General features: G+C 36.8%; 1 non-coding gene and 2 pseudogenes across 1 annotated transcript; all 3 read right to left on the bottom strand.

Annotated features, from left to right (window-relative positions):
- Positions 1-28,831: 28,831 nt before the first annotated feature.
- LOC117928366 lies at positions 28,832-29,709 on the bottom strand (annotated as a pseudogene).
- A 465-nt stretch (positions 29,710-30,174) lies between these two features.
- LOC117928365 lies at positions 30,175-46,814 on the bottom strand (annotated as a pseudogene).
- Positions 32,793-32,899, bottom strand: LOC117929409. The gene has a single exon (XR_004653755.1). It is a non-coding gene; the product is annotated as a small nucleolar RNA R71 (small nucleolar RNA).
- Positions 46,815-72,089: the final 25,275 nt, after the last annotated feature.

The raw sequence follows: 72,089 nt of genomic DNA, 5'->3' as shown, positions 1-72,089 counted from the left end.
GTGCTGCAACTGACTGCATCTGGAGCGTGGTAGGATCAGATATCGGGTGAGCCACTGAAAGAGACTGTGGGCGGGAGCGTCTTGTATACACAATACCTGGTTGAAAGCGAGAACTGACTGGATGAAGATCTGAGAACTGTTGCTCAAAGGAGGGAAGGACCACAATAGAAGAGGATGACACAGTAGAAGAGGATATAGGAAAGAAATGTTGATTTTCAAAGAAAATAACATTCCTAGAAATACGTGTACGATGTAATGTAGGATCATAGCAAACAAATCCCTTTTGACACATATTATATCCCAAGAAAGCACATCGAACAGATTGAGCAGATAATTTATGTCGCTCATGAGGAGGTAAATGAACAAAGCATACACAACCAAAAATACGAAGGTGATCATAACTAGGTTGCTTAGCAAATAAGCGGAAATAGGGAGACTCCATATGTAGGACTTGAGAAGGTAAACGATTAATCAAGTGAGTAGCAGTTTTTAGAGCCTCTACCCAAAACATGGATGGAACAGAAGATTCTAACAAGAGAGTACGTACCACATCTAAAAGATGACGATTTTTCCGTTCGACAACTCCATTTTGTTGAGGAGTAGAGGGACATGAACGTTGATGAATAATACCCTTAGAAGCCAAGAATGCTTGAAACTCAGTAGACAAATACTCACCACCGGAATCTGTGCGTAATGTCTTAATAGAAGTAGAAAATTGATTGTCAACATACGTTAAAAACTCAGTGAAAGTACGAAAGACCTCAGATTTAGAGCGAAGAAAGTAGACCCAAGTAAATCTGCTATGATCATCAATGAAAGTCACATAATATTTAAATTTCTCATGTGAACTAACCGGGGAAGGTCCCCAAACATCACTATGGATAAGATCAAAGCAATGAGATGCTCTACTTGCATGCAAAGGGAAGGGAAGAGTTTTACTTTTACCAAGTTTGCAAGAATCACACTCAAGAGATAAACTGAACAACCACAGAAATACTGAGAAAAATGGTTGTGGTTGGGTGCAGCACGGATCAACACAGACTTGACCGAAAGATACAAGAGGCACCTCCGAAACCGAAAAGACAGAAAAGAATTTGAGGGAAGAAAAATTAGCAACCTTGCTCTGATACCATGTCAAAATATTGTGTGAATGACCGAATACCTTGGCCTTGAGTTTTGTATATTATATATAGACTTTACAAGGATGCTTTACATGGAAAGCAAATAAAAAACAAATAAATTACAACATGATTCTAGCCCTATACATGTAAACTATAATCTATCAAATAATATATGCTAACTGTACAGAATAATCAATGGAGAAATAAGGAAACATTGTGGGCTAAAATAAGGAAAGAAGGGTGGACTAAATTAAGGAAGGTGTGGACAGCAAGTGTGGGCTAAAATATGGAAGGTGTGGAGGGCTAAAATAAGGAAGGTGTGAAGGGCTAAAATAAGGAAGATGTGGACAACAAGTGTGGGCTAAAATATGGAAGGTGTGGAGGGCTAAAATATGGAAGGTGTGGAGGGCTAAAATAAGGAAGGTGTGGACAGCAAGGCTGTCCTTTGACATAAACTACCATCCCCAACAACTGTAAAAGGAGTAAGGCAGTTCCTTGGCCATGCAGGCTTCTATAGGAGGTTCATCAAAGATTTTTCAAAGCTTTCAAAACCTCTTTGTGAGCTATTAGCTAAGGATGCTGAGTTTATATGGGATGAAAGATGTCAAGATAGCTTTGATCAACTGAAGAAATTTTTAACAACAACCCCAATAGTGAGGGCCCCTAACTGGCAACTACCTTTTGAACTAATGTGTGATGCCAGTGACTTTGCTATAGGAGCTGTGCTTGGTCAAAGAGAAGATGGGAAGCCCTATGTGATCTACTATGCAAGCAAAACATTGAATGAAGCTCAAAGGAACTACACAACTACAGAGAAAGAATTGTTAGCTGTGGTATTTGCCTTGGACAAATTTCGTGCTTATTTGGTAGGGTCTTTCATCATTGTTTTCACTGACCATTCAGCCTTGAAGTATTTATTGACAAAGTAAGATGCAAAAGCAAGGTTGATAAGATGGATTCTTTTGTTACAAGAATTCGATCTCCAAATCAGAGATAAGAAAGGAGTGGAGAATGTGGTAGCTGACCACCTCTCAAGGTTAGCTATAGCACATAATTCTCATGCCTTGCCTATTAATGATGACTTTCCTGAGGAATCACTTATGTTCCTAGTCAAAACTCCTTGGTATGCTCACATTGCTAATTATCTAGTTACTGGTGAAATTCCAAATGAGTGGAATGCACAGGACAGGAAGCATTTCTTTGCAAAAATCCATGCTTATTATTGGGAAGAGTCTTTCCTTTTTAAATATTGTGCAGATCAGATCATAAGGAAGTGTGTGCCTGAAGAAGAGCAACAAGGAATTCTAACTCATTATCATGAAAATACATGTGGAGGCCATTTTGCCTCTCAGAAAACAGCAATGAAGGTGTTGCAATCAGGGTTTACTTGGCCATCTCTGTTCAAAGATGCCCACATCATGTGTAGAAGTTGTGATAGATTCCAAAGGCTTGGCAAGCTGACAAAAAAAAATCAAATGCCAATGAACCCCATACTAATAGTTGAGCTATTTGATGTATGGGGGGCATTGACTTTATGGGACCTTTTCCAATGTCTTTTGGTAATTCTTACATCTTGGTGGGGGTGGATTATGTTTCTAAATAGGTTGAGGCAGTGCCCTGTAAACAAAATGATCATAGAGTGGTTCTCAAGTTTCTGAAAGAGAACATTTTTACAAGATTCGGGGTGCCCAAAGCTATAATCAGTGATGGAGATTCTCATTTTTGCAACAAGCCTTTTGAAAGTTTATTAGCCAAGTATGGAGTGAAGCATAAGGTAGCTACACCTTATCATCCACAGACTTCCGGGCAAGTTGAGCTAGCAAACAGGGAGATAAATAACATATTGATGAAAGTGGTGAGTACAAGCAGAAAAGATTGGTCTATTAAGCTTCATGATTCATTATGGGCATATAGAACAGCTTATAAGACTATTCTTGGCATGTCCCCCTATCGTCTTGTCTATGGTAAAGCATGTCATCTCCCTGTGGAAGTCGAATACAAAGCTTGGTGGGCAATCAAAAAGCTGAATATGGACTTGATCAGGGCTGGGGCAAAAAGGTGCTTAGACCTTAATGAGATGGAGGAATTAAGAAATGATGCTTACATCAACTCCAAAGTTGCAAAACAGAGGATGAAGAAGTGGCATGATCAACTAATTTCCAACAAGGAATTCCAGAAAGGGCAAAGAGTTCTACTCTATGACACAAGACTCCATATTTTTCCTGGAAAGCTTAAGTCAAGGTGGATAGGTCCTTTCATTATCCATCAAGTACATGTCAATGGAGTAGTGGAATTATTGAATTCCAATGGCAAAGACACCTTTAAAGTCAATGGATATCGTCTCAAGCCATTTATGGAGTCGTTCAAACCAGAAAAAGGAGGAAATCAACCTCCTTAAGCCTCAAAAAGCTTAAGCAAAGAAGGGTTTGATGGACTTGGTTTCACCAAAGTCTAAAATTTTTGTAAATTTTGTAAATTTTAAAGTTTTATCTCTACTTTTGATCTTAATTTTTGATCTTAAATTGTGTGTTTTTATGTATTTTCATCTTTTTGAATGATCTCAGGTGGGAGAAATTGCAAAGGAAGAAATCGGGAAGAAATCGAAGCGAAAACAGAGCAAAAACAGGGGAGAAAAAGAGCTCTGCGAGATTTCGCAGCCCAAGAGGAATTCTCTGCGAAAACGGCCATTTGTTGCGAAATCAATTCGCAACACTTTTCAATCCTCTGCGAAATTTTTCGCAGCTGCGAATCCAAGAATAGCACACGAGTGCCACTCCGCAGCACAGGAGCCCCAATTTCGCAGCTGCGAAGTGGGCTGCGAACCACTAAGGCGTAAAAAGCCCCAATTCCGCAGCGATATCTCCATTTCGAAGGGTATTTCGCAGCTGCAAAACCGATTTTTGGCACATGAGCGCCATTCCGCGGTACAGTGAAACCAATTTCACAGCTGCGAAGTGGGCTGTGAAAGTGGTTTTCTCTTGCGAAACCCCCAATTTTGCTGCGGAATCGGCTTTCTTTTGCGAAACCCAAGATGACCTTTAATATTCCGTTATTTCTTATAAATACCGGTCATTTGAGCTGCGAAAGCATTTCAGAAAGAGGAAAAGTCGCAGCAACCGTCCGTTCGCATCCTCTCCAAAGCCCGACGTCGCGTGCACCTCCGGTCATCCCTTCCGATCATCTCCGCCGCCCAAACCTCGTCAGTTCATAATGGCACGAACCAGAGGAGCTAAAACTTCCTCTCCTTCCGCCCGAAAGCCAGCGCCGCGCGAGGCGCCTGTTCAAGCCTCAACCTCTGAGCCGCCGTGGCCAGAAGTTGCTCTGCCTCCTGTGAAGCTCGCGCCACAGAAGCGCCCAGCCAAGCCCGTAGTTCAAACGCCTCCGGCGAGGCGTTATCTTACCAGGTCAGGGGGCCGTCCCCTGCAAAAAAGAGCCAGAGTGGAAAGCTCGAAACCTATCGACTTGACAGGGCAATCCTCTGTTCCATCTCCAGAGCCCTCTCCGGTGCCATCTCCGGCACCGCCGGCGAAGCCTCAAGCAAGTCAGCCGTCACCTTCTGAGCCCCAAATTCCGTCTGAAACAGCTCCTAAAGTGATACTCAGGCATCCAATGCTCACTCAACCACCAATTGAAGGCAATTTGGATTGCCGAGCTCGGCCATTTCACTCCGAGCTGTGCTTTGACACAGCCGCCTTCCAATTGCGGTCAGAGCTTGAAGAGTCATTCCAATTGCTACGCAAATATCATATGGAGGAGTTGCTGACCCCACGAGACTTCTTCTATCCTAGAGTAGCCATGGATTTTTATCAGTCCATGACTACTCAACAGGTCAGAGATCCCACCTTAATCCATTTTACCATTGATGGTCGACATGGCATTCTTGGAGCTCGTTATATAGCTGAAGCCCTACATATCCCATATGAGCCAAGCCATTTTGATGACTTCAGAGCATGGGCTAATCCTTCTCAGTTGGAGATGGTGCATATTCTGTCTAGGGGAGCCTCTACAAATCCATATCTGTTGAGGGGGGAACTTCCTCCAAGGATGTTTCTCATTGATGCGCTCTTGCGCCATAATATTTATCCACTCCAGCATTGGACCCAGAGGAGAGGAATTCTTTTGGGGGCTTTATTCAGAATGTCTGAGGGATACTTTTTTGGCCCTCACCACTTAATCATGGCCGCCCTTCTCTACTTTGAAGAGAAGGTGCATAAGAAGAAGTTGCCAAGAGTTGATGCCATTCCACTTCTCTTCCCGTGGCTGCTATGCCAGATTCTTGAGCATTTGGGCTATCCATCAGAGCCTCAGCTGGAGCGAAAGAAGATATGTCGAGATGTGTTTACTTTCGACAAATGGAGCAACATGACAGCATATAGGATGGAGCAGCCAGAGCTTCCACAGCCAGCTCAGTTCCAGCTGCTAGGAGAGCATCTCCACGTCTTATACTTGAGGGTATACCTGTTGCCTCTCCCACCATAGCCAGAGCCCCTCCAGTCCCTCCAGTTACTCCAGCTTCAGCACAGCCCTCCACTTCAGCCGAGCCAAGGATGGCCATCCCTATTTCTGAGTATAGGGATTTATGCCAGGCATTGCAGACCTTGATAGCCTCTCAGAGCAGCCTTGCTCAGGAGATGGCAGCATTGCAAGCTCGCCAGGAGCAAATGATGACCACCCAGGCTCAACACACTGCCATCTTGAGGTAGCTTCAGCATCATCTAGGTCTCCCAGCAGCTACTGAGCATCTCACTCCTACCACTGCAGTGCCACATTCTCAGGCCACAGAGCCTCAGGCCCCTCATGAGTCAGCTAAAGAGGCAGAGCCATCTGCCTAAGTCCTCAGAGCCAGCATCATCCTCCTATCTGATATATATATATATATATATATATATATATATATGTCTATTATATATTTCCTTTATGTATTTTGTTTTAGTTAGTCATATATGAAATCCCTCACATTTTGATACCATATATGGGGATTGCTTGGATTACTTGTATTACTTCTTTTCCCACTATACTCAAATGATTAAAGTAATACAAAGTCTAGTTTTTTGTTAACTCTTAGCATTAATTTATTCTTATTTCCTTTGCTCACACCTTTTATTTTTTTTGAAACATGTGGTTTCTCCAATCAATATTCGAAATTGATATTACTCAGGAGGTACCACTTCCTCCCTATAATTTCAATCACCCATATCACATTGAGGACAATGCTCAGCTCGGTTGGGGGGGGGGGGGGGGGAGAGAAATGAGGAAGGAAGTATGCTAAGTTATTTTGATAATTCAGCTATGCCTAGTAAATTAGTTGTAGTTGTTTGCTTATTACTATAATCTCCATGGATTTTGAGGAAAAATTTTCAAATTAAAAAAGGAGAAACTGAACTTTTGCTTTTCATCTAACTTAGAGTTTAGATTATGCTTGGTAAAGTGGTTCAATTGTTGAAACTTCTATTGAATTCAAGTTTAGTCCTTCCACTTTAAACTATCCACACACTGTGCACAATAGATTCCTTTTATAAGATGAAAAACTATTTCCCCCTTGATTTAGAAAATTTTGGGACTTGGTATCTTTGACCTCATTTTAATAATATTGAGACACCTTATGAAAGGCCAATGAGCCTTTGAAAAAAAAGAAAGAAAGAAAGCAAAATGTTTGCTTCCCTTGAAACCCGAGCAAGGTTTGAAGGGTATATGGTGAAAACCTTTGGAACCTGGTGCCCTAAGCCTTCATTGGTTGGGAGTCACCGGCCTCAATGCTCGTTACAAGGGTGGATAGGTGGAGTTAGCATATGGTAGGCGCATGGGTATATGAAAAAGTCCGGGGTAAAATCTGGGGAGTTAGTGGTTGAAAGATCCTTAAAGCTTGATGCCCTAATTGGTTGGGAGTCATCGATGGACCCCCGTTACATGGATAATTCAGAAAAGAATGCCCCTTAAGCCTTATAGCTTCTTAAAAAAAAAAAAAAAAAAAAAAAAAGAAGTGTGTTCTTTGCCTATTGAATTTGGTCAGTTTGCTAAAGTGTTGAAAAGAGATAGGTTGGGAGGAGTGATTAGTTTAGCATACTATATTCGGAGTCTATCATCTTACACTTAGTTTTTTATGGAAGAATAAAGTTTGGTTCTTTGGAAGTGAAAATGATTTTAAAACTTTAATTTGCAGAATGCATTCCCTTGATCAATGGTATTTAGCAAAGTTTTTGATAACTCCTATTGAAGTTTGAGTTTTATTTCTTTAATGTTCCATGTGAGAGTTTGATCAGTCATGCCACTTAAACAATTTTTTGAAGTGATTAGCATGATGTTGTAAATTATGGTACTTTTATTTTATTTTTCTCTCCTTCATTGCTAAGGGACTAGCAATATGTCAGTTGGGGGGAGTGATTACTACTCAAAAAGTGCTATTTGATAGCTTGTAATTAATCCTTTTAAACACTTTTGAGTAGTTGTTAGTGCCTTTTAACCCAATTAGCATGTTAAGGCTCCTTGCAATCAATTCTAATCAAATTGTGTAAGTTTTGGTGTTTTTGTTAGTAAGTTGATCACCAAAGCATTATGAGATTAAGGAGAGTTATTGGGAATCCTTGGCAAAGCAATGGAAAGCTCAGAAGCATGAAGAACCGAAGCTTTGAAGTCCTTTGCCATAAGCAAATCCAGAATGCAAGGAGGGGAAGCAAAGAGAAATCAGCCATGAAGCATTCTTGATGACAGTCGTGTCAGCTACTTTTGGAGCACTTCCCAAAGTCTAATTTATGCATGCTATATGTCATTTGAAATCTTAGGAAGTCAACAATCCAATGCTTCAAATGGTGTGCAATTCGGAGTTGAAATGAAAGAGTTACAGCCGTTGGAAGCCAATCACTCCAAGCTGAATGAAGGATTTAGCAAAGTGCTGCGAAATCACCCTTTTGTTGCGGAATGATTTCGCAGCCTTTTTGCACAGTGCTATGGATTTCCCCTGAAGTTTCACGACGCGATGGAAGCCAAACACCACAAGATGTAAGCCAACTTCGCAGCGGTGCGGAATTAGCCTTTTGTTGCGAAGTATTTCGCAGCCTTTTTTGTTCATCTGCGAAATCTCGCAGACCTCATTTTCACCTGCGAAATGGTCCTTAGTGCTTCCCGATATTTGTAACCGACACTTGGAGATATTTTTCATCAGATTTTTGTTGTCTAAATCCCCAAATTCTCCTTGTATCCAACCAATTATAGGATTCCTTAGCTTTTAAGTTAGGAAAATGGCTAAATATCCATGTAATAGATATTAATGTAATTTTGATATAAATAGAGCCCGAGGAGCCTATTCTGAGGGTGATGAACCCTTTGTAAAAGTTTCAAAGGAAGTAAAATACAGAGCTTGAGCTCTGCCTTACCTTCTCACTTTGATTGTATCTTTCATTTTACTTAGTTATGCACTCTCTGAGGAATTTTCCCCAGAGAATGAGTAACTAAACCTTTTAGTTCCTTGGAGTTAAGGTTGCCGGGAAAGGTTCCAAGTGCAAGAATCAGAAGCTTTGTGGTTTCAGCTATAAATGAAAAGAAAGTGTGTCCCGTGAATGGTTTCTATGTTTTTAGTTAACTTAAAACGCCTTGGAGTCACCTGGGCCAACACTTGGTAAGGCAAGTGATCTTCGTCCATGGAGATGCACTAGTTTACCCCTTGCGAGCCTCTGGGAGGTGACTTGAAGGTAGGATTTTCTAGAATTGCCAACACTTGGTAAGCTTTTGGACTCTAAGGAGACATCCATTAGTTACCTCTTGCAAGCTTGTGAAAGGAAGTCCAAGGTTAAAGATCACCTTGAATGGTAAAGGCTAAGTGAGAGGTTCGAACCATTGCAAGTTGCATCAGTGAGAGAATTAAAGCTGAAATCCAATTGAGGGATGCATTTGTGCAGCACCCGTTAGAGAATTGACTTTATGTTAATTCTCTAATGTGAGGAATTAAACCAACTGACCAGAGCTATGCTATTGCATGAGGAACCTCCCCTGTGAACCTGAATCTCCAAGGAATGTTTTTCTTCTTAAGTAATTTCCATCACTTGCTGTGTTGTTAATCTAAGCCTAAACCTTTTTCTACCAAAGTTTATGTTTTATTTCTTAAGCTAATCTTGAAATGAAACAGCACCAATTCACTTTGAATTGGTATCATTTTCAGTTTGAGTACCCTTCCCAGTGAACGATCCTAGAGCCACTATGCTATAGTAGCTTTTTCTTTGCTACCCTAGTTCATGGTGTAATAGGTTATAAATTTTGTTGATTACTCCCGCCATCAAGGAGCACCAGCTGGACACGAATCAGCTGAGACACCAATTAGGCACGAATCAAAGCACTAATGGAAGTCTAATTGGACCTATAGATAGGTTTATGGACTAGCTAATCATGTTTAACAAGAAATAACCTTTCCTTAAGTGTCTGTTCACCTCAGGCAATGAATACGGATTCCCTTGCTTTGTAAACAGGGTTTGTGTGAAATGAGCAGCTTAGTAGGGAAAATAAATTTTTTTATGTCAACTCAATAGGTTGACCTAATCCATTGCTATATGGTATGAGGAGCATGATAACATGAATAGCACAAAAAGGAAATAGGGAAGATGACCTTGACTTTTTGAGTTTTCTTAGATTTCCACAATACTCCAACTACTGCTAGCTGATCCATTCAAAGACTGAAATTCTAGACCTTACTACTCTTATTAAACTACCCAACACCCTTCGTTGTTCTCGCTACACCATCTATTGTCTACTGATTGGCTTGCTCTCTAGCTATTGGGTTATGCTTGCCGCCAAAAATCAATCTGGATTGAGAGTATGGTTTCCTAGGACTCCATAAGACAAGTACTTCGTATGGTATTTTATCAGCCTTTCGTAATTACTTATCCTAAAAAGGACCTTACCCAAAGGCTTATGTCTAGCCTAATTTCATCCACAAACAATGCCCACCACGGCTTAGGAAATGACTACTAATGATGTTGTGTAAAGGCTTAGAATACAAGCTTATGAAATTAAGGGGGTAGGTAAAAGGGCAAATATTTTCTTTCTAGTTTGACCCTGATTGAGACAATATTTAAAGTTTTATGACTTGATTATGATTGGAATAATTTCAAGTTTAGGGGTCAAATCGGAACTCGACTAAAGTCAATGACCTTTAAGCATTTACTAGACTAATATCTTTTCGTCTAGTTTTTCTAGTACAAGTATTCTATTCTAGTGAAAGCCAGGGTAAGATTAAGTTCAATAGTTTGATTTGATTCCCATATGTTAATTCAATATGCTCCTTCCACTTAAGTTAGTTGTACTCTCATGTAGCAACTTGGTGGATAGGGTGAATCCCTTCCTTAAATATATCGATGCTTGTTTGCTTCCTTAATGAATGTAATTCCCCTTTCCTCACTCTCTATTTCTGACCCTTGCCATTAGTTAGCTCACACTTCCCTTGCTTGCCCTTTGAGTTTTCAGAGTCAAGGTGTGCTTCCCTTCCGATTGAATATATTCTATCAAAGCAAAAGCAAGATCCAATAGTGGCATCGGTCTTCTCATTTTATGACGGAAATGTTTGGAATGGCCGATTTAGCACCCCTTTAGGAGTTAGGGTTTTCATGTCTTGCCATTTTCTCCTTACATTCCAAAGAGAGAACCCTAGCCTCTACCCTTGAGATCTCCACCATTTCAATGCCTACACATAAGGAAGAGTCATCAGAAAGAAGATCATGGTGTTTATGAGATCCATTGCAATTTTAGAGTTACTTACATTGATTAGAATCAATCAGGGAACATCCAAATCAAAGGTATGTGGCTTTATTCCTTAGATCTATGTTTTTTGTGGTATTAATATTGACTTTTGAATACCTTGTTTTCCACTGCGATAGATTTAGAGAGCCTAAGATAGATTTTTATGCACCTTATGGGATTCAAGGTATGGGAACAGAGTGATCCGGGGTTCCCAACAATTGGTATCAGAGCCCTAAGGTAGGTTTTAGCATGTTAGATATGTTCTAGGATGAGTTAATTTTGCTTTGCAGGGTTGTTTTATTCATCCCATGACCTAAAGGAATGAATGTATGTTAATACGATGATTATAATTGTGACTGATTAAATGTTTTTAATGATTCAATTGCCTTTTGATTCTCTAGATTGGGTTGTACACCCCATAAGAGGTATATGATTTTTATTTGATTGTAAAAATCTTTTCTTTTCAATAAATGGGTTGTAAGCTCCTTTGCAAGAGCATGTGAATTTCTATTATTGCAAAAATTTCAGTTTTTTATATCCATCTATGGTGACCCAAGAGAAGAAAGAATCTTGAAGGTTCTTTTTGAGATTCTATAGTGGTTAAAGAAAAAATAATCATTCTTGGAAGTTCTTCATTTGACATTCATGGCATCACAATGACATCCAATTTAACTCAAATTTGGGACTACCTCCTAGTAGTTTATTAGGGCAAGCCACATATGGATTTGAAGCTTAGGAAGTCACAAATCCAATGCTTCAAGCGGATTGCAATTTGGAGCTGAAATGAGGGAGACATGGTTGATTGAAACAAGGTTGCGCAAAGTGCATGGCAGCATAACAATGTCAACTTTGAGCCAAAATTGGGACCATTTCCACTAAGTTTCTTGTGGAAAATGGCCTATGATTTTGAATTTTAGGAAGTCAAGAATCCAATGCTTCAAACGGATCACAATTCAGAATTGAAGCGAGGGAGATATGACCAATTGAAGCAATGTTGTGCAAAGAGCATGTTGTTACAGGATTGCATATAGGTCCAATTCCTTTTGGTTGTTTGGATTGAATTTTGGGGGCTACTTTGGGCTCATTTTGATGGCAATTAAGCCTTTTGGGTTTTCTATTTTCACTAACCCTATTTTTTATTGCATGACAATTTTTGGTAATTTAGATTTTATCCAAATTTTAATTACCAAATTTGCAACAAGATCCCTAAAGACCATGATAAAATTTTTTATATAATTATTTCCTTGTTTTTCTTATATGCTCTTGTTTAATTGCATATGTGGCCTCAAAATATTTTGGTATTCTTAATTGTAAATAAATTTTCTTGCATTTTTCAAAATTGGAAAACTTATCCAAATTAGAATGTGCATGGTTATGAAATTTTATTTTAAAGAAAAGATAAGTTGGAAAAGAATTAAGAGTTTTCTTATCTTTTTTAAAATTAATTCTTAGAGATTTTAATTTTATTTAAAATCTTCTTAAATCTTTGAGATCTCTAATAATTAAATCTTTCTTTTAAGGAAAAGCTCTTATTTTTTTCAAATCTTTATAGAATAGCATTTTTCTTATTTTGTACAAGATTACAATTTAAAGAAAATACGTTAATTTTGGAAATTTATGATAGATAATTTATAATTAAGAATGGTTACTAAAATAAGTATTAAAACTCAAAGAAAAGTGTCTTGGTATTCTTAGTAAATTTTCATGAGAATAAAATTTTCAAGATTATTTATTTAAATTGGTTATTGTTAAGAAGATTGTTATTTCTTTAGAGCTATCTATTTATTAAATTTTAGAAGGTTTTCCTGTTCTTTCTCGATAAAAGAAGGAAAACTACACCTATAGTTGGTTCTCTAAGCTTCCCCCCCCCCCCCCCCCCCCCCCTCTCCCAAAAAAAAGGAGGGAATCGTTTTGTTTGAATATTTCAATGCTAAGAAATAAGAGAGCAATTCTTTTAGCACAGGAGTCCCGATTTAAAAGTAAATAATGGATTTAGAAAATCTCATAATAGATAATTTATGATAAGAAGAGTTACCAAAATAACTTTGAAAAGTTTTAGTAATTTAATTAAGATATAAAATATTTTGAAAATATTTTCCAAAATAGATTGTTTAATTTCTCTTTGGAAATAAACATTTTTGGGAGTTTTTCATAGAGAATATTTTATTCATTAAGGAATTACTAAAATGTTCTATTTTTTGTAATTTTGAATGAAATATATTATTATGAAATGTCATAGAAATATTTATTAAGTTGGAAAAGTGTAAGGAATAAGGAAAGTAAATCTTATGATGTTTTTTTGAATATGAGAAGTAAAAGTTCCTTTCTTGGATAAGGTGCTCTCAAGATTATTCAAAATCTCATAAATTAATAATTCCCTTATTATATAAAAGTTTCCAATGTGAAAAATAAATATTTTTTGAAATTTTTATTAAAGACAATTTATCATTAAAAGATTATTACCAAAAGGTTTAGTAATTTGATGAAAATAAATTTCTTTGAAACATTTCCTAGATTAAATATTTATTAATTGGACTTGTGTATAGAAGGAAAATTTTATGAAAATAGATTTTAAAGTTTAGAGAGTGGATAGTTGATCAAAATTCTTTTTGAAAATTACTCTCATGGAAATTTTAAATTTTTCATATTGGTATTCTCTTATTATACTGATATCCAATTAGGAAATAAATATTTTTGGAAATTTTCAAAGGTGATAATTTATTCATCAAGGAAACCACTAATGGTTTTAAAAACGCTCTTATTTATCTCAAAAGATTAGGTAGGAAAGGGCCTTAAGCAAGTCCATGACCTCCATTGTTGAACCTATTTTGATTTGGGTTCATCACCACCCCACCAATGAGTTAGGCTCTAGGAATCAAAGGATATGGACTCTCCATTAAGACGAGACTAGACATGTTTATAGTGGGAGCAACCACTCCAACGGTGGGATTCCTTAGTTGGTGACATTGATATTTCAAGGATAATAGTTATACTTATCATTGGATATTAAGTGGTCTAATTGCCTACCGCGATCCCATTTGCATAGTCCATGGGGCAAATAAAAGGTATGTTGATCTTGTCTTTAGATACCTTTCATGGTTAAGGCAGAGAGATCAATCTGAGAAGGTCTCTAACTAGTAATAAGGTCATAACCTGTCCACCGTAGGCTTGATTCTTATGATACTATTATACCTTGCAAAAGGATATGTACTTTGAGAGCACTGCATTTTTGCTAAATTAATTACCAATTGCCTTAAATGGTCAATTATGTCATATGCTTGGTTATATTCTTTGTTATAGATATCATGTTGTTCTTATTATCACTTTTCTTCTCACAATACATCAAGAATAACTAATCAATTGGACTAATTTTATTTTGGATATAGTAACTAATAACATAGAAGCTAGTTTACGAAGAGCTAGCTATTCCTTATGAATTAGCCTAAAAAAAAAAAGAGCAAAACAACAACACTAAATAAGGAAAATTCAAGAAAATGAATAAAAGAGCAAGCTTAGGGGCAAGTGATTTCTTTGTGACCTTTTAGGACACTAGAAAAGGAACTCAATTTACCTAAAGGAAAAAGGAAAGCATACATCATTTTCTTGTTGTTGAATATTTAGTGGTAGATTTCACCATTTATAATGGATAGATTCTAGACCCATTGTCTGTAAGTCCTTATAGGATATTCAATAAGTGAGAAGGTTAAATGATGAGATTATACTTACCTTAACTTCAAATGCAAGGTTAGTTATGCAAGCTAGTGGGAGGTAATATCTTTTTCTTTTATATGTATTCTATTATCACTTTGCCAAGTGATGAGAATAATAGATTTCAGGATTGAACCTAGCACTAATTAAACATTTGGTATCTAAACTTAGGTTATATTAATCTAAATAGGATTCAAAGATTGGTAAAGTCTAGACTCTTTGATTCCAAAAGATCTTCTAGTTTACGAATCATGTACAGATGGTAAATGACCAAGAGGAGTAAAGCCAAGGAATGTTTGGAGTTAGTCCATAGTAGCATGAATGGAACTTTTAGTGTCCAAGCATGGGTATTTAATCACTTTTAGTGATGATTACTTTAGGTTTGTATATGTACATAGGAAATCTGATGTCTTGGATACATTCATTGACTTTAAGGCTGAATTAGATCACCTATTGGGTATACATACCAAGTCACTTCGATTAGATCAAGGTGATATGTCTAGTAAGTTTGATTCTTTTGATTAGAGCACCAGATTATTTCCCAGTTATGTGTACTAGGGTCTATTGCAAAATAGAGAGGTGGAAAGAAGATATCAAACTTGGATGAACATAGTGAGATCGTGGATAGGTTTCTCATCTTTTCTTAGATTCTTTTAAGGATATGTCTATAGATTGTATAACACCTCTTTTTCTTAAGAGGTATATCAATTTATAGGATATATAAAAGGATTTTTGGGTTATTACCTTCTTAGTCAAGATCATAAAAAAATATTTGTTAACAGAAATGTTAGATTTTTTATGAAGACTATATGATAAGGAATAAGACAAAGAGCGATAGATTGGAAGATATATTAGAAGATAGTCTCATATTGCATAGGATGCTATGGATCCAAAGGGTTAAAGACATACCGTTCCTATGATTTCTAGTACACCAGTGCCTCATCATAATAAGAGGTTTATATCCCACAGATTATGATGAAGTGGTGAGCAGTGTTTATACTCATTTAAGGCAAGGAGCTATGAAGTAGTAGTTAGAATCTTTGTATTTTAACATAGTTTGGGTTCCTGTAGAAACACCTAATGGGATAAAACCCATAGGTGTAAGTTAGTCTATATGAGGAACACATGAGTAGATGGAAAGCTTGAGTTTTATGTGACTAAGACTATAGCTAAAAGTTATAATTTGAAAATATGTTTTAAAGATGGAAAACCTTTTCAATAGTGGTCATACTCAAATCCATCAGATTACTCCTATCTATTGGAGTGTATCTCATATATAAGATACAACAACCAAACATTTTCACAGCAAAGGGCCTTGTGTATACAAGAAGGCACAGGGAAGCGTGGTGATGTTCTATGATCTTAAAGGTATATTACAATCTACTCATTAGATATGATGTAGGGATATTGTCATTAATCAAGATCTAGTAGTCTACTTAGTTCTAGATGAAAATCTAGAGGAAGACGTAATATATTCTTAGGGTTAAGGCCCTTTAGGACTACAAAAATATGAAAATTACGCAATGCCACCTACATTGATGAGCATTTGGTTAAGTACATGATGCAAAACTCCAAGAAGGGTTTGTTACCCTTTAGGTTTGGGGTTATCTTTCTCAAGATCAATGTCCTTAGACATTCGTGGAGAGAGATCACATTAAAGTGATATTCTATGCTTCTATAATGGATAGTCTTAAGTATGTGATGTTATGTACCAGACCAGATATTTGTTTTTTTTTGGGAATAATGAGTGAGTGAATATTAGTCCATTTCCTTATTAGAGCTTTGGGCGGATGTCAAGCATATACTGAAGTATCTTTGGAGAACAATGAATTATATACTTATGAGTCTTTGCGATGGTTGGTACTCTTTTCATACTGAGGATTGGACTTTCAATCTAATGAAGACTCTCATACATCCACCTCTCGTAATGTATACACTCTAAGTGGTTTTTGTTACTTTTATAGCAACAAAGGAAGCCTTTTGGTTTATGGGTGGTTCCCTTGGCTATATCGTCTAAGATATTATTATGTGATAATAGTGGGACGGTGGCATAGTTTAAAGAATTAAAAGTACCATTAGAAGAGGAAACACATAGAGAGCAAGTGATACCTTGCTATGAGATAGTAGAAAGAGGTGATGTGATTATAGAGTAGATTCTTTCTGTAGTACCCAGTCTGCTTTTAAGGCTACTGGGAGTTTGTTGGGATTGAGCCCCTAAAAGTAAGACATGATGTAACAAAGTTAGACTTAACCATCCCCTTGTTATATCTTTGGTGTATTGACATTGATTTGAGCATTCAGTTCATGTCTTTTACATTGTACATGACTTGTGTGTATTAGGAGTGGCACAAAAGATACAAGTCATGAGTTCCTTATAAGTAGATAAGTCGTCCACAATAAGTTCATAGATTTGGGCAACCAATAGAAACTGTAGTGTATCACCTCCTAATTAGAGGGATGACATGTCTTGGTCTATGGGATGGGTTTCCCATAGTGAGTGCATTAGTGTATTTAATGCATATTGGATAGGACCTATGGTGAACCATGACGCAAGACTATTAATTGTCATAATTAATCAAACTACTATATTACATAGACTCTTAACTTTGAGAGGATATTAAGCTTATGCCAAAATCAACAGGAGGCTTTGACCTATGGATAAGATTCTAAAGTGTTTATATATCCCTATGGATTGGGTTACTATTGATGGAGGCCATTGGTAACACGTATTCTCAATAAAGGCACCATGATAATGCATGGGATTGAGACAGTGTGTCCCCTTGGGTGATCCAAAGAACAAGTGATCATGAAATCAATGACCACAATAATTCCTTTAGTGGAATTTGACATACGCTCCTTGAAACTAGAGCATATCATTTGATCACATAATAAGTGAGATCTGTAATTCAAGGATTTGAGAGGTAATCTTGATAACTGATAACACTACCCTGTTAGATTATAAACACTAGTTCATGGGAAGTTTGCATGTAATGGATAGTAGGTCACGAACCCAAGCACTTGGTGTTTTTTTGTAATACATAGGGTACCAGAATGTAGTTGACTCTCTATAGTGGGATTTTGAGTCAATTTCAAAATTTGATTATGAGGGAGTCAATACTTTTATGGGTCCTATTGGTCCCCACTCTGAGCTCATATTCTTTGATAACACGGTTTATGAGGATTGGATGGGTTTTTAATTCACTTTTGTGCATAAGGGCATTTTGATAATTATATAAGATTGCACAAGTATAAGTAAGTGGTATATTTATACTAGGCTAATTGATTAATTAGAGCCTTGTATGGTTAATTAATCAATTAGAAACTTTTTTGGGCTAGATTAAGTGACTTAAGCTTAGCAAGAAGCCTATAAATACCTAATTACTACTCAAAAAGTGCTCTTTTATAGCTTCTGATTACTACCAAAAAGTGCCATTTTGTAGACCTAATTATAATGGTTTTAAGCACCTTTGTGTAGTAATCATATTCATTTAACCCAATTAATTCATTAAGGTCCTTAGTAATTTGTTTTAACCATTTTGTGGCAAGTTTACATGTTTATATCAGCTTATGAATCAATTCAAGCATGCCAAATGATGGAGGAGCTACTTAGACAAGACAACCAAAGAAGAAAAGCAAAGAAAAGCAAAGAAAAGCAAAGAGAAGCAAAGAAAAGCAAAAGAGAAGCAAAGAGAAGCAAGGAGGAAAACAGAGGACAGCAGCTGCAGTCTTCTTTGGCACTTTTGGAGCACTTCCCGAAGTCCATCTTTTACATGCTATATACCGTTTCAAAGCTCAAGAAGTCAAGAATCCAACGCTTCAAACCGTTCATGATTTGGAGCTGAAACGAGGAAGTTATGACCTTCGGAAGAAAACTGCTTCAGGTGTGCGAAAATTTCGCACACCTTCTGAATGGTGTACGAATTTCGCACCCCTGTGCGAAACCTCCCCTGTTTTGCTGACTCCACACGAGATCTTTTCTTTTTAGATATTTTTGTATAAATTTCCATTCTTCTCCTTGTAATCCACCAATCATAAGATTTCTTAGCTAGGAAGGATGGAAAAGCTTCTCTATATAAACTCCTTTGCATCCGTTGAAACAAAAGGAGAAATTTATGTAATATACCCATATATATTGAAATATACTACAGAGCCTTGCTCTGTTTCTCCTTCTCTTTTATTTCTTATTTTCTTAGTAGCCAAACATCCTTGGTGGATGAAATCCCCAAGGATGAGAGGCTAACCTTTTAAGTTTCTCAAAGTATGGATGTTATGTGATGGCTTGGATGCATTCCCATGGAAATTTCTTGCACCCGGAAGGTAAGGTAGTCGTTTTTAATTAATAGTTCATTAATGCAAAGTTTAGTTTTTATTTCCATTGAACAACTTCCAACGGCCAATACTTGATAAGCTTTTGGATTTCTATCCATTAGTTATCTCCTACGAGCTATTGGAAGGTGAGGTTTTCAATTCCAAGTTTTGCATTAATCCATTAGAACCAATTTCAATGGCCATTGAAAGGTGAGTTTATCACTTGGAATGACTTTGAGTTGCCAATATTTGGTAAGCTTTTGGCTTTAGACCATTAGTTATCTCTTACGAGCCATTCAAAGGAAGTCTAAGGTGAATAACCATTGATGAAATTCACTACCATCTGTTTTGCCATTTTAAAGGATTAAAACTTGATTTGCTAAATCCATACCGGTTCGGGAAGCAAGCATCACCATAGTTGCAACCCCAACGCGAGGAGCCTATCCTGAGATTTCTAATTTGCATAAGAGCCAGAGCATAACTATCCTATCTTTGAGAAACTTGTTTTTACACCCTTTCATTTTAGTCTTTAATGTTAGCTTAAATTAGTTTAAATCTTTCTAAACCATTTACATCTTCTTTTAAAGCTAACATCCATAAGAAAATCACCTATTTTCCTAATTTGAATATCACTTGTGTTTGCGAAAACCCTTCCCAGTGAACGATCCTAGAACCACTATGCTATAGTAGCTTAGCTACTTTAGTAATAGTATCTAAGGTATAAATTTTGTTGATACGCCTTTAAAGCTAAGCTACCATGAGTCGCATCAAATGGCGCCGTTGCCGGGGATGAATCAAATGGCGCTGTTGCTCGAGTCGAATCAAATGGCACCGTTGCCGGGGAAGGTGCCACAAGCACGGTGAAGCAACCATTAAGGGTAACTTGTGATCTTCATCACAAGTTTGGTGAGTTTTCTTATAATTTTTTTTTTTAGTTTAGTTTTTATTTAGTTAAATTTTTTATTCTCTTTTCTTTTATTTTTGTTTTAATTTCAATTTGTGCATTCCTTGTTGGATTCGAGACCAAGAGAGAATCCTGGTACAAGTTGAAGAAAAGAGCCTTAGTTGAATATCATTTTTTTTAGAAATGGAAATTCCACATGAAGATCAAAGCTCTCATTATGATCATGAGAAGGACAAATTTGCATACTTATCCATGAGGGATCGGATTGAATTAGGGAAAAGGCAAGTTCAACAAAGCCAATGGGGTAGTAAGTATGCTTTGAATGGAGATGATTCATATGAGCATACGGTAGGGGAGTGCCCTACCATTCCAACTATGAGAGAAATGCGCGATTACCAAAGCTCCTACACCTCAAGTTGGAATAACTATCCCAACCTTACAACCCAACCTCAACCTCAACCATCAATGAGTACATCTTCATTGGAGCAAGCCATTTTGAATATAAGCAAAGTCATGGAGGACTTTGTAGGTGAGCAACAAAAGATCAACTCTCATCTTAATGAAAAGATTGATAATTTGGAGAGTTCAATAAATGTAAGAATGGAGGAGGTTTATAATGATCTATCACTAAGGATAGAAAAAGTTCAAGACTCCATTGAGAAGCTCACCAATCTCGACATAGCAAGGGAGAAAAGGACGCTTCCTCCTCAACCCCACCATAACCTTCAAGGAACCAATGCAAAAAGATCAAGGAAAGTGTTGATGATCGACACTTTGGTGGGGGATTGCTATGACAACTCTATGGACCAACCTTCCATTGAAAATCATAAGGTTCAAGATGATAAAGGGTTACATGAATCCTTTAAAGCATCCACTTCTCTAGGGAAGAGAAGAGAAACGAATTCCCTTAGACCAATTGGGAAGGATGCCAATTTTGTTTGGGATCCAGGGGGATTTCAGCATGAAGTGGGTGTGTGAGTGAGGATGAGCTAACTAGTTCATCTTCTTTTTGGGGTACATGCTATCAGCTTCATTTAAATTCTATGCTTTCTTTAAATTTATGCATGTTTTAGTTTGAATTCTTAGCTTTAATTTAGTTTTAATATGTTTTTTAGAAGAGTTTTGAAGTGTTCATGTAGGTAGGAAGGCTTGAAGAATGAAGTCTTGGTGGAAACAGGGGAAAACAGGGGAGAAAAAATCAAGTTTCAGCAAATTTCGCACACCCCTTTTTGAGGTGTGCAAATTTCGCACACCTCCCCTACCCGGTGCGAATTCATTTTTGCTCCACTTTTCAAAATTGCATACTCTCTGTCCCCTGTGCGAAATTCGCACACCTACCCCCCCTTGTGCGAACCTTGTGTGAATTCATTTTTTTTGTGCCAATTTTCAAAACCATGCTCTCTGTCTTGGAGAACCATAGGAATGCGCAAAATTTGCACACCCCCTTTGAGGTGTGCGAAATTCGCACACCCCCCCCCCCTCCCCTGTGCGAAAAACTTCCCGAAGTTCATTTCATGCATACTATATCTCATTTCAAAGCTTGGGAAGTCAAGAGTCCATAGCTTCAAACGGTGCTCGATTTGGAGTTGAAACGAAGAAGTTATGGCCGTTTGAAGACGGCTGTGCAAAGCTTAAACGGAAATGTTGCAGCCGCACCCATTTTTTTTGCTACTGTTGGACACGTTTTTGGAGTACTTTCTGGAGCTCAAATTATGCATGCCATATGTCGTTTTGAAGCTTAGGAAGTCAGGAGTCCAGTGCTTCAAACGGTGATCAATTTGGATTTGAAACGAAGAAGTTATGGCCATTTGAAGGAGCCACCATTTTGCATTTGCGCGGGTGAATAGTGCCCTGTGCGAAAATTTCGCACACCCCTTTTTGAGGTGTGCGAAATTCGCACACCTACCCCCCCTTGTGCGAAAATTTCAACTTCTTCATCCCTACCCTCCCCAAACCTAAGCCTCTAAGCCTCATTTCTTTACTCCATTATGCCTAAGACCCGAGGAGGCTATGCCACAGCTCCCCAGAGCAGTCAAAGAGCCCGTGCACCCTGGGATCACACACATGAAGCCTCTCACTCCATTTCTAACCTCCTTAAACCATCAAAGCCCATAGCTCCAACTGAAAGCTCCAGTTGAGGAGACTATGCCATCCAAGGAGAATACCAGAACAGAGGCCAAAGTCCTGATCCAACCTACTCAGAAGGCCACCACAGATGCATCAACTCCACAGGACCCTTCCATTACTTGATCATCTCTTTAATTTTTGTATTTACATATTAGTATAGACAAATCCATGTTTTGATGTCTTATATTATGGGATTGGATGTATTACTGATGATACATCATATATAGACATCATTTCATTTTTGTTTAAACTTGACATTTTTCTATTTCCTCTACTCACTAACTCTTATGTTTTCTTTGAAACATGTGGTTTCTCCTACATGACTCATACTTCATATTACTCAAGAGGTACCACTTCCTCCCTATTTTTTAATCGCTTTGTCACATTGAGAACAATGTTCAGCTTGGTTGGGGGGAGAGTTGAGGAAGGAAGTTTTTGTTATTAATGCTAAGTTATTTTGATAATTTAGTTGCTTTTTGCTTAATTTTAAAATTTTTTAAGTTTTTATTCTACTCTCCATGGTTATTAAGGAAAAATTCTCAAAAGTAAATGGGAAAAATTAAATTCTTGTCTTATTACCATAGTCTTAGAGTTTGTATTATGCTTACTAAAGTTGATGAATTGTTGAAACTTCTATTGAATTCAAGCTTAGTTCTTCCACTTTAAGCTATCCACACACTAAACACAATAGGTTCCGTTTATAAGATGAAAAGCTATTTCCCTCTTGACTTAGGAAAATTTTAGACTTGGTACCTTTGACCTCATTTAATAGTGTTGGGACACCTTGTAAAAGGCCAATGAGCCTTTGAAAAAAAAAAATGTTTGCTTGCCTTGAAACCCGAGCAAGGTCCAAGGGGTATATGGTGAAAATCTTTAAAACCTGGTGCCCTAAGCCTTAATTGGTTGGGAGTCACCGACCTCAATGCTCGTTAATGGGTGGATAGGTGGAGTTTAACATATTGTAGGTGCTTGGGTATTTAAAAATTTATTCTCAAAAGTCCGGGGTGAAATCCGAGGAGTTAGTGGTTGAAAAATCCTTAAAGCTTGATGCCCTAAACCTTGATTGGTTGGGAGTCATCGATGGACCCCCGTTACATGGACAATTTAGAAAAGAATGCCTTTAAGCTTTGCACTCCTACAAGAAAAAAATTGTGAAAGAAAAGAGGTGCGTTCTTAGCCTATTGGAGGTTGATTAGTTTGCTAAGCTTTGAAAAGAACTAGGTTCAGGGGAGAGATTAGTTTGACATACTATATTCGGAAACTAATAAATAACACATAGATTTTTGTGGAAGATTAAGTGTTGGACCTTTGGGAGTGGAAATTATTTTGATACTCAAATTTGCATAATGCCCGCTCTTTGCATGTTGTGATAGGTAAGTTATTTGATGACTCTTATTGATGATTGAGTTTTATATCCTTGACTTGCCATGTGAGAGTTTGATACAATCATGCCGCTCATATCATTTTTTGGAGTGATTTGCATGATCCCTTTTATGTATATTATTATAGTTTACTTAGTTTTTATCTCCTCCATTGCTAAGGGACTAGCAATGAGTCAATTGGGGGGTGTGATTACTACCAAAAAGTGCCATTTTGTAGACCTAATTATAATGGTTTTAAGCACCTTTGTGTAGTAATCATATTCATTTAACCCAATTAATTCATTAAGGTCCTTAGTAATTGGTTTTAACCATTTTGTGGCAAGTTTACATGTTTATATCAGCTTATGAATCAATTCAAGCATGCCAAATGATGGAGGAGCTACTTAGACAAGACAACCAAAGAAGAAAAGCAAAGAAAAGCAAAGAGAAGCAAAGAAAAGCAAAAGAGAAGCAAAGAGAAGCAAGGAGGAAAACAGAGGACAGCAGCTGCAGTCTTCTTTGGCACTTTTGGAGCACTTCCCGAAGTCCATTTTTTACATGCTATATACCGTTTCAAAGCTCAAGAAGTCAAGAATCCAACGCTTCAAACCGTTCATGATTTGGAGCTGAAATGAGGAAGTTATGACCTTCGGAAGAAAACTGCTTCAGGTGTGCGAAAATTTCGCACACCTTCTGAATGGTGTGCGAATTTCGCACACCTGTGAGAATTTCGCACACCTGTGCGAATTTCGCACCCCTGTGCGAATTTCGCACCCCTGTGCGAATTTCGCACCCCTGTGCGAAACCTCCCCTGTTTTGCCGACTCCACACGAGATCTTTTCTTTTTAGATATTTTTGTATAAATTTCCATTCTTCTCCTTGTAATCCACCAATCATAAGATTTCTTAGCTAGGAAGGATGGAAAAGCTTCTCTATATAAACTCCTTTGCATCCGTTGAAACAAAAGGAGAAATTTATGTAATATACCCATATATATTGAAATATACTACAGAGCCTTGCTCTGTTTCTCCTTCTCTTTTTATTTCTTATTTTCTTAGTAGCCAAACATCCTTGGTGGATGAAATCCCCAAGGATGAGAGGCTAACCTTTTAAGTTTCTCAAAGTATGGATGTTATGTGATGGCTTGGATGCATTCCCATGGAAATTTCTTGCACCCGGAAGGTAAGGTAGTCGTTTTTCATTAATAGTTCATTAATGCAAAGTTTAGTTTTTATTTCCATTGAACAACTTCCAACGGCCAATACTTGATAAGCTTTTGGATTTCTATCCATTAGTTATCTCCTACGAGCTATTGGAAGGTGAGGTTTTCAATTCCAAGTTTTGCATTAATCCATTAGAACCAATTTCAATGGCCATTGAAAGGTGAGTTTATCACTTGGAATGACTTTGAGTTGCCAATATTTGGTAAGCTTTTGGCTTTAGACCATTAGTTATCTCTTACGAGCCATTCAAAGGAAGTCTAAGGTGAATAACCATTGATGAAATTCACTACCATCTGTTTTGCCATTTTAAAGGATTAAAACTTGATTTGCTAAATCCATACCGGTTCGGGAAGCAAGCATCACCATAGTTGCAACCCCAACGCGAGGAGCCTATCCTGAGATTTCTAATTTGCATAAGAGCCAGAGCATAACTATCCTATCTTTGAGAAACTTGTTTTTACACCCTTTCATTTTAGTCTTTAATGTTAGCTTAAATTAGTTTAAATCTTTCTAAACCATTTACATCTTCTTTTAAAGCTAACATCCATAAGAAAATCACCTATTTTCCTAAGTTGAATATCACTTGTGTTTGCGAAAACCCTTCCCAGTGAACGATCCTAGAACCACTATGCTATAGTAGCTTGGCTACTTTAGTAATAGTATCTAAGGTATAAATTTTGTTGATACGCCTTTAAAGCTAAGCTACCATGAGTCGCATCAAATGGCGCCGTTGCCGGGGATGAATCAAATGGCGTCGTTGCTCGAGTCGAATCAGCTTCTTATAAACTCTTTTAAACACTTTCGAGTAGTAATTAATACCTTTTAACTCAATTGGCACATTAAGGACCCTTGCAAATGTTTTTAATCAATTTTTGGCTAGTTTTGGTGTTTTTGGTAGCTTTTTTATCATTGAAGCAAGCCAAGAATGAGGGAGAATTTTGTGCAACCCTTGGGAATGAGCTTCCAAGCCAATCAAGAGATGCAAGGAAGAGGATCAAAGAAAGAAATCCTTCATGAAGCAATTTCGCATGGTGATGCGAAATCTTCACATGCTATACGAAATTCAAAAGGATAGTAGTTGCAAGTCAAATTTGGAGCACTTTTTGGAGTCCATTGTCTACATACTATATATCATTTTGAAGCTCGGGAAGTCAGGAGTCCAATGCTTCAAATGGTGTGCAAATTGGAGCTGAAACAAAGAAGTTATGGCCATTTGAAGGCAACTGCACCAAGCTGAGAAGGAATTTCGCATCACCTTTCCTTAATGCGAAAATTTTCGCATTGACTTTTCCTGATGCAAAAATTTTAGCACTGACTTTCCCTGATGCGAAAATTTTTGCACTGCCTTTCTCTCATGCGAAATTTTCACATCACCTTTCTCCTATGCGAAAACTTTCGCATCACCTTTTCCTCATGCGAAAATGTAATATTTAGATATTTTACGCCGACTCCGTTAGATTTTTACCTTCAGATATTAGGTGTAATTATCAATTCTCTCCTTGTAATCAGTTGAAGATCTTTTAAGATATTTAGGATATCTAATCAAGAGGTTGAAAATATCTCTCTTTATATATCTTAAGCTATCTCCTTGTAATATATCTCTCATCTCTGAATCTTGGAAGACATTGGGGAGGGGATCACTTGTACATGTTTTTAGTATGAAATATACAGAGCTTTGCTCTGCCTTACCTACTCGTTTTGATTGTATTTTTCTTTCTAGACAAACAACCTCTGAAGATGTTTTCTCAGAGAAGAGTGGCTAGACTTTTTGTCTCTTGGACGGAAGGGAGTTAGGTAAGGGACCAGATTACAAAAGTGGGAGTTTTCCTTGTTTCAGTTTTTAATGAAAAGGAAGTTGTGATCCGTTAATGGTTTTTATATTTTTAGTTAACTTAAAATCCCTTATAATCACTTGGGCCAACACTTGGTAAGCTTTTCGGACTCAATCCATAGAGATCCATTAGTTATCTCTTGCGAGCCTCTAGTAGGTGGTTTAAAGGTAGGATTACTTAGAATAGCCAACACTTGGTAAGCTTTTGGACTCTCTGGAGACATCCATTAGTTATCTCCTGCGAGCTTTTGCAGGGTAATCCAAGGTTAAGGATCACCTTGAATGGCAAATGCTAGGTGAGAGGTACGAGCCATTGCAAGATGCATCAGTGAGAAGGATTTAGCGTTGAAACCATTAATGGGAAGCAACTGTAACACACCGGTTGGGGGGATAACTATAGGTTAAATCCCCAATGCGAGGAAAGATTCAGAATCTCCATTTTTGTATAAGGGGCCTGAATCCAGTGACCTGAAAAATCCAAGAGACCCTTTTCTTTGTAATTAAATCAATTACTATTTTTTTGGTTAGCTTAAAACCAACCTTTTCCAAACCGAAGATTATGTTTTCTTTTAAAGCTAACTCATAAAAGAAAAACCACCAATCCAATTCTTTAAAGTAATATCAGGTGTGAAATGAAAACTCATCCCAGTGAACGATCCTAGAGGACACCAATTGGGGACGAATCAATACCCCTTTAGGAGTTAGGGTTTCCATGTCTTGTCATTTTCTCCCTATAGTTTAGAGAGAGAATCTTAGCCTCCACCCTTGATATCTCCACCATCTTAGTGTCTAGACACAAGGAAGATTCATTGTGTGGAAGATCATGGTGTTTACAATATCCATTACGACTTTTGAGTTATCTACATCGATCAGAATCGATCCGAGAACATCATGATCAAAGGTGTGTAGCTTTATTATCTAGATCTATGTTTTTTGTGGTATCAATATTGGTGTAGACCCTCCATTTTGTCTCCTTGGCACATGCTATCCATAGTTCATCCTTTGCTACCTCATTATACACTTACTATCCTTTTCCGAGCTATTTTTTAGTCTCCATTGATGGTCCATTGTGTCTTGTTTGATCATTGTCTTTGGATTTTCTTTGGAGACATCTTGGAGGGATTTTACAAATCCTTAGTGTGATGATTAGTGACCTCTATTGTTATTTTTATTTTTATTTTTTAGTTTAGGGTTTTGTTTGGTTTGACTTTGTTTTTTCTAGTGCATTTAGTCTTGTATTTTGCTTCCTCATTGCATGGGTTTAGGGCTAAATGAATTTTTAGCGTATGTTTTTTATTATTATTATTTTAGATTGCATGAGTTTGACTTTTTTGAATTTTTGATTGCATATGAGTGACACTTTGATTTCTAATTACATGAATTTTGATTTTGAATTTTTGCCGCTAGGGACCCCGCATTTCTACTCATGCGCTTCCACTCGATGGCGAGCTCGATTTTTATTTTGAAAATGATTTTATTCATTAAGAAAATGACTTGGAGTCGCCACTTATTTTTATTTTATTTTTAAAGGGTAAACAAAATAAGAAAGAAAACCCTAAGTGTGACTCCTTATTTTGGAAAAGGTGGTCTATGAAAAACCGGATAGGTTCGGGGGTCAGGTTACTTATCGAGAAGGTACGGTAAAGACTGTAGCACCCCTCTAAGTCCCTAAAGTCGGGTCTCTACTAATAAAATGAAGCAATCATGGTAATCGATAAGGAGATCAATGGTAGTCAACAAGATCACACACTATAAGCCATAGCATGCAGAGAAAAAGATCAGAGCAAGAGAGAATGCGTACCTGGGCAACGAGTCACTATGCGCTATCAAGAGAGGAGGTTAGTGTACAATTAAGGAATAATCTCGTGCATGTCATAGAGAAAAATAAATCAATTGTGCATGACGGTCAAATCAATCAATCAATCAATCATAAAATCATGTATGTGGGGCCCCCTTCAAAGCCTGATTTATTTTAGCATGAATTAATTCCATAAATTCCATTATTTGGAATTATGAGATGTAATTCACACTTATTTTAAAACATTTTAGAAATCATGGAAGATGTGAAAATGAGGCTCGCCGGGAAGAAAATGGCGGCAAATTTTTATTGAAATTGATATTTTGAGGCTTAATAAAAAAAAACTAAGGATGAAGATTTGAAAAGTTAAAATTATATGAAAATCGAGAAATTGGAAACTATTTAAAAACGGGAAATTTGGAAATTATTTTAAAATTGAAGATAAAGAAATAAATAAATAAAAAAAAGACACGTGGCCCAAAAGGTGGTCATGGATAGTTGTTTGTAAATTGGGCAGCCAGTGCTTCTCATACTCTCAGCGTCAGGATGTTCCTTAATTTAGTTTCCCCATACGTCATCCTTGGCCGTGATAATGCCTGTGTTTTCATCCCAATTAAAGTCACTTTGATCAAGAAGCGACTTGACACTGACATATTGCCTCCTCAAGACATCATACCGGTTCTTCAGTTGCTCCTTGTCCCATTTCAATCCTAGTCAACCATCAAGTCTACAAGTATCTTAGTGAGGGATGCTGTCCACTTAGCCCTCGGCTGTTGCTCATGCTGTTTTGGCCCCAGTTCCTGGACATAGACTGTCAGCCAGTCCTTGACCATTTGATTGCCACAGCATGAACATCACCAGCTCCACCAACGTTTGCGATGAGGACTAGGTTGAAGTTGGAGTGGCCATTGACGATAAACCTGATGCATCCCCTCCTCCTGCAGGGTACCCTTCTGTAAGAGACAGGGACAATCCCAGCTCTATATTGGGCGATGTGTTAGAAGACAGGCTGAGAGATATCAAAGTGATGCAGAGGAGGGTTGCACCACCCTCCTGCAGTGTTTGGAAAGGCATTATTTGGTGGGCGTAAATTAGTGGTTGTGATCATAATGGAGCCAGGCAGGCACCATTTTCCGTCATTCACGCACTTAATCTCATAGCAAGAGCCACAGCTCAACCTATTGTTGAACAAAGTTGTGCTCAAAGCTGTTGTGTTCGTCCCATACCCTTTGCTGTACCACCAGTCTCCTTGTCATCAAGCTTCTCCACTTCACCAAATGCAGCAGGTCCATTATTTGCCGCCTTCATCATCCATCTTTGATATCCATCTGCAGTCCTCCTCCTATTCTTCGTCTTCTCTTCTGCTTCCTCCAAGGTGAGTTGCTTATACTGAGCAACTTTGTTAAAGTTGTACCAAGATCCAGCTGGAATAGCAACAAATTCCTTTCCTTGCATCATTAGTAGGTAGTAAGTTACTGATTGTGAACCCTTAAGCTGACCATGATACTGATATTGACCTATTTCATCCTCCAAGAGCCAAAAGTTATTCTTGTACTTATCCCGCAAAGCATCACTAACTTGGCATCCTTGAAGCCTCTCTTTCATTACTTCAGCAAGGTGGTCAAGAGCTTTATACTAGGCCTCCAAGTGCCCAAACTGAAGGTGAGCAAGAAACACTAGTATATTGGAATGAGTGCTAGCCTCCGGTTATGCTGATGAACCAGCCACAGTTAAAGGCGTCATAGCCTCACCGAGCACCTAGTTTTCATGACCTGACATGGCTCCAACCAGGCTCTTTCCCTCAGCCTCATACATGTGCGCATGGCCATCATATATACACAGCCTGCTTGCTCATCAGACGTGTCAGAACCAAGACAGTTAATGACGTAGACAATTTGAATTTTAGCCAGCATCACCACATCCCTGCACCAATGAGCAATGGATTCCACTTCCGACGAACCAAACAGAAATGAAAGAATGAGGTAATGGGGAATCTAGCAATCACAACTTCAAAAGGAGTCTTCAGGGAATTCTTTCCAGATTTTTATTCCATTACCTTGGCTGAATCAGCTATCCCATGCAATTTTCCTCAGGAAACTTTTGGGCCATAAAAACCAATGCATTTATCCGAATTTTGAACTCTTCATACTCCCTCTTCATTGCACGACGTTCCCTAACAAACTCTGGATGCACTTTGTCTTTCAGATAGTCAATCTTTTGAGCAAAGTACCATTCTAGGGCCCTAGGCTCAATGCTGAACTTCTTACAGAATAGGACCCACCTCCTAGCAAACTCAGATGTCTCAAATAAAGCTTCAAATGTCAACATAGCCGCTCCATCGTCAGAGACATAACAAGAAACCTTGTCAACTGGGTAGTCAACTGCAAGGATGGACAAGACGGTATTTGCTATTACAAGAGGTGGCTCCTTTAAACGGTCCACAGTACTAACAAATATGTCAACAGTAGCTAACTGTGAGGGCTCTCCTTCTCCGTCATATCTTAGAGCGAGTGATTACTACCCAAAAAGTGCTATTTTGCGCCTTTAATTCATTATGTTTTAAGCACTTTTCTGTAGTAGTTCTCCATTTTTATTCCACTTGGCATGTTAAGGACCTAGCAATGACTTCTAATCATATTTGTAGCTAGTTTTAGTGTTTTGACAGCTTTTTGGATCATTAAGACAAGCCAAGTAAAAGAGAGAAGCAAAGAGGAAAAACAGAGGAATGAAGCAGTTTTTGTAGCTGTGCAATGTCACTTTGGGAGGCTCTATTTTGTTCATCGTGCAAAATCACCTTTCAAGAATCCCATATTCGGAACCGGCTTGGAATTGCTGACAAATCAAGTACCTATAGTAGTATATTGCCATCCGTATAAGGAGCTCAAAAGTGCGAATTTCGCACCAGCCCAAGCAAGTGCGAATTTCGCACCAGCCCATGCTACTTTGGTGCGAAATCTCCTCTGTTATGCCGACTCCACATGAGATCTTTTCTTTTGTATTTTTTTTTATGAAAATTCCTTTCTTATCCTTGTAATTAGTCAATCACAGGCTTTGCTTTGTAAAGACTATAAGAGGGGTGGAAATCATCTCTCGAGATATTGTGTATATTTTACACTTAGTGAAATACAGAGATCTCTTTGCTTTCCTTTTCTCTCTACTATTTTCTTTTTCTTGGAAGCCAAACAACCTTTGAGGATGTTTTCCTAGAGGATGAGAGGCTAAACCTTTGGTTTCTTGGAGTGAAGGAAGCTAGGTGAAAAGTCCAAATGCAAAAGTGGAAAACTCTCGTGCATTAAATACAAGTAGTTGGAGTTCATAAATGGCTTTTAAATCTAAAGTTTTGCTTTAAATCCCTTAGAATCACTTTGAATGGCCAATACATGATAAGCTTTAGGTCTCTGTGGATACTTATTGCTAGATCCACATCAGACCATTAGTTATCATGTACGAGCCATTGGAAAGTGGCTCAAGGTGAAGACCTATAGTGTCTAAAGCCATTAATGGAACTTGACTACCATTTCTATTGACTTTTTATGGATTAAATCTTCATTGTTAAACCTATACCGGTTCGGGAAACAACCATCCTTTATGTTGTTGTCCCCAATACGAGAAGAAAAATCCGGAATTTCCCACTTTGCATTTTGAACTTGATCCTAGTAACCTCTAGCTCCGGGAGACTTTCTTTCTTTCATTTTTACCTAGTTCTATGTTAGTTTAGTTTCAAACACCACTTTCAAAACAAATTTTATTTTCTTTTAAACTTTAAGTTTTTGACAAAGGAAATCATCAGACTCAATTTCTAATCTTGAGTCTATCACTGGTAGAGTGAAAACCCATCCTAGAGTTCGACCCTAGAGCTGCTATACTATAGTAGCTTTGCTACGCTAGTATAAGGTCATAGGATTTATAAATATTTTTTATTAAAAGACCCAATTGAGCATGAATCAAAATGGCATCGTTGCTGGGGATGGGCCACGATACAGTGATACAACTTTTTAGAGGCTACTTGTGATTTCCATCACAAGTTTGGTGAATTCCTTTTTCACTAACTTCATTTCCTTTCTTTTAATTGTAGAATTCCTTTTTTTTAAGTTTACTTTCATTTTCTTTCTAACCTTAACTTTCTTCTAGCTTTCTTTTTTTTTTTTTTGTTGTCTTTGTTTTGTTTTCAGGGAAGTTGTAACTTGTGCATGCCCTATTGGATTCGGGACCAAGAGGGAAGACTAGTAAGGATAGAGAATCCTCAAGACACAGAGTTGGATATCTATGTAAACATCATGGACCCTCCACAAGAGGATCAGAATTCTCAACACGGTCAAGGGGGTAATCCAAATGCATATCTATCCATGAGGGATAGGATGCACCCACCAAGGATGAGTGCACCCTCATGCATCGTACCTCATCTTGAGCAGCTGATTATAAGGCCCCATATTGTGCCCCTCCTACCAAATCTCCATGGAATGGAGAGTGAGAACCCATATGCCCACATCAAGGAGTTTGAGGAGGTGTGCAATACTTTTAGAGAGGGAGGAGCTTCAATAGACTTGATGAGACTCAAGCTATTCCCTTTTACTTTGAAGGACAAGGCAAAAATATGGCTTAATTCTTTAAGGCCAAGGAGCATAAGGAATTGGATTGATCTCCAGGCCGAATTTTTGAAGAAATTTTTCCCCACCCATAGGACCAATGGGTTGAAGAGACAAATCTCAAACTTTTCTGCAAAAGAAAATGAGAAGTTCTATGAATGTTGGGAAAGGTATATGGAGGCCATCAATGCTTGTCCTCATCATGGCTTTGATACATGGCTCTTGGTGAGCAATTTTTATGATGGGATGTCTTCCTCCATGAAGCAAATTCTTGAAACCATGTGTGGAGGAGATTTTATGAGTAAGAATCCAGAAGAAGCCATGGACTTTTTAAGCTATGTATCCGAGGTATCAAGAGGATGGGTGATTACTACCCAAAAAGTGCTATTTTACACCTTTAAGTCATTATGTTTTAAGCACTTTTGTGTAGTAGTTCTCCATCCTTATTCCAATTGGCATGTTAAGGACCTAGCAATGACTTCTAATCATATTTGTGGCTATTTTTAGTGTTTTGAAAGCTTTTTGGATCACTAAGACAAGCCAACAAAAGGAGAGAAGCAAAGAGAAGCAAAGGGAAGCAAAGAGGAAAACAGAGGACAGCAGCTGCAGTCTTCTTTCGCACTTTTGGAGCACTTCCCGAAGTCTATTTTTTACATGCTATATACCATTTCAAATCTCAGGAAGTCAAGAATCCAACGCTTCAAACCGTGTACGATTTGGAGCTAAAATGAGGAAGATATGGCCTTCGGAAGACAACTGCTCCAGGCTTGTGCGAAATTCGCACAACACCTTGAAATTCGCACAACACCTTCAACTTGTGCGAACATTGTGCGAAATTTGCACAACACCTTCCAAATTCACACAGCCCATGCGTGGTGCGAATTTTCCTCTGTTTTTGCCGACTCCACTTTAGATATTTTCTTTTAGATATTTTTGTATAAATTTCCATTCTTCTCCTTGTAATCCACCAATCATAAGATTTCTTAGCTAGGAAGGTTGGAAAAACTTCTCTATATATATTCCCGTGCATCCATTGTAATATATATAGATATAGAAATATATAGAATCGACGTACAGAGCCTTGCTCTGTTTTTCCTTCTCTTTCATTTTCATTTTCTTGCTAGCCAAACATTCTCTGAGATGTTTTCTCAGAGGATGAGTGGCTAGGCTTTTTGTTTCTTGGGTGAAGGAAGCTAAGTAAGGTTCCGGCTACATAAGTGTGAGATTTTGTTGTTTCCGTTTTAATGAAGAGAAAGTGTGGCCCGTAAATGATTTCTATGTTTTTAGTTAACTTAAAACGCCCTCAATTCACCTGAGCCAATACTTGGTAAGGCAAGTGATCTCCATCCATGGAGATGCACCAGTTTACCTCTTACGAGCTTTTGGGAGGTGACTTGAAGGTAGGATTTTCTAGAATTGCCAACACTTGGTAAGCTTTTGGACTCGAAAGAGACATCCATTAGTTATCTCTTGCAAGCTTGAGAAGGGAAGTCCAAGGTTAATGATCACCTTGAATGGAAAATACTAGGTGAGAGGTACGAGCCATTGCAAGGTGTATCAGTGAGAGGGATTTAGCGTTGAAACCATTAATGGCAAGCATCTGTATCACACAGGTTCGGGAAATAACTATAGGTTAAATTTCGAATGCGAGGAAAAGATTCAAGTGACTGGAATCTCCCTCTTTGTAGTTGGCACCTGATCCTAGTAACCTGAAATCCCAAGAAACACCTTTCTTTCTAATTTCTTTCTAGTTAATTTTAGTTACTTTATGTTAGGTTAGCTTAATACCATCCATTTTCATTCAAACTTATGTCTTCTTTTAAAGCTAACAAAGAAAAGAAAAAGCACCAATTCAGTTTTTGAACTAATATTAATTGCGAAGTGAAAACTCATCTCTGTGGATGATCCTAGAGCCACTATACTATGCTAGCTAAATGCTACCCCGGTATATGGTGAAATAGGTTTATAAATTTTGTTGATTACTCCCGTATGAGGATTGAGATCAAAGCACATCAATTGAGTTAAATCAATTGGAACACCAATCGGGCATGAATCAAATGGCGCCGTTGCCGGGGATGGTGCCACTTTACAGTGATATGACCTTTTTAAAGTACTTGTGATCTTCATGACAAGTTTGGTGACTTTTCTTTTCCTTTTACTAACTCTTTTTATTTGTTTATTTTCCTTTGTTCATGTTTTAGTATATCTTTTATTTAGTTTTTAGTTAATCTTAATAATTTTCTTTAGAATTTTATTTTCTTTTATTTTCTTTTGTTTTCTCTGTTTTTTAATTCACAAATTGCTAGTTGTGCATGCCATTTCTAAAACACTAGTGCAAGCTATGTCGTGTGCCATTTGTCAATCTTTTGAGCACTTGGTGGAGGAGTGTCCTATCCTTCCAGCAGCGAGGGAGATGTTTGGTATGCCATGTGGCATTTGTCAGTTTTTTGAGCACCTGGTGGAGGAGTGTCCTATCATTCCAGTGGCGAGAGAGATATTTGGTGATTATAACACCTACAATTCAAATTGTAGGAATCATCCAAATTTCTTTTGGGAACCACGGCCACCTCAGTATCAGCAACCTGCTCAAGCACCACAGCAAGCCTCAAACCTTGAACAAGCTATGATGAATCTTAACAAGGTCATGGAAGACTTTGTTGAAGCTAAAAAATCCATCATTGATCAAGTCAAGCAAGAAATTGACAACCAAGACAGAAAGATGGATGGGAGGTTGAATGATCTGTCTCAGAAGACAGACAATCTCGAATACACAAGCTCAAGGTCTGCCAACCTCAACGCAATGCAAGAGAAAGAAAACTTTCCTTTTCAACCTCATAAAAATCAAAAGGGTATCCATGAAATGGAGGTTGGGGAGAGTGATAAAGAGGTTGATCTGCCCGCATGCAAGCTAGAGCATGAGGTAGAGAGTGAAACAGAGAAAGAAAAGAGGGAGGAAATCAAAGGAAAGAAAAAGAGGAAAAGCATAGAGAAAGATGACTATATAGACGAAGAACCTCAGAATATAGTCATCAAAGAAGAAATAATGAAGAAACAGATGCATCCACTTTTCCCCCAAGCTTTGTATGGCAAGATCATACAAAGCAAGTCTCAAGTGAGGAATGCAAACTTCATATGGGATCCGGGCAAGCTAAATCAGGATCCAATTTTTTGATGGACTTAGTTTTTTTTAAAGACTAGCTAGTCCATATCTTTTTGTTTTATTTTTAAATTTGTTTTGATTTTGATTTCTTGCTTTAATTTTATTTTGGTTTGATTTAACTTGGGTTTTATTTTTTTTATGATCAACACAGGGGAAGCCAAAAACAGAGGAAAACAGAGCAATTCGCACCACCCCATTTCGGAAACTGTTGGACACATTTTGATCACTTCCCAAAGTTCATTTCATGTGTACTATATCTCGTTTCAAAGCTTGGGAAGTCAGGAGTCCATATCTTCAAACAATGCTCGATTTGGAGTTGAAACGAAGAAGTTATAGCCGTTTGAAGACGACTGTGCAAAGCTGAACGGAAATGTTGCAGCCGCACCCATTTCGCTACTGTTGGACACGTTTTTGGAGCACTTTCTGGAGCACCAATCGGGCATGAATCAATGGGATGAGCCCAACTCAAGAGAAAAAGGAAAGTTTCCCTCTCAACCAAGCCAAAATCCAAAGGGTGGAATGTACATGTTAAGTGAAGACATGGACATGAAAGCTAAGGTGGCAACAATGGCAAGGAGGTTGGAAGAACTTGAGTTGAAAAAAATGCATGAAGTCCAAGACATTTCCAAGACACAAGCCCATGTCATGCCATGCACTATTTTCCATTCATGTGATCATGTGGTAGATGAGTGCCCGACCATCCTAGCTGTGAGGGAGATGTTAGGTGATCAAGCCAATGTTGTGGGGCAATTTAGGCCCAACAACAATGCACCTTATGGAAACACCTATAATTCAAGCTGGAGAAACCATCCAAATTTTTCTTGGAAACCAAGGCCACCTCCATACCAACCACAAGCCCAAACCCAAGTACCTCAACAAACCTCTTCAGTGGAGCAAGCCATTGTGAACTTAAGTAAAGTCATGGGTGACTTTGTGGGTGAACAAAAGGCAATCAACTCCCAATTGCACCAAAAGATTGAAAATGTTGAGAATTCTCAAATTAAGAGAATGGATGGGATCCAAAATGATCTATCTCAGAAGATAGATAATATTCAATACTCCATCTCTAGGCTTACCAACCTCAACACAGTGAATAAGAAAGGAAAGTTTCCCTCTCAACCAAGCCAAAATCCAAAGGGTGTTCATGAAGTTGAAACCCAAGATGGGGCGTCTTCAAAGTTGAGGGAGGTCAAAGATGTGTTCACCTTGAGGAGTGGGAAGGAGGTTGATCAACCCTTGCCTAAGGTGAGGCAAGATGAAGAACTCATGTCAAAGAGAACCTTGGTTAAAGAGAGCAATAACCAAGAAGAGAAGAGTGGGAAGAAAAATGCATCTAAATCAAGCATTGAAGAAGAGGCAAGGATAGTGATTAAAGAGGATATGATGAAGAAACATATGTCTCCCCCTTTTCCTCAAGCTTTACATGGAAAGAAGGGAATCAAGAATTCATAAAAAATTCTTGACGTTTTGAGACAAGTGAAAGTGAATATACCCTTACTTGATATCATCAAGCAAGTCCCTACATATGCAAAATTTTTAAAGGACTTGTGCACAGTCAAGAGAGGGTTACATGTGACAAAGAAGGCATTCCTCACTGAGCAAGTAAGTGCCATCATTCAGTGTAAGTCTCCAGTTAAGTACAAGGATCCGGGATGTCCCACCATTTCAGTCAACATTGGAGGGACACATGTGGAGAAGGCTTTGCTAGACTTGGGGGCAAGTGTTAATTTGCTCCCATACTCTGTGTATAAGCAACTGGGACTTGGAGGATTGAAACCCACATCCATCACTCTTTCCTTAGCTGATAGGTTAGTCAAAATCCCAAGGGGGTGATAGAGGATGTTCTAGTTCAAGTGGACAAATTCTACTATCCCGTGGATTTTGTGGTGCTTGATACTGATCCCACTGTTAAGGAAGCAAATTATGTGCCAATCATCCTTGGGAGACCTTTCCTAGCTACCTCCAATGCCATCATCAATTGTAGGAATGGGGTGATGCAGCTCATATTTGGAAACATGACCTTGGAACTAAACACATTCCACCCATGCAAGAGACATCTTCACCCCGAAGAGGAAGAAGGATTGGAGGAGGTGTGCTTGATCAACACTTTGGTTGAAGAGCATTGTGACAAGAATTTAGAAGAGAGCTTGAATGAAAGCCTTGAAGTGCTTGAAGAAGGGTTACCTGAACCCTCTGATGTGTTAGCCATCATGTCTCCTTGGAGGAGACGGGAAGAGATCTTACCACTGTTCAATAAGGAGGACTCACAAGGGGCAGCTACGGAGGACCCTCCAAAGCTAGTTTTGAAGCCACTTCCTGTTGATTTGAAGTATGCATATTTGGAGGAAGATGAGAAATGTCCAGTGGTGGTTTCTTCAACTCTCACAAGTGATCAAGAGGATAGTCTTTTGGGAGTCCTCAGGAAATGCAAAAAAGCTATTGGATGGAAAATTTCTGATCTGAAAGGGATTAGCCCTTTGGTATGCACCCACCATATCTACATGGAGGAAGATGCACAACCGGTGAGGCAGCCCCAGAGGAGGTTGAATCCTCACATGCAAGAGGTGGTAAGGGGTAAAGTTTTGAAGCTACTTCAAGCAGGGATCATATATCCCATTTCAGATAGCTTGTGGGTGAGCCCAACCCAAGTAGTCCCAAAGAAATCTGGAATTACTGTGATCCAGAATGAGAAAGGGGAGGAAGTCTCTACACGTCTTACCTCAGGATGGAGGGTGTGTATAGACTACAGGAGGTTGAATTCAATGATTAGGAAGGACCATTTCCCATTGCCTTTCATGGACCAAGTCCTTGAGAGAGTCTCAGGGCATCCTTTCTATTGTTTTTTGGATGGTTACTCGGGGTACTTCCAAATAGAGATTGATTTGGAAGATCAAGAAAAGACAACCTTCACTTGCCCCTTTGGTACTTTTGCCTATAGGAGGATGCCCTTTGGTCTATGTAATGCACCTACAACTTTCCAAAGATGTATGCTAAGCATCTTCAGTGATATGGTGGAGCGCATCTTGGAAGTCTTCATGGATGACATCACTGTATATGGAGGTTCGTATAAGGAGTGTTTGTTGCATTTAGAAGCTGTTCTCCAAAGATGTATTGAGAAAGACCTAGTGTTAAATTGGGAGAAGTGTCATTTTATGGTACAACAAGGAATTGTCTTAGGACATACAATCTCCAAGAATGGCATTGAGGTAGATAAGAGGTGGAGCTAATTATTAAGTTGCCACCTCCCACAAATGTTAAAGGAATTAGGCAATTCCTAGGACATGCCGGGTTCTATAGGAGGTTCATTAAGGATTTCTCAAAAATCTCAAAACCTCTTTGTGAACTCTTGGTAAAGGATGCCAAGTTTGTGTGGGATGAGAAATGTCAGAAGAGTTTTGAGGAACTGAAGCAATTCCTCACAACTGCACCAATAGTGAGAGCCCCAAATTGGAAATTACCTTTTGAGGTAATGTGTGATGCAAGTGATCTTGCTATGGGGGCTGTTTTGGGGCAAAGAGAAGATGGAAAGCCCTATGTGATTTATTATGCAAGCAAAACTTTGAATGAGGCTCAAAGGAACTACACAACTACTGAGAAGGAGTTGTTGGCAGTAGTTTTTGCCTTGGATAAGTTTCATGCCTATTTGGTAGGGTCCTTTATAGTGGTGTTCACTGACCATTCTGCTTTGAAGTACTTGCTAACCAAGCAAGATGTCAAGGCAAGATTGATAATATGGATCCTTTTGCTTCAAGAATTCAATCTCCAAATCCGGGATAAAAATGGAGTAGAAAATGTGGTAGCTGACCATTTGTCAAGACTTGTGATAGCACATGACTCACATGGTGTACCTATCAATGATGACTTCCCTGAGGAGTCTCTCATGTCAATAAAGGTAGCTTCATGGTATTCTCACATTGCAAATTACTTGGTTACTAGAAAAGTTCCAAGTGAGTGGAGTGCCCAAGACAAGAAGCATTTCTTTGCTAAGATCCATGCCTATTATTGGGAGGAGCCTTTTCTCTTCAAATATTGTGTGGATCAAATCATAAGGAAATGTGTTCCTGAACAAGAGCAATCAGGAATTCTATCCCATTGTCATGATAGTGCATGTGGAGGTCATTTTGCTTCCCAGAAAAGAGCCATGAGAGTGGTCCAATCAGGTTTTTGGTGGCCCTATCTTTTCAAGGATGCCCACTCTATGTGCAAGGGATGTGATCAGTGTCAGAAGCTTGGGAAGCTAACACGCCGGAATATGATGCCCTTGGACCCCATCTTGATAGTGGATGTCTTCGATGTTTGGGGAATAGACTTCATGGGACCATTTCCAATGTCATTTGGACACTCCTACATTTTGGTGGGAGTGGATTATGTCTCTAAGTGAGTAGAAGCAATCCCATGTAGGATCAATGATCATAAGGTGGTTCTCAAATTTCTCAAGGAGAACATCTTTTCAAGATTTGGAGTGCCTAACGCCATTATCAGTGATGGAGGAACCCACTTTTGCAACAAGCCTTTTGAGACTCTTCTAGCCAAATATGGGGTCAAGCACAAGGTAGCTACACCTTATCACCCTCAAACAAGTGGCCAAGTTGAGTTAGCTAACCGGGAAATCAAGAATATACTGATGAAGGTGGTGAATGTGAACAGGAAGGATTGGTCTATTAAGCTCCTGGATTCATTATGGGCTTATAGGACCGCTTATAAGACCATTCTTAGAATGTCTCCTTATCGCCTTGTTTATGGCAAAGCATGCCATCTCCCAATGGAGGTTGAATATAAAGCATGGTGGGCAATCAAGAAGCTCAACATGGATTTGACAAGAGCCGGGTTAAAGAGATGTTTGGATTTGAACGAATTGGAGGAAATGAGGAATGATGCTTACCTCAATTCAAAAATTGCAAAAGAGAGGTTGAAGAAATGGCATGATTAGTTGGTAAATCAGAAGAATTTTACCAAGGGACAAAGAGTCTTGCTTTATGACTCTAAACTTCATCTTTTTCCGGGAAAATTGAAATCAAGGTGGACGGGTCCTTTCATAATTCATGACGTGCAATCAAATGGAGTAGTGGAACTACTCAACTTCAATAGCACTCAAACTTTCAAGTGAATGGGCATCGTCTCAAGCCCTATATGGAATCATTTTCCCGAGACAAGGAGAAATTCATCCTCCTTGATCCACCTCTAACATGAAAACACTCAGTTCATGGTTGAACTTAGTCTCTTCAAAGACTAAAAAGTTCATCCTCTTTTTGCTTCCTTTTGCGTTGATTTTAGTTTAATCTAGTGTTTTTTCTTGTGTATATGCATGTTTTGATTTTTATTTTTGACTTTAATTTCATTCTAATGTGGTTTGAATTGGTTTTTGTGTTAACATGCAGGTAGGAAAGCTTGAAGAATGAAGTTAAGGGGAAAACAAGGGAAAACAGGGGAGAAAAGCCAAGACACGGCGAAATTCGCACCACCCTACCCCCTTTGTGCGAAATCGCTTTTGTGAGCATTTTCCAAAAAGCATCCTCTCGGTCCCTACCCAAAATCTCAGTGCGAAAATGCACAGGAATGTGAACCTTGTGCGAAATTGCCTTTATGACCATTTTTCAAAAAAAGCATGCTCTCGATCTTGGAAAACCACAGGAATGCGAAAATTTTCGCACTTCACTATTCACCTTGTGCGAAATTCGCATTTGTTCTTTACAAGCCGTTTTCTCTTCTTAAATCTACACTTGTTCTTTCTCAATCCTCTCAACACCTCTTTTCCGATCACTCCTTTCCATCCACAAGGTCCTCTCCTTCATCATCTCCTATCCTCAATCCCACCATGGCAGCCCATCTCAAGAGCTTCATCCCATAGCCACGGCACCACACTATTCATAACAGTCCATGCCTTCCATTTTCAGCTCTTTCTCCTCCTTCCACCATCAAAAACCCTTCATTTCTTCACTCAACACTCCAAATCCATCCCTAAACAAAACCCAACCTTGATTTTTCAAAACCAAAACCTCAAGCTAAGGATTCAATGCCACGGTTTCTTCATAAGAAACCCATTTTCGCCGCTATGGGTGCTTCAAAATCCTTCATTTTCTTCTTGTAAAGCTCCCATTTCCAAGCTTGCCCACCATGAAAAACCCCTTTCTTACCTCAACCAGCATTTCCCATCCTCAAAAACCAAATTTTTTTGCCATTTGAAAGAATCCAATTTCGCATTTTGCACGAGTGAATAGTGCATTGTGCGAAATTCGCACAACACTATCCACTTGTGCGAAATTCGCACTACCCATTCCCCTTGTGCGAAATTCGCACCACCCTTCCCCTTGTGCGAATTTTTGGGATTTTTCATCCCTACTCTCCCCAATCCCAAGCCTCTGAGCCTCATTTCTTTGCTCCCTTATGCCTAAGACCCGATGAGGCTATGCCTCAGCTCCCCAAAGCAGTCATAGAGCTGCCCCTGTGCGGGCCCCACTAGATGCACCCCCACAATTACCTGATTCAGCCCCCCAGCGCAGATACCATACGAGGAGAGCAACTGCCACGCCTGTGGCCCCTACTTAGATTCTAGCTAGGAGTCCTCCTACAAAGAAGGTCAAGACTTCAGAGCCAGGAGAGTCCTCTAGAGCAGCTCAAGATTCACAGTCTCAGCCTCCTCCCACCAGACGCCCTATCCTCACCAGCTCGCCCATTGAGGGCAACTTCGATTGCCAAGCAAGAGCATTCCATGTCAAGGCGTATTTTGATCACCATGTTTTGCGACAGCAGCCTGAGTTGGGGGATTCATACTGCCTACTTGAGAGGTACCATCTTGTACCCTTTATGACGCCACCACAGTTCTTTTATCCTCGAGTAGCTTTAGACTTTTACCAGTCTATGACTACTCGTGGCGTCCCGGTACCTGCCTCGATCCTTTTTACCATTGATGGACGCCAGGGTATTTTGGGAGCTAGACAGATTGTCGAGGCTTTCCATATCCCTTATGCACCAGCAGATCCAGCTGCATTTAGGCAATGGGCCCCACTTTCTGAGTGGGACATGGTTCGTATACTATCTCGAGGGACATCTTCAAACAGGATCAGTATGAGGAAGGAGCTTCCCCCTGGGATGCTCCTAGTTGATGTGGTGCTTCGCACCAATCTTTTTCCTCTTCAGCATAGAGTGCAGAGGCGAGGGGCCATTCTAGAGGCATTATTCCGTATCTCTGAGGGCTACTACTTTGGCCCCCATCGTTTGATTATGGCTTCCCTCCTCCATTTTGAGGAGAATGTGCATAAGAGGCGTCTTACGAGGGCAGACACCATTCTTCTACTTTTCCCTCGGCTGCTATGCCATGTTCTGGCACATATGGGTTTCCCTGCAGACCCTCATTCTGAGACCCACCGCCATTGTCGAGAGAACTTCTCTCTTGACCAATGGAATCAGGTATTGCTCCATCAGCATTCCCCAGAAATTCCCGAGCCAAGGGAAGTTCCTCCACAGCCCTTACCATCTATATTTGCTCCGTCCACTTCAGCTCCCTCGGAGCCCGTACCAGAGGCAGCATCGTTTGATGCCCCACCTGCTGTTCCTCCTACCCCAGAGCCGCCCATTACTATCCCTGGTGCAGAGTATCGTGACTTGCTCGCTTCTTTCCAGACTCTGACCACTACTCAGACGGCCATTATGGAGCAGATGGACCACTTCCAGCTTCAACAGGACCAGCAAACTCTCATTCTCCATGAGATTCAGCAGCACCTTGGTCTTTTGCCACCAGTTCCACCTGTTTCTCCTATGCCCTCAGAGCCTTTTGCTCTAGCTGATGATGCTACACCTATAGCGGTACCTTCCACAGTTGCAGCGGAGGACCCCTCCTATCCACCAGAGGAGCCTACTACTTGATCATACGATCACTCCTCTTCCTTTTTTTGTTTTTGTTTTGTATTTATATTCTATGTTTTTTAATGTGATATATATTTTGGACCACTTTTATACTGGGATTGGATGTATTCCATGTTTATCTTGTATATTGTACTCTCTCAGTTTATATAGACATCTTCCTTTTTGTGTATATTATCTATTCCTTTTTATTTCCTCTACTCATCACTCTTATGATTTCTTTTTCTTTTGCAACATGTGGTTTCTCCTGTCCATTCAGAGTCCCTTACTATCAAGAGGTATCACTTCCTTCCTTTTATTATCACTTGCTTTTGGAACATTGGGGACAATGTTCATCCTAGTTGGGGGGAGAGTTGAGGAAGTAATTTTTTGGATTTTTGGTTAGGTTATTTTGCTAACAAATTTTTGCAAACTCTCTTTGTTTCTCAAAGATAAATTCTCAAAAGTAAATGGGAGAAATTAAATTCTTATCTTATTGCCATAGTCTCAGAGTTTGTATTTTGCTTATTTAAGTTGATAAATTGTTGAAGCTCCTTTTGATTTCAATCTTAAGTCTTCCACTCTAATCTTTTCACACACTGAACACATTAGATTCCAGTTATAAGATGGAAAACTTTCTCACCCCCTAAACTTAGGAAATTTTCGACTTGGTGCCTTTGACCTCATTCTATTAGTGTTGGGACACCTTATAAAAGGCCAATGTGTCTTATGAAAAAATTTGCTTCACTTGCTTTGAAACCCGAGCAAGGTCCGAGGGGTATATGGTGAAAATCTTTGAAGCCTGGTGCCCTAAGCCTTTATTGGTTGGGAGTCACCGACCTCACTGCTCGTTACATGGGTGGATAGGTGGAGTTTTTTTTTTAAAAAAAAAAAAAAAAAAAAGGTGCGTTCTTAGCCTTTTATATGGGGGTTAGTGTTGCTAAAGTTAGAGAAAAACCTTAGTTGGGGGGAGAATATAGTTTGACATACTATAACTGGAAACTAAGCACCTTAACACTTAGATTTTTGTGGAAAATTAAGAGTAGGTCCTGTGGGAGTGGAAATTATTTTGATACTCAAATTTGCATAATGCCCACTCTTTGTATGTTGTGATAGGTAAGTTATTTGATGACTCTTGTTGATGATTGAGTTTTATATCCTTGACTTGCCATGTGAGAGTTTGATCCAATCATGCCACTTGATTATTTTTTGGAGTGATCAACATGATTTTGTAAATTATTATATTATCTATTTTTCTTTCTTTTTCTCTCCTTCATTGCTCAGGGACTAGCAATGTGTCAGTTGGGGGGAGTGATTACTACCCAAAAAGTGCTATTTTGCGCCTTTAATTCATTATGTTTTAAGCACTTTTGTGTAGTAGTTCTCCATTTTTATTCCAGTTGGCATGTTAAGGACCTAGCAATGACTTCTAATCATATTTGTGGCTAGTTTTAGTGTTTTGACAGCTTTTTGAATCATTAAGACAAGCCAAGTAAAGGAAAGAAGCAAAGAGGAAAAATAGAGGAATGAAGCAGTTTTTGTAGTTGTGCACTATCACTTTGGGAGGCGCTATTTTGTTCATTGTGCAAAATCACCTTTCAAGAATCCCATATTCGGAACCGGCTCGGAATTGCTGACAAATCAAGTACCTATAGTAGTATATTGCCATCCGTATAAGGAGCTCAAAAGTGCGAATTTCGCACCAGCCCATGCTACTTTGGTGCGAAATCTCCTCTGTTCTGCCGACTCCACATGAGATCTTTTCTTTTGTATTTTTTTTATGAAAATTCCTTTCTTATCCTTGTAATTAGCCAATCAGAGGCTTTTCTTTATAAAGACTATAAGAGGGGTGGAAATCATCTCTCGAGATATTGTGTATATTTTACACTTAGTGAAATACAGAGATCTCTTTGCTTTCTTTTTCTCTCTACTATTTTCTTTTTCTTGGAAGCCAAACAACCTCTAAGGATGTTTTCCTAGAGGATGAGAGGCTAAACCTTTGGTTTCTTAGAGTGAAGGAAGCTAGGTGAAAAGTCCAGATGCAAAAGTGGAAAACTCTCGTGCATTAAATACAAGTAGTTGGAGTTCATAAATGGCTTTTAAATCTAAAGTTTTGCTTTAAATCCCTTAGAATCACTTTGAATGGCCAATACATGATAACTTTAGGTCTCTGTGGATACTTATTGCTAGATCCACATCAGACCATTAGTTATCATGTACGAGCCATTGGAAAGTGGCTCAAGGTGAAGACCTATAGTGTCTAAAGCCATTAATGGAACTTGACTACCATTTCTATTGACTTTTTATGGATTAAATCTTCATTGTTAAACCTATACCGGTTCAGGAAACAACCATCCTTTATGTTGTTGTCTCCAATACGAGAAGAAAAATCCGGAATTTCCCACTTTGCATTCTGAACTTGATCCTAGTAACCTCTAACTCCGGGAGACTTTCTTTCTTTCATTTTTACCTAGTTCTATGTTAGTTTAGTTTCAAACACCACTTTCAAAACAAATTTTATTTTCTTTTAAACTTTAAGTTTTTTACAAAGGAAATCATCAGACTCAATTTCTAATCTTGAGTCTATCACTGGTAGAGTGAAAACCCATCCCAGAGTTCGACCCTAGAGCTGCTATACTATAGTAGCTTTGCTATGCTAGTATAAGGTCATAAGATTTATAAATATTTTTTATTAAAATACCCAACTGAGCATGAATCAGCGAGCCTATCAAGATATGTTTCACGGTTTACTGGGAGCCATTTTGGGAACTAATCCAATATCCAAGAAATTGCAAACCAAATCTCACATATCATAGATAACAGCCACAGAGGATATGCATCATTCACAGGATTTGTTATTCGGTAGTGCAAGAAAATTGAGAGAATAATCAGCCGCAGAATAATGACCATCTTGTAGGGATTTATCCTAGATGATGGAATAGAAACCTTCCTTGAGAGAGGCTGTCGAGCTTCATCATTTAGGAGAGAGTCATCCACAAGCACATCAGTGCTTGCGTCAATATCACCAGCTGCTCTGCCTTCAGAAGCGGCATGGCCAGTGCTCAATGGAACAACATTCTTCTCCTGCATCATTCAGACTATAGAGACCTATCGAAACACAAGGAGCATTCAGCAAAGATGATTTTTGGGTCCAGATTAGTGCCCTCGTCCAGAGCACAATCAACTAAAGGTTTACTGGAAGTCTCTCAATAGGCAATAGCGTCATGTTAAACAATGGCCAATGCCGCGTGGAAAATGGGGAGTGCTTGGTGAGCAATATGGGTCAGGTTGATGGTGATACACCTATGGTATGGAGGATAAGATGAGTGTGAGGTGGTGATCAGTTTAGTGGGCATGAGAATATGGGTATGTTGGGTAGGGATGCGGATATAAGTGATGAGGGGTATGAGAAGAGTGAAGTATGGCTAGGCATAAGAATTCATGCATGTGGAAATAATGGGGATAAGTTGATGGATTAGGTGGTGGCAGGTTTGATGGGTGGTGATGTAGGGAATGGATGATGAATGGTGGATAGGATGGGTACACGGTGGGGATGCCATCAGTGAAAAGAACAGTGGGAGATAATGGGATAGGTGAACAGGAAATAAATAGGGGAGGTGAATGATGAAAAATAGTAAGACAAGTGGGTATTATGGGTATAGAAAGAGGATAGCATGAATGGGGGGTGGCTGCATGTGTTGAAGATGAGAATGACGCCAGGTGGAAGTGGTGGTCTTATCATTGCTTAGGTTCCTCTGGTCGGGAAGGCCTCCTTGATGATTGAACAGGTGGAACAGATTCTACCTGTTTCATTCCTTGAAATCTGGACTAGAGCGAAGGAGCTTGAAGAACGATTTAGCTTGAATTTGATAATTTTCCAGTTATCACTAGGTTCAACTTTTCCATAACATCTTTCTTCTCTGTTAATATTCTCAGCTAAACATTCAACCCCTATTCTCGAAGCGACAACATCTCATATCTGATGGGTAGTAATTCGTGCCCAATTGGTGTCTCAGCTGATTCGTGTCCAGCTGGTGCTCCTTGATTGAGGGAGTAATCAACAAAATTTATAACCTATTACACCATATACTAGGGTAGCAAAGACAAAGATACTATAGCATAGTGGCTCTAGGATCGTTCACTGGGATGGGTTTTCACTTTGCAAATGATATTAATTCAAAGCTGAATTGGTGCCTTTTCATTTCAAGGTTAGCTTTAAAAGAAAACATAAAGATGTTTGAATGAAAAAAAGGTTTGGTTTTAAACTAACCAAAAATAGTAACTGATTTTACTTACAAAGAAAAGTGTTTCTTGGAGTTTCAGATCACTAGGCTCAGATTCCTCATACAAAAAGGGAGTTCCGGTCACTTGTTTCTTTTCCTCGCATTAGAGAATTAACATATAGTTCCTTCTCCAACCGGTGTTGTACAGATGCTTCCCATTAATGGGTTCAAACACTAAATCCCTCTTACTGATGCACCTTGTAATGGCTCATACCTCTCACCTAGCACTTTCCATTCAAGGTGATCTTTATCCTTGGATTACCCGTCAAAAGCTCGCAAGAGATAACTAATGGATGTCTCCTTGGAGTCCAAAAGCTTACCAAGTGTTGGCTATTCTAGAAAATCCTACCTTCAAGTCACCTCCCAGAGGCTCGCAAGAGGTAAACTAGTGCATCTCCATGGACGGAGATCACTTGCCTTACCAAGTGTTGGCCCAGGTGATTTAAAGGCGTTTTAAGTTAACTAAAAAGATAAAAACCATTAACGGGTCACACTTTCTCTTCATTAAAAACTAAAACAACAAAACTTCCAATTTATGCATGAGGAAACTTACCCGGCTTTCTTCACTCCAAGAGACAAAGAGCCTAGCCTCTCATCCTCTGAGGAAAAATCCTCAAAGTTTGATTGGCTAGAAAGAAAAATAACGAGAAAACAAAAATATAAAGAAGAAACAGAGCAAGTGCTCTGTTCGTCGATTTCACATATATTATATATCTATATGATGGATCCTTTGGAAAAAGCTCCCCGAGAGTCCCTTTTTTAGTGTTTACAAGAGAGTTTATATAGGAAGGTAATTTACCCTTCCTTGGATACTTCCTAGTTAAGGAATTACATGAGTGGCTAAATACAAGGAGAAAATGGAAATTTATACAAAAATATCTGAAGAAAATATCTAAAAGATTCAGTCACAAATATCGGGAAACTTCAGGAGAAATTCCACAGCACTGTGCAAAATGGTTGCGAAATCATTTCGCAGCAAAAGGGTGATTTCGCAGCCGTGCAAAATTCTTCCTTCAGCTTGGAGTGATTGGCTTCCAATGGCTGTAACTTCCTCATTTCAGCTCCAAATCATACATGGTTTGAAGCGTTGGATTCTTGACTTCCTGAGCTTTGAAATGGTATATAGAATGTGGAAAATGGAATTCAGAAAGTGCTCCAAAAGTGTGAAAGAAGACTGCAACTGCTGTCCTCTGTTTTCTTCACTCTGTTTTTCCTCTCTCCTTGCTTCTCTCCTTTGCTTGGCTTGTCTTAATGATCCAAAAAGCTGTCAAAACACTAAAACTAGCCACAAATATGATTAGAAGTCATTTCTAGGTCCTTAACATGCCAATTAGAATAAAAATGGAGAACTACTACACAAAAGTGCTTAAAACATAATGAATTAAAGGCACAAAATAGCACTTTTTGGGTAGTAATCAGGTAGGCAACAACCTTGCCCTTGTTGAGGCTCGAATATGCATCCAGAATCATCAACAGTTGAAAGATGGCATTAATGCCCTGCTATGGCAGTCATTATTTCTTAGCAGAGCGAGCAAGCAACTCCATGAGCAACGCAACATTCTCTACTCAAATCCAGAAACCGAGCTCATATGAAAACCAATGACCATGCCAACCAAACCCTTATTTTCAGTCCAAATAAGTTCGAGTGACAATCATCTTCCAGATTAGGAGTAGCCAAAGTTTTCTCAAAGGATGATACTCTGTCCAAGGCATTTTCACAATAGAACACATGTGAGCACAAAAGTATAGGGAATGAAATAGCTAAAACAGAGCAAGAATGAAGGACTCAAGAAATTATCAGTCAAAACCTCATCCCAATGAGTGATGAACGAAATGCCAACTGATGGGATGAACAGTAAGCTTTTGTGTATTTAATCAAACATCAAGCTCAAAGATAGTAAACCATACCCCAGTCATTTGAGAGAGAAAATAGAGAAACCAGAGAAAGAAAAAAAAATAGAGCAGATGTAATAACAAAACCCATCAAACTATGCTTAAGATCAACGATGTCAAGTGAGGAAAACCAAGAAATACAAAGTGAAAATGCTCATAATGGCCATACCTGAGTCCTCAAGCAAAGATAATACGACTTGCTTTCTGCTCAGACTCCTTTGAGATACCTCTGGTTTTCTCCTCAAGGAACCAACCTGCAACTCTCTTCGTCTAATCCTCTCATCCTTCCTCTCCTTTCTCTCTCTGAAAAAAAAAACTTTCCCCTCTGTTTCTCGTAACCACCAAAAAATCTCTTTCAGAAAAAAAACTCTCCCCTCAGGTAGCTTCCTTCCCTTTCCAGCTAGAGAACCCCTTCTGAAAATATCTCCCCAAAACCGTCACCCTCCAATGTCTCTCCACGAAAATGGCAGCAAAAGCACCACCTCTAGCTTGTTGCCCAACCTCCAGAAGCTTCTCTCTCAAATATCTCTCTCCCCATCATTTCTACCTCCCGCTTTCTTTTATTTGTTTTAAAACCCCAAAATCCTCAAAAATATCTCTACTCTCTACAGCCACCATCCTGCCCTCACTAACGGCCTGCAGCCTTTGCATAACAGACCTGCTCCTCTTGGAATCTCACTTTATAGGTGTCCAACCCTAATTTGTTCTTCAATTCCACTACTTGATTCCTCAACAACTAGCCAGGAAATGACATATGGCCCTCCAGGGTTGCTCCACCTGGCAAAAAAAACGAGCCCCAAATGGGGGTCTACAAATAGATGAAATTAATTTTTCTTTCATTATCATATGATTTTGAGATTTTGATTTCTTTAGTTGCATGAAATTTTGTTTTTCTTACTTTTATGTGGCATGATAATTAACATTTAATTTTACAATTTTTTTCGTGTGGAATTACTTCATTTTCCTTTTTTAGAAAATGTTCATCTCACATTTGATCATGGTTAGATAGGTTCTTTTGTGAAGACACATCAGATAGGGGGTGTAAGGGTTGGAAGATATTCTTGGAGGAAAATTTTGGAGGGAAACATGAGCTAAAAAATTCTGAGGTGAGGTGAAAGCGATTAAGAAGTCTCCAGAAAGTTGTTGAGACATGAGGATCATGCAGAGAACATTTTAGAAGGGAGAACAACTTCAGTTTCTATGTTGAGGGAATGAGATTGTGGGGGAATTTTCCGTTTTGATCTTTTAGGGAATCTTAAGGTGGGTAAAAGAAGGAAACAGAGAGACTTGAAGCCAAGCAATCTTTCTTAGAGAAGAGACTTCCAAGTATGGTCACTGTGAACTTTGTATTCTCCTTTTTTTTTTTTTAGATCATTCTACTCCATTTTTCTGCAAATGTCTTGATATTATCTTGTTGATTGGTATAGGCAACATGAGCTGTTGAATCGTTTTTCTGAATCAAACCTTTTTACATGCATTCTCTGTTTTAGTCCTATTTAGGTTTCTTTGATTCATCTTATAACTAATTTATGCTTGGGTTCATTTCTGAGTTTATTTTTTATGGTCTTGATTCCTCTCTCTACTTGTTTCACAAAAACAAAATGTGGCTTTTGTTAATTCATTTTGTTTCAACCATTCATGCTCTGTTTTTATTGCTTTCCTTTATTTTTTGGTTCATGCCTTGGGCCTGCCAAATGTTACATCTGGTCCAAATTTGGTTTCCATGAAGAAAAGGAATTGCCAAATTATGCATGAGTTAGTGAAGGAGTTGGAGAAGTAAGCCCTACTTTTTGAAGGCAGTATTGATACCAAAGTTGTCCCTTCTACATCTATGGGAAATGACAAGTTCATTAGAATCAAGATTGTTGATGCAACTGATAGAGTTGATCCGGATGGTGTTCTGCCTATTGTGTCATCATCCTTTCTCGAAACAACTATTGATGTTGAAGAAGGAACAAATATTGATAGGAGATGTATCTCCCCATAGTTTGTTACAAACTGATTCGTTCCCAATTGGTGTCTCAACTGATTCATGTCCTCTCAATGGTCCCTGACAGTGGTGCCATTTGATACGTGTCCAGCTGGTGTTCCTTGATTGTGGTCCTCAGAAGGGAGTGATCAACAAAATTTATAACCTATTACACCATGTACTAGGATAGCTTTAGCTAGCATAGCATAGTGGCTCTAGGGTCATTCACTGGGATGGGTTTTCACTTCACAATTGATATTAATTCAAAGATGAATTGGTGCTTTTTCATTTCAAGGTTAGCTTTAAAAGAAAACATAATCTTTGGTGGAAAAAGGATTGGTTTTAAGTTAACCAAAAATAATAATACCTGATTTTAATTACAAAGAAAAGTGTTTCTTGGAGTTTAGATCACTAGGCTCAGGTTCCTCATACAAAAAGGAGAGTTCCGGTCACTTGTTTCTTTTCCTCGCATTAGAGAATTAACATATAGTTAATTCTCTAACCGGTGTGGTACAGATGCTTCCCCTTAATGGGTTCAAACACTAATTCCCTCTCACTGATGCACCTTGCAATGGCTCATGCCTCTCACCTAGCATTTTCCATTCAAGGTGATCCTTAACCTTGGATTACCCGTCAAAAGCTCGCAATAGATAACTAATAGATGTCTCCTTGGAGTCCAAAAGCTTACCAAGTGTTGGCTATTCTAGAAAATCCTACCTTCAAACCACCTCCCAAAGGCTCGCAAGAGATAAACTAGTGTATCTCAATGGACAGAGACCACTTGCCTTATCAAGTGTTGGCCCAGGTGATTTTAAGGCGTTTTAAGTTAACTAAAAAAATAAAAACCATTAACGGGTCACACTTTCTCTTCATTAAAAACCAAAACAACAAAACTTCCAATTTATGCATGAGGAAACTTACCCGGCTTTCTTCACTCCAAGAGACGAAGAGCCTAGCCGCTCATCCTCTGAGGAAAAATCCTCAGAGTTTGATTGGCTAAAAAGAAAACTAACGAGAAAACAAAAATATGAAGGAAAAACAGAGCAAGTGCTCTGTAAAATATATTTCTTACTATTACAAAAGGTTGTCTCTAAGAACAAGCTCCTGAGATATTGATTTTTTAAAGAAAATTACAAACTATATATAAGAGGTTATTCATCCTTTGTTCTTACTTAAAGAATAAGGAATCCTATGATAGGTGGGTTACAAGGAGAGTTTGGGGATTTAGACATCAAATATCTAAAGCAAAATATCTCAAAATTTCGGTCGCAAATATCGGGAAGCTTCAGGAGAAATTCCACAGCAAGAGGGCTGCGAAATTTCGCAGCAAAAGGACAACATTTTCGCAGCCTAAGGCTGATTTTGCAGCCGTGCAAAATCTTCCTTCAGCTTGGAGTGATCGGCTTCCAATGGCTGTAACTCCTTCATTTCAACTCTGAATTGTGCACCGTTTAAAGCATTGGATTATTGACTTCTTGAGCTTCGAAACGACATATAGCATGCATAAATTGAACTCCAGGAAGTGCTCCAAAAGTGGCTGACATGACTGTCATCTTGAATGCTTCATGTTAGATTTCTCTTTGTTTCCCCTCCTTGCATTCCGGATTTGCTTATGGCAAAGGACTTCAAAGCTTCGGTTCTTCATGTTTCTGAGCCTTCCATTGCTTTGCCATGGATTCCAAAAAACTCTCCTCAATCTTGGATTGCTTTGGTGATCAAATTACTAACAAAAACACCAAAACTTACACAAAGTGATTAGAAATAATTGCAAAGGTCCTTAATATGTTAATTGGGTTAAAAGGTAATAACTACTACTCAAAAGTGTTTAAAAGAGTTAATTACAAGCTATCAAATAGCACTTTTTGAGTAGTAATCACAAACCCTAAGAAACTGATTGTTGAATTTGAGAATGCTGGAAAGGTTTCTATCCTGCTCATGCTGAGATTGGTCAAATTGGCCTTGTTTTTCTTACTTCTAGATAATTGAGTACACTAATGAAGCTAAGAAGGAGGAGAAATCTAGCACCAAGGAGCTATCCAAGCATGTCTCTGTCATCATGGCGATTTAGTCCAAAAGTTCAATCATAGAATGGGCAAAAGGATTAGTCATAGCCTTTGAGCTAACAACCCATCAAGAAGTTGGATATAAAGAATAATTTGCAACTGCTAGATCCTACGCTTGGTGACCACAGAGATGAGTGTAATAGATTGGTCATTGATATGGAACATATTATGGGATTAGAAACTGATTTTGTAGTTGTAAGGAATCAAAGGAATTAAGTTGAGTTGCTTTATAGGGTTGACCTAAAAACTAGGGATTTTGGCAGTGGGTCTCTCAGGGTTTCCAGTCCTGTTGGTTCTACTTTAGATAAACAACATACAAGACGAGGATGGAGATTGAGAAACTTTCCTAGCAACAACACTTGGTTTGTTGATTTGATTCAGTAGAAAATGACTTATTCTTGTATGAAGCATGACTACCTTCTACATACAATCCCAAAGACACATTAGCAGGAGGGTCCCTACATATCAGATACCTTCTTCTAATTCAATTTACTAGGCATGATACCTCTGGCCACAACATAGCAAACCTTGCAGTCTTATAAGGAATTAGATATGCAATGTTTGTGAATTTGTCGCCCATTATTGAAGTAATTCAAGGTTAATGCCCCCATTGATATATTCTATCCTCGAGAACTTAGGGCATCTTGCTATTGGTCCAGTCTTGATGGCATCATTGGTCATAGGTACAATGTTAAATAACATGGTTTCTTACACTAAAGATCTAAATTTGTATCCCAAATTGGTTTTCACTACAACCTTCTTTGCTATCATAATATCTCTACAACAATTGAAAAAGACAAGAGTAGTCCAGGCAAACTATCGACATGGGATCTTGCTACCTTGACAAGGTTTATTGAAACATTTGACACCTCAAATGAAGATGGAATGGGGGGGGGGGGGGTATATTTGTTTCAATAGGTATTCTAGTATGGAAAATATCTCGGGAAAGGAAATGGGCTCTTACACCGGTGCATTTTTTTAAGGCTCTAAAATGAAGGATTCATCCCTATGATTACTATCAAAAGCTTCAAGAATTTGGAGAAAGCATTATATACTGCTCTCTGAGAGGGACTCGTTGTTTGTAAAATAGTATGCTCCAGTTTGTTTATTCTCATTCAACAAACTAAAGGGACTATAGATGGAAAAATTGATTTACATGGTCTAGACACGAGCATTTCCAGATAGAGAGCCTTAACCAGTTATGCCCTATAAGTTGCAGTAGAACATGGAGACTGCTTAAGGTGGTATGTGATTGAAGAATGGGAAGTCTGTAGTCAAAGTAATGATTTTGGGTTGATGCAAACAACTGAATTAGAGAACTATTTTCCAAATTTTGATTACAGAATTTGCTTTTAAGTCGACCTATGTGCCAACCCAATTTCTTTTAGGTCTCATGGTAAACTCTGTAGGAAAAGTGTAAATTATTTTATTTTATTTTATTTTATTCTATTAGTCTTATATTTTTTTGAAGAGTCCTATTGGGATTGTTCTAGTGGAGTCCCATTCCTTTTATAAGTAGAATCCCCTTCCACTTTGAGTCATGTTCTGATTACAACTAGAGTCTCATTGGGATTGTGTTAGTGGCCTATAAAAGCATGTCACCCATCACTCTCTATATATGAATACCAATTTTTTAGAGAGTATTTTCATACATCTATCTGAAGGAATTTTTTCAAAACCCAAGTTGTACACATCTCACTTACAGAGTGCACCCAAGGCAAGATCTAGTTGTTGAATCCTAAAGGTAGACTACTGGTATTGATTACTACTCAAAAAGTGCTATTTGATAGCTTTTAATTAATCCTTTTAAACCCTTTTGAGTAGTAGTTAGTGCCTTTTAACCCAATTAGCATGTTAAGGCCCCTTTCAATCAATTCTAATCAAATTGTGTAAGTTTTGGTGTTTTTGTTAGTATTTTGACCACCAAAGCATTATGAGTTTGAGGAGAGTTATATGGCATCCTTGACAATCAATGGGAAGCTTAGAGGCATGAAGAATCAAAGCTTTAAAGCATCTTTTGCCATAAGCAAAGTGGAAATGCAAAGGGGAAGCAAAGAGAAATAAGTCATGGAGCATTCTTGATGACAATCACTGCAGCTACTTTTGGAGCACTTCCTGATGTCCAATTCATGCAGACAATATGTCATTTGAAAGTTTAGGAAGTCAACAATCCAATGCCTCAAACCGTATGCAATTTGGATTTGAAATGAGGAAGTTACAGCCTTTGGAAGACAACTGCTCCAAGCTGAAGGAAGGCTTCAGAAAAGTGCTGCGGAATCAGCCTTTTGTTGCGGAATGGTTTCGCAGCCTTTTTGCACAGTGCTATGGATTTCCCCTGAAGCTTCACGCCGCGATGGAAGCCAAACACCACAAGATGGAAGTCCACTTTGCAAAGGTGTTGAATCAGCAGGATGCTATGAAGAAATTTCGCAGCTCTTCTTGTGCACCTGCGAAATTTCGCAGACCTCACTTTTCACCTGCGAAGTGGTCCTGAGTGCTTCCCAATATTTGTAACCGACACTTGGAGATATTTTTCATTAGATTTTTGTTGCTTAAATGCCCAAATTCTCCTTGTAAGTCACCAGTGATAGGATTCCTTAGTATATAAGTTAGGAATTTGGCAAAAATATCCATGTAATAGTTGATTATGTAATTTTTGGTTTAAAGAGAGCCCGAGGAACCTGTTCTGAGGGTGTTACAGTGATGAACCTTTTGTAAATTTCAAAGGAAGAAATACACAGAGCTTTAGCTCTTTTCTACCTTACCTTCTCTCTTTGATTGTGTTTTTACTTATTTTACTAAGTTATGCACTCTCTGAGGAGTTTTCCCTAGAGAATGAGTAGCTAAGCTTTTTAGTTCCTTGGAGTTAAGGTTGCCGGGAAAGGTTCCAAGTGCAAGAATCAGAAGCTTTGTGGTTTCAGCTATGAATGAAGAGTAAGTGTGTCCCGTGAATGGTTTCTAATGTTTTTAGTTAACTTAAAACACCTTGGAGTCACCTGGGCCAACACTTGGTAAGGCAAGTGATCTCTAACCATGGAGATGCACTAGTTTACCCCTTGCGAGCCTCTGGTAGGTGACTTGAAGGTAGGATTTTCTAGAATAGCCAACACTTGGTAAGCTTTTGGACTCTTAGGAGACATCCATTAGTTACCTCTTGCGAGCTTTTGACGGGTAATCCAAGGTTAAAGATCACCTTGAATGGTAAAGGCTAGTGAGAGGCTCAAACCATTGCAAGTTGCATCAGTGAGAGAATTAAAGCTGAAATCCAATTGAGGGATGCATTTATGTAGCACCTGTTAGAGAATTGACTTTATGTTAATTCTCTAATGTGAGGAATTGAACCAAGTGACCGGAGTTATGCTTTTGCATGAGGAATCTCCCCTGTATACCTGAATCTCCAAGGAATGCTTTTCTTCTTAAGTTATTTTCATCACTTGTTGTGTTGTTAATCTAAGTCCAAACCTTTTTCAACCAAAGTTTGTGTTTTATTTCTTAAGCTAACCTTGAAATGAAACAACACCAATTCACTTTGAATTGGTATCATTTTCAACTTGAGTACCCTTCCCAGTGGAACGATCCTAGAGCCACTATGCTATAGTAGCTTTGTATTTGCTACCCTAGTTCATGGTGTTATAGGTTATAAATATTGTTGATTACTATCACCATCAAGGAGCACCAGTTGGACACGAACCAGCTGAGACACCAATTAGGCATGAATCAGGTATTCTAGTGCATCGAGTCCGTCTTCAAGGAAGGTGGATCTATTTCAAGGACACTGTTTTTCATGCCTCAGCCGATAAGTTTTTCTTCTTATTAATTTTGTTCTTTGTTTGTATCTTTTGGGCTAGTCATTTGTTTACATACCATTAAATCCAACAATATTGAAATATATCAAAATGGAAGCTTCCCTAGTTCACACCCGTCCTGACACCTCTAAAATTGATCCCTTTAATGGGATATTCTTTAAGAGATGGTAGGAAAGAGTTTTCTCTTCTAGTGAACTTGGGACACATTTTGATTGACCCAAAACCAGAAGATGGTTCTCATTTGTTACCAACCTGGGAAACTGGAAATAAATAAGTTAAGCATGCTATTCTGAGTACCCTTTCTAATGAAGTTTTTGATATTTATTGTCAATTTAAAGTTGCAAAAGAAATTTGGGATGCAATGAATAAAAATATATTTTGGAAGACGTAGGAACTCAGAAATATGCCATAGGGAATTTTAGAAATTTCCAAATGACCGAGGATAGAGATGTATCATCTCAAATCCATGACTGTCACTTGTTGATTAATGACTTAGCTATTGAAGACATTAAATTACCCGAACCTTTTGTGGTTGGTTATTTAGTAGAGATTCTTCCACAGTCTTGGAAAGACTATAAAAATAACATGAAACATAAAAGGAAACAAATGTCCCTAAAGGATGTCATAATCCATATTAGGATTGAGAAACAAAACCGAAATAAAGACAATGTTGAGAAAGGTAAGGAATTGTCTTCTAAGGCTAATGTAGTAGAAAAAAACCCAAACCCAAAAACAATAAGTCCAGGAAACAAAACTCTATGACCAAGCCCAATGCATCAAATAAGGTCTAGAACTCAAGTATTAAAAAATGAGGTATTTGCTTTGTCTGTGGCAAGTCTAAAGACCATGCAACTCAATGTCGCCATAGAAAGAGAACTGAGAAGTCAAATTCAAAGGCAAATCTAGTAGAACAGAGGTGATCACAATAGTAATCTCCTTTAAGGTGAGCATGGTCACCAATATGAAGGACTGGGTCGTAGAATCTAGGGCTACCAGGCATATCTGTGGGAATAGAAGTGCATTTACTTCCTATACCACAGTAAAGGAAGGAGAGAAACAAGTGTTGATTGAGGTGCTCTGTACTTCCTAGTGGGTCACCCATCCTAAGATTTCTTTGGCTGCAACACGCTTAACCACAGAGTATTTTATGACAAGGCCCTCATTTGTTCTGAAAACCAATTGGTGATCAGAATAGGGATCTTATATTATTTAAGTTCACTATCCATAGTCCATTAGGGTGGTCGTTGGCGCCCCCATAAGGCCAACACTATTTATTTATTAAATAAGGTATGCAAGTCGACATGAATTTGACTTGAACTCAATTATACTCAACCCAAAATTATGAAAGGGTGTTAGATTCAAGTCATATTGACAAGTCATATCAAATTTTGTCACCTCTAAACAAACCTAATGTTGAATGAGAACAAACCTAATGATAAATTTGAAATATAAAATAAAAGTACAATTGAAAGACAATGTTAGGAGAATGCCAAAGTGTAATACTCATATTGACATTAATAAAATAATGATCAAAATGAAATTAGGATTCTACATAATTTTTTTTCTTTCCCTTTCTCATCTATTCCAAACAAAAATATCAAACATAGTGAAACAGTATAAATATAAATCATATAATAACTTATGATATATTTCAATTATTTTTATAACTATATTTGTTTTAAATATTTGATTAAAAATGCATACAAGTATAAAAACTCCTTTACAAGTTAGTAGCCATAGAAGTTACTATTTTGCGGTATAATTTAAGATTTGATTCTTAATAACTAATCAATTTTGATAAATTAGTAATTAATAATTAAAAATAATAAATATATAATTGATCAATAAAAATAAAAATAACCAATTATTAATAAAGATGTGGTTGAAAACTTTTAAAAAAAACTTTATATTTATATAGAATTTCACATGTGCTATATATATTAGACATTTTTTATTTTGTAAATATGAAAATAAAACTAGGCATATAGTACTTGCAATATATTATATCATATAATATTTAACTTATACTTATTTATTTATTAATAATATATGATATCTTCGTACACATAAATAATATTTTGAATTTTATGTAGGTAGAATGTGTTTATAGACACTAGACAATTTATTTGAGAAATTTAATTCTAACCAATTATTTAAAAACCAAGTAATAATTAAAAAAAAAAACTATTAATTTAAACTAGGTAACTAAATGTTAGTATAAATTTACTTCTTGAGTGGATAAGGTATGATTTTGAATGAGAACAAATTAAAGAACTATAACTTATTTATAGCTAACATAAATTTAATACTACATTGGACTTGTATGGATAACTTTTACCTAATATAATAAAAATCATTTGGTAGTATTTATGTATGTGTAACACCATATAATAATATTGAAATTTAAATAAATTTATATCATAGGATGTAATATTACATATCTTGGATTATCTATTGTTATTATTTATATATATAAAAATATAAATAATATATTACACTATAAATATTAATTGCTTAAATAATTTACATTTTTTTTATTTTATAACAATACTATTATTACATAATAGAACATTTAAATTTAAATAAATCTACATTCTAGTATTTAATTTTATGGATCTTTAATTTTTTTATTATTTATATAAATAAAATTTTATAGTATAAATATTAAGTGTCAACAAATATATATTATATTATTTCATAGTATAAATCATCTACTTATTTATTAATATTCTTTATTAATATCACAATTTAATAACATTATTTGGTGACAAAATTACTCAATTTGTCAGGAAATAATATAATTACCGATGAAACCATTTTGTAAGCAAAAATAGATAAAAAGTTGTAACTTTTAGTGAGGAAATTATTTTCATCACCAAAAATTATAATTAGTGATAAATATTTTCGTAGGGAAATAGTTTATTTTCGTCACAAAAGTGTTTGTGCCAAAAAAAAAAAAAAAAAAAAAAACACCAAATTTTCCCACCATATCTTTCAGGGACAAAAATTTCAAATTTGTTAGGAAAAATTTGTAGAAAATTGGCATTATTGACAACATCTAAAATTTCATCGGTAAAATTTACTTTTAGCGACAAAAGTAGAATTCGCCCCTAAATTTTTGTCATGAAAAGTACATTTTCTTATAGTGCCCACACGTGCAAGTGTTGGGAGGAGTGGGGAAGCACACGTGGGGGGTGGGAAAAGGGGCAGAGGGGAAGAAAACAATAATAAAAGGCAAGAGGAGGTGGTGATTGATTCAAAGGATACTATTTCTTTTTATTACTTATAACTTTTAGTATTTATAAATTAAAATTTTAGTACTTAAATTTAATATTTGTAAGTCATATAAATGACTTGAAGCATGTAATATATATAAATACACATGTTCATACTTGAAATATTGCAATTTTTTGTATTATTAGTTTAATTTAATGGAGATGAATATTTAGTTGAAAAGTTACAATGTATTATTGAAAATATGACTTGATAGTTGATTATGGATATCTGTCATTTTTAGTAAAAAAAAAAAAAAAAAATTAATCTGTAACATTTTATATTGATAATATATTATTCTTGTAACAGGTTCAAATAGTAAGCAAGTCATTATCAAAAAAGTTATTGAAAGTGTAAGTGTATGTTTATTTATTGCATACTCTTATATAGTATCAATTGTAAGGAAGATAAAATTACCTTGTAAAGGTAATTAAATCTTTATATATTTTTAAAAAAAAAATCTATATATTATGCTTTTGAAGCTTGTTTAATTAAACATATTAGTTATTTGACAAACTTTTCACAAATGTTTTGTATACTTATATGTTTTATTTTGTTCCAAAGTTTTATTGCATAATACTTATGTATATTATTTCACAAACTTTTTACAACTATTTTGTGTACTAATGCATATTAAGTTTTGTTCTTGCCTATATAAGCTACATTTAGTTATTTAAATATATCTAATATTATGTTGAAGAAGGATGTACTTACTTAAATTTTTTTGTTCTTAATATTAACAAGTTTTTCAGTTCTCTTGTATAGGATATATATTCCATTAACAAGATTGGATGTCAAAAGATAGAAGGTCAGTTGAGTATGATGAAGGAGTTGAAAACTTTATCAATTTTGCATTAGCACATTCAACCAACCATACCTCTATAAAATGTCCATGTTTACGTTGCGGAAATCTGTTATCTCAAACTCCTCAAGTCATTAGAGAGCATTTGTTCTTTAATGGAATAGATCTTAGTTATCGAGTATGGTATTGGCATGGAGAAAATGGTCCTAGTGGAGGATTTTCAAATGTCTCACAACAACGTTATGACAAATGCAAGTATAATGATGTTTCTAACACAATAGATATGGTTAATGCAACACAAGTTAATTGTATGAATGATCCCCAAGTGTTTGGAAGGTTACTTGAAGATGCAGAAAAACCTTTATATCCTGGATGCATGAAATACACAAAGTTGTCAGCATTGGTAAAACTTTACAACTTAAAAACACATTATGGTTGGTCTGACAAAGGATTCTCAGAATTGCTTCAGTTGCTTGGAGATATGTTGCCATTGAATAATGAGATGTCGTTGTCCATGTATGAAGCTAAAAAGACTTCCAGTGCTCTTGGTATGGAATATCAAAAAATTCATGCATGTCTTAATGATTGTATTTTGTATAGAAACCAGTATAAGGATACTATTGCATGCCCAACTTGTGGAAAGTCAAGGTGGAAGATAAACAATGAGAGGGGGGGGGGGGGGGGGGGGGGGGAAGATTAAGAAGGGGGTTCCTGCAAAGGTTTTGTGGTATTTCCCACCAATCCCTAGATTCAAAAGGATGTTCCAATCCTCAGAAACCGCTAAACATCTTATGTGGCATGCCAAGGATAAAGAATATGATGGTAAACTACGCCACCCATCAGACTCCTCAGCATGGAAACTAGTTGACCATATGTGGCCTGATTTTGCTTCTGAACCACGAAACCTTAGACTAGCACTCTCAACAGATGGTATAAATCCTCATAAGTCTATGAGCAGTAGACATAGTTGTTGGCCTGTTATACTTATCATATACAACCTCCCTCCTTGGTTGTGCATGAAAAGGAAGTTTATGATGCCATCATTATTGATCTCAGGACCACGATAACCTGGTAAAAATATAGATGTTTACTTGAGTCCATTGGTGGATGACCTTAAAACTTTGTGGGAAAAAGGAGTTGAGACTTATGATGCACACTTGCGTGAGGTTTTTACTTTAAAGGTCATCCTTTTAAGAACAATAAATGATTTCCCTGCATATGGAAACTTGGTCGATTGCACTGTGAAAGGATATTATGCATGTCCAATATGTGGATAAGGAACATATTCCAAAAGATTAAAGCATGGTAGGAAGAACTCGTATATGGGTCACCGACGATTTCTTCCACGTAACCATCCCCTATCGAAGACAAAAGAAGGCATTCAATGGTGAACAAGATTTTAGGATTCCTCCTAAAATTTTAAGTGGGGAAGAAATACTTGAAAAAGTTGATCTCATTCCTATTTGTTAGGGAAAAATGAAGATGAAATCTCTTGAATCTAATGTGAACACAAATTGTTGGGAAAAAAAAGTCCCTATTTTTTAAGTTAGAATATTGGAAAGATCTTCATGTTCGTCATAACTTGGATGTTATGCACATCGAAAAGAATGTCTATGAGAGTATTATTGGTACTTTGTTTAACATCCTAGGGAAAAAAAAGGATGGACTTAATGCTCAACTTGACCTAGTTGAAATGAGTTTAAGGTCTGAACTTTTCCCAATAGTTGACTTGAAACAAACCTACCTTCCCCCTGCATGTTATTAACTATCTAAAAAGGAGAAAAAAATAGTTTGTCAAACATTGTCTAATTTGAAGGTCCCTGAGGGGTATTGCTCAAATTTTAGAAATCTTGTCTCCTTAGAGGAATTGAAGTTATTTGGTCTAAAATCCCATGACTGCCATGCACTTATGCAACAACTGTTGTCAGTGGCATTACGTTCTGTTTTTCCAAAGCATGTGAGATATACTATATCAAGATTGTGTATCTTCTTCAATCAATTATGTACAAAAGCGGTTGATGTGCCAAAATTGAATGAAGTACACAATGAGTTAGTGGTCATGTTGTGCTTACTTGAAAAGTATTTTCCACCTTCATTTTTTGATATTATGCTTCATATAACAGTGCATTTGATAAGAAAGGTGCGACTATGTGGTCCAGTTTACTTTAGGTGGATGTACCCATTTGAGAGGTATATGAAAGTTCTTAAAGGAAATGTTCGCAATCATAATCAGCCTGAAGGATGCATTGTTGAGTGTTATTTAGCAAAAGAAGTTGTCAAATTTTGTACTGAATATTTATCAAGGATTCATGCAATTGGAATTCCAAAAAGTAACAATTATGACAACAAATTTGGTAAACCTATAACTGGTGGTCGTTCTACCAACATTAATCATAAATCATGGTTACAAGCACATCATTATGTGTTAGAGAATACAACTATTGTCCAACCATACATTGAGTAAGAAAAACATACCTTTATCTTTTTATAATTTCATAACATAATGATGAAATCCTAAGTTTGCATTCCTTGTCTATAACGTTATAGGGAACGCATGAATTGGTTGAAGTCTCAATACCCTCGACAATCTAAGAGACAAATTTGGTTGCAAGAAGAACATATGCGTTGTTTTACATATTGGCTTAAAGGAAAGGTAATCTCTTAGTTTTCAAAAATTATTTTAATATGTTGAAAACATCGCAAGTTTCCAATATGTTTTGATTATACACAGGTTCAAGAGGTTATCTATAATAGGTAAGATATTCCCAACACGCTTAGGTGGTTAGCACATGGCCTTACTCACCAAGTGGTCAAATATCTTAGATATATCGTTAATGGGTGTCGTTACCATACTAAGAAACGCGATATGACATGCGTTACCCAAAATAGTGGTGTTAGCATTTTAGTAGGGACTATGCAAATTGCTTTTCTAAGGATAAGAACCCAGTTTTTGGTGAACGTTGCTTTTATGGGGTCATTAATGAGATATGGGATCTTGATTACAACATGTTCAGAATTCCAATTTTCAAGTGTGATTGGGTTAACAACAAGAATGGTATAAAATTTGATGAACTCGAGTTCACATTAGTTGACTTCTCCAAAAAAGGTCACAAATCGGATCCATTTATTTTAGCATCACAAGCTAAGCAAGTCTTCTATGTTGAAGACCAACTTGATCCCAAATGGTCAATAGTTCTCTCAATTTCTCCAAAAGATTTCAACAACATGGAAGGACCGAATGACTTCACCGATAATTGCATGGAACATCACCCTTTTATAAGTTCGATGCCAGAAGTTGAATCATTTGATGCTATGGATGAATCAGAGGCAATATACATGAGAAAAGACTGTGAGGGCATATGGATTGAAAATAATTAAATAATATATTGTACCCTTGACATGAGATATAATAAGGCATTTCACTTATTAGTTTTCATGAGTTGCACATTAGCTTAGCTTCTATATATTGCTCATGATATATATATATATATATATATATATATATATATATATATATATATATTGATCATCCTAAATTTCTTTGATGCATCATAAACATATGTTATTCAAAGGTACCACTTCAATCTTCATTTAACTATCCTTTTTGTTGTCCATGGAACTAGAATTATATTATTTTTTATTATCATGTTTTGATTTTATGCTCACATAACTTAAAACTCTCATTCCTAAATTTCTTTTTCATTAAAACTATAAATCATAATTGAAACTATGCACTAATTTATTTTAGTATTATCTTCACAAATAAATTCTTCATTATTGATAAGAAATCAAAAAACAAGACAAACTTTGAAAGAAAATTTCAAAAACTATATTTGTGAATGACCAATTTAATTATAGGAAATATATGCAAGGCTATACTAATCTTGCTTTTGAGTCATTTTACAGGTTTGTTGGTGAAGTACTAGCTTACACATTTACTTGATATCCTCCACACAAATATGGATCCAAAAGAAGAGGAAATGCCAAAAATAAAGCATAGAGGTAGTACATTGAAACTAGAGATTGCAAAAAAATTGAAGTAAAGGGATAAAGCTCAAGATTGAATACAATAGCCTTGGTAGTCACATTGGGGAAAATTCAGTTGAACTAAGTAGTTATCTTGGTACAATAAGTAGAACCCATGTGCCAATAATTATTGATAGTTGGAGGAAAGTCCCTAAAGAGACTAAGGAGAAGTTATGGGATTTGATCACGGTAAGTCTATCTATAGCTTTCATATATAATTATTGTATACATTCATTAACATGAGCTAACATGAGTTGCTATTTTGTAGACAAGCTTTAATGTGAATCAACAATCCAAGAGGAATTGTTTCCTATTAATGAGCATTAGGTTTCAAACCTTTAAGTACAAGTTGACAAAGAAATATATATTGTCTTTCAAGAATGACCTAGAAAAGCTGAAAAAGCCACCTCCTATCTATCCATTCATACAAGAGGATCATTGGAGACAATTTGTTAAAGATAGACTTTCTGAACATTTTAATGTTAAGCATTACTTTTAATACATCTTCAATTTTTACATTTACATAGTTTCACCATGTACTAATTTTGTGTCTATATTTTTTAGAAATATCGCAAGGTTTAGAAATCGAGAAGAAATAAACACATTTACAATCATTATCTTGGAAGAAAAGGATATGCACGTTTTGAGCAGGATATAGTAAGTTATCAATATCGGTAAAAAAAATGGAGTACATATTTTGTTTATAGGAAAATGATTCCAATTTTTAAATATCATTTATTAACTTGATCATATTGAACTAATGAGTTTTATTGTTAAAATTTTTATAGCTACAAGCAAAGGGGAGTATTGGTAGGGTTGATAGAAGTGTTTTATGGAAGAAAGCACGTGAGAATAAAGGAAAGTTTAATAAGATTATAGAGCCAGTGATTAACATGATAGTAAGTTAACATATTTATGCCTTTTAGAGCCTATAGTGTTAGTATGTCTATGTGACTATGGTTTGTGATGATATCGTTAGGTGTTAATAGGCAAGAGGCTTAATGCTATCATTTTTATGAGTAGTTATGTTATACATCAATTTGTCTATTATTCTTTATATTAAAACAATTCATTTTCTAGCTACCTTGAATTGGTTGTCTTTGATTGATATGTAAATCATTTTCATCAAATTATTACTAATATATGTTTTGTTGCAGGATGAATTACTAGAAAAGGCTAAGGAGATTGAACTACCTCCACTTAGTCCAAATGATTATGTCAGCCATTGGGTAAGCCTGATCATCCAGGACCTATGGTAGGTCAAGACCCTTTGGTTAGGCCCAACTCATACTTTCATCAACCATCTGATGACATGAAAAAAATCAAAGCAGAAATATGGGAAATGGTACGAAAGAAGATGCAAGATGCTGCAACAAGACAAGTTATGTCTCCCCCCACACCCCATTTTGATATTGGTAGTAATAACATGAGACAACAACTTGTTTTACAACCAGTTGTAGCAAAAAAACCAATGTTTAAAATGATGGAAGAGCCCCAACTACCAGAACCACCACTGAAACACAAGGTATGCATTTACTTACTAATAATACAAGATTAATATAAGTGATATAAAGCCTATGTAAATGATATTATTTGTTGTATTGAAGGTAATTAAATGTAAATTAGCAGTGGAAAGAAAAGGAAATGTTGTTGCAACCGGTACACTAATAGAAGAAAAATGATCAAATAGGTTGTTTGTAATAAATGTTGCACACAAGCCAGATGATAGACTCCCATTTCCAAATCCATATGAGATTATCAATGTTGGGGATGATATTGGCTTTGAGCTTGACTGGCCAACAAGCCTTGTCATACTTGAAACTGAACATCCTCGGGTATGTCATTTTATGCCTGTAGTAAATTTGATTGTAACTTGGTATTTTATTGTTTAGGAGTATATATTACTAACATTCTTTCTCTTTTCATAGCTGTTGGATAAAGGAAAGAAGAAGATAGTGAAGGCGCCAATTATTCGAAAATCTAAGCCTCAAAATCATTCAATCATTCAATCATTCAATCATTAAAAATTTTCAGAAATTTGTGGATGATTGTCTTGGCAAGGACAAGACATACCCAATACAGCTCCCCATTTCACTATTTGGTGTCGAATTTCAAACATATATATCTAGAGAGGATTGTGAATACATTATTTCATCTTTAGAGGTGTCATCAAACTGCATCTCCTTCTATTTATGGTGTGCACCTTTTATTTTCATTTGTTTTTATTCTTTTTAATATGAGTTGCCCATGTTGAACGAGATTGGATATGACTAATGATAATTTTCTTTTGGTGTTTTGATACAATAATAGGCACATGAATGATCAACTACATATTGCTAAAAAGGAATCACAATTTATATTTTTTAATCCTTTTACAATATCAAGAGCAGGCTTTAGTACTCCTCAAATAGAGAAAATAGCACAATTGTTGTCAAAATGCTTAATAGAGTGCCAAGATGCTAAATATGGTTTCATGCCCTACAACCCCGAGTAAGTGACGAATATTATACTTTAATTTGAGGTTTTATGATTGATTTATGTTTCTAATTAGATGCGCCTTTTGTTTTTAATTAATGTTTTAGCTTTCATTAGGTCTTGGTACTGATTGAGCCAAGGAAAATGTGAGGACTTAAAGGATATCGTAAACATGTAAGTTCTTCCTATTATTTTTCATAGTATTATTTTTTAAAAAAAAATACATTCACCTCAAACACGTTTTTTTTATTATTTATATATATATATATATATATATATATATATATATATATATATATATATATATATATATATTAAAACATATAACATTTACCTATTTTTAAAATGTGCCCATTGAACTTATTTACATAGGGCTCTTCGAATATCTGCAAAGAAAACATCTAAGAGGGAGCCATCTTGGCAACTAGTGCAGGTGACATCCAAAAATTTTTCTTTACACATTAGCTTGTGCATTTGCACCATTTATATATATATGAGTACTAATGTTATTTTATAATTGATCGATTGGTGTCCAAGACAAGAAGGAGGGTTCGAATGTGGCTACTTTGTTATGAGATTCATTAAATAGATAATTTTTTATCCTACAATTATTGCTTCAAAGGTATTACTTATTTAATGAATCGTACATAGTTTTAGGCTTCCAAATGTTATGCATTTTAATGTTATTTTCTTATTTGATTTCAATTTGGTGATAAAAAAAAACTTATTCTCAAGTAGAATTCGATGAAATTATAGGAGAACGGGCTACTTTTGTGCTACAACTAATCATGAATCATGTTGATGCATCATGACCACCATGCATGGTGAGTACCTTATCTACTACATGAATTTTTTCATAGGTATTGTATAGTATTGCTTATTCTTTGAATAATGTTTCTATTTGAAAAAAAGAAAAAAAAATAGTTCTTAGATTTGTTCATTTATGATAACATTGATCCATGTTTATTTTCTTCAATAAAAATCTATAAAACTCATTAAACTATGAAATGCAGGTACACTCTTGGGAGGGTGGAATGGAGAATAAAAAGAAAGAAGATGACAACAAGATTTTGGGTTTTTAAATGCAACTCTTATGTCATACGTTGTAGGACATAAACATTACTTTAATTGATACTAAGAATTTTAGATTTTTAGATGTGACTTTTATGTCATTTTATAGTTAGTCGGTTTTATGCTTATGAAATGGAGGTATACATGAATCTTCGGATCTTTAACATTTCTAAATCATGTTTTGGTATGTATTCACTCTTCTTTTTTAGTTTTGATGGGTTTGATATGTTAGATGTACTATCTTTTTGTGAACATTTGATATACAAATATTATTAGATGATCAATGTATTATGAGTTATTCCAGAAACATTGTAGAAAAATGAGTTAAATATAATATGATTGTTATATTTATGGACAAAATATAAATAGGTTAATCTTACTTATTAATTCATAAGCATTACAAAAATCTACAACTAAAAGCAATCTTATCTTCCACAATAATTTACAATGATGTGACACCATTACTCAAAGGTGATGCATTTAATGTGACATCATAACTCAAAGATGATGCATTTAATGCGACACCCTATCATCACTAGAAATATATGGTGTCACTTTCGGATGAGTCACCATTTACTTACTTTGGTGTCACTTCCAAATACGTCACCAATTAGTACCCTCTATGGTGTCAGTGGAGAAAGTGACATTATGTTGTAGTGACACCCTATATTTATGGTGACTCATTATAAATGTCACCATATATCTTTTTCCTTGTAGTGTGGTGGGATTCCTGAGGATTTGGTAGAATTTAGGGACACGTGTAAGAAGAATTTTGTATACATAATCAAAGATTCCAGTTTCAAATAATGGGTTGTTCATAGGCTTTGGTTTTGTGAAATTTGAGAATCCGAAAAATGCCATACGGGCACTGGAAGCTTAATGGATCACCTTTCGGTTCGAAGGTTCTGTATGTAGCAAGAGCACAAAAGAAGGCAAAATGCAGGTGAGGATTAAGCATCAAATCGTACAACAATGCAGACCTTTGGACCTTGTGCCTCACTATCGCATGAGAGTGCAAGGGCACCTTAAAGCACGTGTGATTCACCCCGTATTTCTTCACCCATGCTTTCAAATTTGATTTTTTAAAAATCCAGTTTCCAAATAATTAAAACTCTTTAACCCTTATTTTTATTATTCATCCTTGAAATTATAGATCAATAAAAATCCAACTTTTAATAAATTATTTTACTGCCAAATTTCTTTTTGGCATGCATTCTTTTCATTTTCTTTAGTTTTTAATCATTTTCTATTTTTCTCTATTAAAAAAAACAAATAAATTTCATAATATATGAATTAATGAAATTTATATAATTATTCCATACGTAACTAAAATGGGTAGTGGTGAGACCACTCTATACACATGATGTACTCCATTAAGTTGATTCACATTACGATGTTTATTAAGTGAAAGACTGATTTAGTTTCTTTTAGAATATACAAGAGACATCATATGCTTATGCTTATTATTGTTGTGCACTAACCTTGTTTTCTCTTCAAGCATATTATTGTTCATTGCTAAGGTACACTCCAAATCTATTTCGCTTACTTATTCCTTATCATTATCATGATCAGTCTCGATATCTATTAAATTAACTAATCAATCATCATAGTTGTCTTACTTTAATTAGTAGAGACCTAACTTTAGGGTTTAGAAAGGTGTCATGACTTATCACCGTACCTTTTCGAACTCGAATCCGATTCGGTTTAACTTAAAAATGATTTTTAAAAACAAAATTTAAAAAACATGATCAAATGTGACTTAAATTTTATTTTATTTTATTTTATTTTATATTTCTCCACATTTATGCCCACCCCTCTCACATATTATTGTGGCTTGATGATTTATACTACATTTAAAGATGTCACAACAATCTAAGAGTTTGTTTGTAATTATTTCTAAAAACAATTATTTATTCTTCGACATCCGTTTTTCAATCTTGAAAATATGTTTGGTAGTTTTCTAGTAGAAAGCAGTTTTTAACTTTTTTTTCCTGAAAACATAATATTTCTTTGTAACATATTTTAATCAGTTTTAATCATTTTCATGTGTTTATGAAGGTGATTTTTTCAAAAAAATTATATAAATATAGAAAATAATTAAAAGTAAAGCACCCACGAAAGTGAAAAAAATAGTTGAAAACACAAGATACAAATTTAGAAAATTCCAAATTTCCAAACAAAATTTTATTTTAAAAAATATTACACAACTATTTTAAAAACTATTCTAAAAAAGTGTTTTAAAAATCAGTTCCAAACAAATCCTAAAATTTGGGTAAATAATTTTATATTATTGTCATTAACAATTTTTTATAAAGAAATTAACATTTTAGGTTTTTTAAATCCTAAAAAAACGTATTCAATCATTTTTAAATGATATGTTTGGTTGTTACCTTTTATTTAGAAGTTGTTCCTCATAAATAAAATTTAGAAATTCCAATTTTAAAAACAAAAAGAAATGGATTAAAAAGATTGATTTTTATTTGTTATTCCTAATCATGGTTTGAAAATGTCTCAAAATTTCAACCGATTCATCAAAATCGATTATTTTTTTACCGATTTTTCTAGAATCTCATCCTTTAAATTCAATTTTTTGCCGTTGGATTCAAACTCAAGCTAAAAGGTTTACAAATATATGTTCACAACAAACATATTAAAGTTCATTATTAAAAATTAATTAATTAATTAATTATAATTATTTTATTTTAAATGTTTATTTAATTGATTAATAAAATTTTAAAA

This window comes from Vitis riparia, chromosome 13 (genome assembly GCF_004353265.1).
Source record: "Vitis riparia cultivar Riparia Gloire de Montpellier isolate 1030 chromosome 13, EGFV_Vit.rip_1.0, whole genome shotgun sequence".
In the NCBI taxonomy this organism is placed as follows: Eukaryota; Viridiplantae; Streptophyta; class Magnoliopsida; order Vitales; family Vitaceae; genus Vitis; species Vitis riparia.
This window is presented reverse-complemented; position numbering and strand designations above follow the sequence as displayed.